The following is a 72089-nucleotide window of genomic DNA, read 5'->3' as shown; positions in this document are numbered from 1 at the left end:
AACGAACGCTCGCGATTTGGGGAACAAGCATTCACTTGACATGTCGCTGGATTATTTACGGCGTCATGACGAAAATGTTGCATTGAACACGGCTCTGCACCACATCAACGCGATTCTCAACATGGATTGTCTTGCGCATCAATTGGTATTCTGCAACCGATAGGACATCCAATCGAAGCTCAGCTATACAACGCAGTGCAAGAAGAACAAGAAGCTGAAACGAGAATTTGCTCCCTTAATGGGTAACAATTTGAAGCTTTCACGGCAATAATGAGAGCTATCAACGATGAGCATGTCCAGAACAGACTTTTCTACTTAGATGGTCCTGGCGGCTCTGGAAAGACTTTTCTGTACTCCACGCTGCTCTCATTTGTTTGTGGAAAAGGTAAATTCGCTCTTCCTTTTGCGACCACTGGAATCGCAGCGACTTTACTGAAAGGCGGACGAACTGTGCACAGCGGATTCAAGCTTCCAGTTCCCCTCCTCGACACATCTTCTTCGTTGATGAGACTGAATTCGCCAGTTGGTGAAACGCTACGACAAGCTTCGCTCATCATCATTGATGAAATTACAATGCTGACAAAGCATGGCCTTCGATGCATCGATCAGCTGTTGCGCGACATCATGCAGATTCAACGGCCGTTTGGTGGAAAAGTCGTCGTAATCGGTGGCGACTTCAGACAGATTTTGCCGGTTGTAGCAAACGGCACCCGTGTTGATGTCATCGAGTGCTGCATCAAATCCAGCGTATTATGGCAGCAGTTTACCAAATTGACTCTCAACGCAAACCTTCGGAGTGATGGTCAAAATGAGCATAGTAATTGGTTGCTGAAAGTTGGATTAGGAACTTTGCCGGAAATAATCTGGAATTGCCTTTAGGTTCCATTGAAATTTGACCTCAAATGATAACGGTTGATAATCTGGTCACCGCAAATTACAGTCAGAACTTGCAACACATTCCTGCCGAAGAGCTTGCGAAAAGAGCGATTCTGGCACCTACCAACATGGACACTCTCGAAATGAACAGAAACATCATCATACAGCTGTCCGGAGATCTCCGAATTTATTACAGCTCTGACTCGATCGTGTCGAAATAACCTGCGGACGCATTGAATTACCCTCCAGAATTTCTTCACGATCAAACGCCTTCAGAAATGTTGCCACACACATTAGCACTGAAGACAGGCGTTATCATCATGCTGCTGTGAAATCTGAACCCGAAGAACGGTCTTTGCAAGGGAACGCGTTTGATGGTCAAATCTTTACAAAATAACTTAAGAGATTGTATCGGAATGCAACCGAGGCGAAATCGTCTTCATCCCGAGAATCGACCTATCTCTAAGTGATGTCACTCTTCCTTTCGTACTGAAACGACGACAAAATTCCGATAATTCCTGCGTATGTGATGACGATCAACAAGTCCCAGGGTCAGACTTTTGAATTTTTTTGTATTTATCTCAATGAACACGTATTTTCCCATGGACAGTTGTACGTGGCTTTGTCTAGATCTAAACATTCTCAGCGGATCAAAGTGTTCATCAAATAGAGTCAACTGCAGGGAAACCTTTTGAACAGTGATAAGATATTCGCACAAAATATCGTATACCGAGAAATCTTCCAAAGTCCTTAATTTCATTTAATAAGTTAAGAAAAATTTATTTATGTGCAACATTTCCGGAAAAAATGTACAAGAAAAGTAAATGTATATCTTTAATATTTCAGCTTCCGTCTTAGGACGGGCAAACAAGCTAGTTTCTTGATAATTCGTTCCCAGGCAGTCTATAGCTGTTGTCACTGCACAGTGACAACAGCCTGGGAATGTGGAGTTGCCACTGCTGGCTCACGGCCACCAGAAGATAAGCGCGAGTCACTCCTCTGGACGGCCGCTGTTCACTTTCCACGAAGTGGTACTCACTTGATCACATCTAGATGAATGGATGATGACAGGCCGATTTGATCCGATGCTGGGATTTGACCTCACAACCTTGCAACTGTGAGTCGATCACTCTAAATGCAGCACCACCCAGCCAACCAGTACTCGAGGGTGATTCAAATTATTTATTTGAACGTCTTCAATTGAGTCTCACGTTGTCCTGTAGTTCGCGTGTTAACTAGTGATAATGATGTTGATGATAATGGTAAAGCTGATGACGATGGTGGTGATGGTGGTGATGATGATGATGGTGGTGATGATGTTGGTGGTGATGGTGGTGATGATGATGATGGTGGTGATGATGATGTTGGTAGTGGTGATAATCATGATGGTGGTGATGATGATGGTCGTTGTGGTAATGATGGTGTTGGTGACGATCATGATGGTGATGGTGTGGGTGGTCGTAATTATGATGATGGTGATGATGGTACTAATGGTGATAATGATGGTGATGATAATGGTAATGATGATGGTGGTGATGATGACGAAGTTGTTGGTGGTGATGATGATGATCTTGATGGTGGTGATGATAATAATTATGGTGGTGATGATGCTGGTGATGATGATAGCGATTGCGGTGGTGGTGATAATAATTATGGTGGTGATGATGGTGGTGATGATGATGGCGATTTCGGTGGTGGTGGTGATAACCATTATCGTGGTGATGATGGTGGTGATGATGATGACGATTGCGGTGGTAGTGATGATGATTATGATGATGGTGGTGATGATGTTGGTGGTAATAATGATGGTGGCGGTGACAATGGGGGTGATGATGGCGGTGGTGGTGATGATGATGGTGGTGGTGATGATGATAGTGGTGGTGGTGATAATGATGATGGTGGTTGTGGTGATAATGATGGTGATGATGATGATGGTGGTGGTGGTGATGACGGTAGTAATGATGGTGGTGATGGTGGTGGTGATGATGTTGGTGATGATAATTATATGGTGATGGTGGTAGTGATGATTATGATGATGAAGCGTAGTGAGATGCAATTATCTACAATTGTCGATATAATACGCTACCCTCCACCGTGTTGGTTATGTCACAACTCAAGCAGTAGAGGGCAGTACGTCCCCATCTATTCTCCTGCAGAAAAAACAAGTTTTTTGCAAGGCAGTCAGGGTGATATTTGTCATTCTCGGAGCTAGAATTAAGGTGCTCCCCCAACGTTGATGTGACGGGAAATTGTGCACACACTGTGGACTGGCCTGAGAGCACTGCTCGTGTGAATATGGCATTCAGAACAGGTTAAACGAGTTATTGTGAGTTACAATAGTCAAGTAGGGTTAATGAGAGAAAGTGTTAGTTAGATATCACAATTTTGTCGTTAAATGTGTAGAGGTGTAATTGCGCATGGCTACGAAAGGTGTCGTGTGATTATGCATGGCCACGGATGGCCAACAAACACAAAGGGCGGGGTTACGGCCGTACACAGGGGTGGCGCTCGCACCGACGTCCGCATGTACATCCCCCACGGGCCCCCCTTGGGGGCAAGTCCTATAAAAGGTGATGAGCCGAAAGGCTCGGGAGTCGGGACTCAGCTTTAAGCAGAGAAAAACGAAGACCTGCTAGTATAGGCCCCGGAGCTCCCCTGGCTCGCTGTCCTTCTAAGGGCCGACCAGGGCAAGCCGGTGGCGTGGCCCCGAGAGCCCAGACGAAGCTGGTCTGGTGACTCAGGGAGCCGGGATCCCAGCTTAACCAAGCTGGGACAGATAGCCTCCCCTAGTCCCGTAGTGGAGGAGTTGGTATAGGCTAGAGGGGTTAGCTGTCGAGAAATCCCTGTAGCCAAGTGACCTGTAATAACTGTGTTGGTGTAATAAATAAGTGTGCCTCCGATCCTGTCGTCAAGCCTCCATATATACTTACTACATCTGGGGTCAGAAGTAAACGTCCAACGATGGACACACGAGGGACGACACGTACCAGGGAGTCGGAGATGGAAGACGCCGCGGCCGAATCACCACCAGAGATGGCCAGGGTCGAATCGGAGCAGCCGGGGCCGAGTACGCCCGCGCCGCTACGACAGGAGGAGGGGGATGCGTCGGCCGAAGGACTCCGGCTGGCCCACTCCCGCCTGGCAGACCTGCTCTACGCCGCGGCCGCCGCGTTGGAGGAGATCACGCGGCTGGGGGCTGGAGGAGCAGCGCGGGTCGACGACGGCAGCCGGCGCGGGGCGACGTTTCCCGCCACCCCGACGCGGCTCGCGGTCAAATTTCCCGCCATCTCTACAGTACGAGCGGAGGGCGGGGCCGGCCCGCGTCACGTGTCTGCTGAGCGCCAAGCACAAGCCGTGACATCATCAACGCCGGCCGGCGCGTCAACATCGGAGCGACCGGCGATGCCATGTGCACGGCCCGCCCACACTGTATCATCGGCGGGGAGCGACGGAGAGCGTTCTGCGGCCACGGACGCCGCCTTACAACAGCGTCTGCCGCCTCTTAAAGAATTTGTCGGCGCTGACGGAGACTGGGGCGGCTTCAAGAGGCGGTTCATCGCTCATCAAGAGATGGCGAACTGGTCGGACGCCGAGGCTCTACGCGCGCTGCCAGCGATGCTGGACAACGACGCCCTGGCTACCCTCACCTCGGCGCCGAGGGAAAAGCGCGCCACTCTACACCTGGCGTTGCAGCTGCTGTCAGCCGTCTATGGGCCGCCTTCGGACTGCAGGCAGCTGTTCCACGATCGGAGTCGGGGCACCAACGAGTCACCCCTGGCCTTCCGGACGGCTCTCCTGGCTCTGGCGAAGGCTGCTTTCCCAAGGATGGACGAGGAAGGAGTGGATGCCATGGTGGCTGAGAAGCTGCTGCTACTCGCTGACGAGCTGGACGTCAACGTCCTGGCTCAGGACGACGTGGAGATGTCGTCCCTGCTGGTCGCGCGCCACATCCACGGGGGCTTGCGGTCCCTGCGCCGAAAGGCGGCAAAGGGGGCGGCCGGCCATGCCATGGCGACCACCGCCCTCCCATCGGAGGAGGTCTGCGGGGTGGAGCGGCGAGGAGAATGGAGATCGGCGGCACCGCAGGCTCGGAATGGACCGAGTCGCCAGGAGCAGCCCAGGACATCGGGGGCGCTCACACGCTGCTACAACTGTGGCCTGCAAGGCCACGTTGCGTCAGGATGCCGGGCTCCCCGTCAGCGCGGGGCGACACCTCGCCAGGACGCCACGCCGTCTCCTCCCAAGCTCCAGCAGAGAAATACGGCGAGTCGCGGCACCTCACACGTTTGGCCCACACACACATCCGACACACACTCACGCGCTCAACTAAACAGGGCTCCAAATTCCCCGTCCGTCGCGCGCGATTGTTCGGTAATGCGGCGAGCGCTCCAACCGGGTCAGTGGTCGGAGCTCGCCCATCGTGTCGTTGCTGCGTCGGCGGGATCATCGGTCGTGGTCGGTCACATTGATGGGGTAGAGGTGCGGATTTTAATTGACACAGGGGCATCGGCGACCATTATATCTGATTTGATTTATAACATCCTTCCCGTTCAAAGTCGTCCCTTGCTCCCTGTTGACGTGCCGTGCTATGCCGCTAACGGGGGCTCTCTGGGCATTATTGGCCAAATCCGCGCCACTATCTGCATTGGGGACATTAAATTATCCGGGCCTGTTTTGGTTTCCTCCTCACTCGCGGTTCCGTGCCTGTTGGGGACGGATTTTCTGGCCAAAATGCCCATCCGCATCCTTATTGACCAAGGGTGCATTGAGCTCCCATCGGGCCGACGCGTTAAATTTCTGTCTTCCCCCGCCACGGAGCGTCGGGCGTTTGCCACCGTGCAGGCGCTCGTCACAAAAACTGTGCGCGTGCCTCCGGGGGCCCAGATGCTCGTCCCTCTTAGGTTGCGTCGGCCGTTTGATGAAGGGGTTGCGGATCGGGGGGTCTTGTTGGGTCCATCTCGGGCCGGGGTCAATGGACCCGATTTGCTCGCGGCTCAGACTATGGTGCGAGGGGATGGGGACCCCTTCATTGCAGTCCTTAATGTGGGATCGCGAACGGCCGTGGTTCCTCAAGGGACCGTGCTTGCCCACGCAACGCCGGTGCCCTATGAGGAACCACTTGTGGGTCACGTATCCACCGATCCTCCGTGGCGACCGCATTCGGACTGTGATGACGGATGGCTGGATGCGCTTTGCGCGGGTTCAGTGGACCTGTCCGACTCGCAGCGCGCGCAGCTGCGAGTTCTCCTGAGCGAATTTGCTGACGTTTTTAGTCAACACAAATTTGATATTGGTTGTACTAAATTGCTGCGACACCATATTGACACGGGTGACAGCGCGCCAATCCGCCAAAATCCCTTTCGGTTGAGTCCCGCCGAAAAGGATCATGTCAAATCGGCTGTTGATGACATGCTAGCCGCCGATATCATTTCCCCTTCCAACAGCCCGTGGGGCGCGCCGATCGTTTTGGTGAAAAAACACGACGGCTCACTGAGATTTTGTGTCGACTTTCGCCGTCTAAACAAAATCTCTGTGGCAGATGCGTACCCGCTTCCTCGGATGGATGAGTCGCTCGACGCCTTGGCCGGTGCGCGATTCTTTTCCACCCTCGATTTGCTATCTGGATTCTGGCAGCTTCCTCTGGATGACGAATCGAAACCTAAGACTGCTTTTCGTACACCGCAAGGTCTCTTTCAATTTAACCGCTTGCCGATGGGTTTACATTCTGCGCCGGCAACTTTTCAGCGGTTAATGGAATTGGTCTTGGCAGGTTTGCAATGGGATTCGTGTTTGATTTACTTAGACGATGTCATCGTCTTTAGCAAATCCTTCGAGGAACACCTCCAGAGGTTGCGTGCTGTTTTTCTCAAAATGCGGGCGGCCAATTTGAAATTTAAACCACAGAAGTGCCATTTACTCCGCGAATCGGTGCGATATTTGGGTCACATTGTTGGGCGCTCGGGGATATCCACTGATCCCGCCAAAACGGAATGCGTCAGCTCCTGGCCGACTCCCACCTCTGTGGGAGAGGTCAGGAGTTTCATTGGGTTCGCGTCGTATTATCGGCGATTTGTGGCTGACTTCGCTACGATTGCGAAACCATTGCATGCCTTGACGTCCAAGGGAGTCAGGTTTCATTGGGGGCCAGAGGAGGAGGCTGCTTTTCGCACCCTCAGAAATGTTTTGGTGGGGGCTCCGCCGTTGAATTACCCGGATTTTTCACAACCCTTCTTGCTCGATACAGATGCTAGTAACACGGGCATCGGGGGCGTGCTGTCCCAGCTCATTGGGGGCGTAGAGCATGTGGTGGCTTACGGTAGTCGGGTACTGTCTCCAGCCGAACAGCGGTACTGCGTTACCCGTCGGGAATTATTGGCGATTGTTTATTTCATTCAGCAGTACCGCCCGTATCTGTACGGTCGGCGATTCACCGTCCGTACAGATCATGCGGCCCTACAATACGCCCTGCGGGTTCAACAACCATCGGGCCAGTTGTCTCGATGGTTGGAGATTCTCCAGGACTATGACTTTGTCACCACATATCGTAAGGGTCTCCGCCACACGAACGCTGACGCCCTGTCGCGATTGCCACCCACTTCGGAGTGCGCGTGCCTCTTGGGTTCGGGCCGTTGTAGGCCTCCGAACGTCACCACCGATTCGGTCCTCGTGGCCGCTGCCGATGCGCCTTCGGTTTCGGGTCCTATCGAGCAAGAAGGGAGGGATTCGTTGCTGGGGTTGTCGGTCGCGGAATGGGGACGCCTCCAAATGGAGGACACCTCCCTCCTCGCTCTGCGCCGTCGCGCCGGGGGGGTTGGCCAGGGGGTGGAAAACGTTGACTCGTGGGGGTTGTTCCAGGGTCTTTTAATGCACTTGGATGGAAAAACCCGGCGCCAGCGGCTTGTGGTGCCTGCTGCTTTAAGGGGTAAGGTGGTATGGGCTGTTCATGAGCGGCTTCTGCACTTGGGGGTTCACAAGACCTTTGCCACGCTCCAGCTGGATTTCTTCTGGCCGGGCATGGAAAAGGACGTGGGGGATCTCTTGGGGTCATGCACGCAATGCGCGCAGAGGAAGCCGCCTGCGAGGGGGTCCAACCCTCCGCTGCAGTCCATAAAAGTTTCCCGGGTTAACGAGCTCGTCGCTCTGGACATACTTGGCCCATTTCCCGCTACGCCCAGGGGCAATAGGTATTTACTAACGGGGGTTGAATACTTCACGAGATGGCCTATGGCCTGGCCCCTGGCGAACCAGTCGGCAGCAGCCATCGCAGAGGCCTTTGTCCAGGGCTATGTCCTCGACAAGGGTGCTCCGGAACGGCTGCTTACTGACCAGGGTAGGAATTTTTCTGGTAAACTCCTACGTGAGGTGTGCGACCTCTTGGGTACGGAGAAGGTTCGGACCTCTCCGTATCACCCACAAACTGACGGGATGGTGGAACGGCTGCATCGGACCATCACGTCCATGCTGTCCCAGCAGGTGTCGGTTTCCCAGACGGATTGGGACCTACGTATAGCCGGTGTGTTGCAGGCCTACAGAATGGCTCCCCATGCGGCCACCGGATTTTCCCCTTTCTTTTTAATGTATGGGCGCGAAATTGACCCCCCTGTGGCGACCCAGCTGAAGCTCTTGGCGCCCCAGGCGAAGTCTAACTTGTCCGAACACGTTAAATTTAACATCGCCAAATTGTCTGAGGCGCGGGAAGCGGCCGTGCAAAATTCAGAACTCCGCCAGAAGGCGAACGAGAGGCTTCGGTTGGGGCGGGTGCAGGTGGTCAAATGGGAACCAGGGGACAGGGCGTGGTTGCACTGTCCTCAGGTGCCGCTGGCAACCTCGTCAAAGTTGGTACGGCCGTGGCGGGGGCCAGTGGAGGTCGTGCAGGTTTTGCGGCCGCAATGTGTTCGCGTAAAATGGGGGAGACGCCGGTGGTATGTGCACCCCTCAAGGTTAAAACCATTCGTCGCGCCGCCCCGTGGTTCACACACACACACGCATGGCCAAACGTGTGAGGGTGTCGCCGACTCCCCGTCGTCGCTGCACTCGCCTAACCTGACGCCAACTGTTCCGTCCCCAGGTGAAACAGGAGTGACGGGCCCACGCCCACCAACCCCTCCCGGAGGGGTCGGGGGTCACTCGACAGCAACGCCTGACTCTCTTGCACCCGGACCGTCAACGACCGTCACTGAGCGCGCCAGGACGGGCCCTTGTGACGGGCCCGCTGCAAGAACGCGCGCCAAAACGCGCAGACTTTTGTGAGGTCGGCCGTTGGGGGGCCTTGCGGACTATGGGGAGGGTGTTGTGAGGTCGGCCGTTGGGGGGCCCTGCGGACTATGGGGAGGGGTGGTCTCCGGTGTGTATATATCTGTTGGTTTTGGGGTGCTCATTCAGGGAGGGCGCGTCGGGATATTTTTTTTCTCTCTCTCTCTCTCTCTTCCTCTTGTTGTTCTGTTTAGGTTCTCTTGTTCTTGTTAGAAATAATTTACGCGAGGCACACACACGGGGGTTTGTGAGGGATACACCTTTATTCTGATTTTTTTTGCAGCCAGGGACGGCTGCGAGCTGTACAGGGGGGGGTGATGTAGAGGTGTAATTGCGCATGGCTACGAAAGGTGTCGTGTGATTATGCATGGCCACGGATGGCCAACAAACACAAAGGGCGGGGTTACGGCCGTACACAGGGGTGGCGCTCGCACCGACGTCCGCATGTACATCCCCCACGGGCCCCCCTTGGGGGCAAGTCCTATAAAAGGTGATGAGCCGAAAGGCTCGGGAGTCGGGACTCAGCTTTAACCAGAGAAGAACGAAGACCTGCTAGTATAGGCCCCGGAGCTCCCCTGGCTCGCTGTCCTTCTAAGGGCCGACCAGGGCAAGCCGGTGGCGTGGCCCCGAGAGCCCAGACGAAGCTGGTCTGGTGACTCAGGAAGCCGGGATCCCAGCTTAACCAAGCTGGGACAGATAGCCTCCCCTAGTCCCGTAGTGGAGGAGTTGGTATAGGCTAGAGGGGTTAGCTGTCGAGAAATCCCTGTAGCCAAGTGACCTGTAATAACTGTGTTGGTGTAATAAATAAGTGTGCCTCCGATCCTGTCGTCAAGCCTCCATATATACTTACTACAAATGTTTGATTACTTTAACGAAAAATGCAACGGTTGTTTAATGCTATTAGGTTCTTAGTTGAGGATTGCTCTATTTTTTATAACTTAAATGAGTGTTCTTTAGATTGTTATTTATTAATAATTCGTTCAGAGGCCGTCTATAGCTATTGTCACTGCCCAGGTAATAGTTTACTGGTGATAATGATGGTGATGATGGTGATGATGGTGATGTTGATGTTGTTGGTGATGAAGTTGGTGGTGATGATGATGATGATAATGGTGGTGATGTTTTTTTATGGTAATGGTGATGATGATGACGATAGTGGTGGTGATGAATTCGAGTTAACCACGACCTCGTATTGAACTCACCAGATGTTGCTCGGCGGCGCTGTGCTTCAGAATCGGAGCCACTCCCAACTCCCGCACTGTCAGCAACTGCTGTTCCGGTGAACAGATCAAAATCAAAATATATGTATTCATCTTCTTGGTTATTTCGGTAAAGTCACGTAGAATGGAAATAACAAAATAACAAAATAAAACATAATAAAATAATTCTCACGACGTTTCGGCCACAACGCAAGTAGCCGTCCTCAAGTGAAGACCAGGTCTGTCGGGGAGACAGCATCTGAATGAAAGAGCACCATGCTTGGAGCGTATATTTAAGCTGGGTTGGAAGGGGGGGAAGGGCGCCTTGACAAAATAATTTGCATATCAAGAGGAATTTAGCATATTTATGGGAAATGCAGGTATGTGATTAGTACTACTTATGCCCGTGCATTATGCAGAATTAGCAGCATCAAAGGGAGGGGATATTGGAAATACAGGTATGTGATTAGTACTACTTATGCCCGTGCATCAGCAGGATTAGCAGCATCAAAGGGAGTGGATAGGGGTAGCATTAATAAAGGGAAGGAGTGTTAATAGTATGTAGCTGCAGTAACTAAAACCACCACGTAAACAACTAAAGTATAAACTACATAGTATCATCAGTATACTAAATATACTCTACAATAAGCTGAGTTACTAACAGTAAGTAATACATTACAATTCAACGTCGCAAAAAATATAATATGTTTCCATCTAAACTTTATTCTCTTACATCACACGAGTCTACACCGTACTATATACTGCCATAGACAACCCCAACATTAAATTGCATACTGTATTGCTATAAACCACCTTTTACATTGTAATATTACACTATGTGTTATTCTACCCACCCTAATGTATATCACACTGCTGTATATTCACTATACAATTACGATACTATATATTACTTTGTACATTGTACTAAGCATTATAATTTTATACTATTATTATAAACTCTGTACCATTGACCGTCGTGTGAAAGATACTAAGAGGAAGCAACGAAATATGTCAATGGGAGAGTAGTGGTGGGAAACTTGCAGCGGAGCAAAGAATCCATTCCCTGCGGAGAGTACAATGCCAGTGAGTGGAACACGGTCTGAAAGTCACCGTAAACGTGAACACAATCAGTTAAGATCCGAAATGGTTGATTACGTCCTTCCAATGATTGCTAAGCCAGAATCCATCTTCTCGGTTGAAATTGTCTCTGTGTTTGTATATGTGGATCGCCTCATGAACGAATCTCTCATGGTAGCCAGATGGCTTGCAGAGAACCTCTGTCTTGTAGAAGTCAATATCATGTGAGCCCACTGAATTGTAACAGTGATCTGCCACGGCTGAGGTGTTTGTCCTACCATGTTTCAAGTCTGCTTTATGTTCACGGATGCGGTCCGAGACATGTCGTTTGGTTTCTCCAATGTGACTGCTACCACAGAGGCAACTTAGTTTGTAGACGCCAGGGTACTGTATGTCTGGAATCACATCTTTTACAGACGGGACCAGATCACGGATTTTGTGTACTGTGTTGAATCGGACCTGGATCTTGTGTTTTATCAGGATTTTGGAGATCTTTTTTGTGACCCCAGCAATGTAGGGTAAGGTGATGGTGTCGAAAGGCTCCTCAACAGGATCCTTCTTGATGGTTGGAGTGATGGCTTTGCAGCGTGTTTGAGTTCACTGGCAATGTGTTCCTGGTCGGAGATGCATTGGGCTCTATGGTATAGAGTCTTGATGAGGGAATTCTTCTGGGATGAATGGTGGTGGGAATCCGGTTTTAGGTAAGCATCCATATGGGTGGCTTTCCTGTAGATAGAGTGGCTCATTGAACCATCAGGTCTCCTTTTAATTAGGACATCCAAAAATGGTAGCTTGCCATCTTTTTCGACTTCCATGGTGAATCTGATGGCTGGGTGTATGGAATTGATGTGGTCGAGAAATTGGTCTAGAGCAGGCCGGCCATGTGGCCAGATGACAAAAGTGTCATCTACGTACCTCGTCCATAAGGTCGGGCGTAGAGCAGTAGTCTGGATGGCGTCAGTCTCAAACTTCTCCATGAAAACGTTGGCTACAACCGGAGATAGGGGGGGGGGCCCATTGGGGTGCCCTCAGTTTGTTTGTAGAAAGTTCCATTCCAGGTGAAGTATGTATTGGTTAAGCAGTGTCTCACTAGGGGGGTACCCCATTATTCAGTCCTTGATGAACCAAGTCTTCAATGATTGCGATGGTGTCAGGTACAAGAACTTTGGTGAATAAGGAAACCACATCAAAACTGACAAGCAGGTCGTCTGGGGACAGGGAAATCCCCTTGATTGTCGATACCAGGTCAGTAGAGTTTAGTACCGCAGAGGTGGTTTTTTCAGTGAAAGGCTGTAGGATTTCAGACAAAAAACGAGCCAGTTTGTAGGTGGGGGAGTTGATATTAGAGACAATGGGACGAAGAGGTGTATCTTCTTTATGTATCTTTGGCAAGCCGTATAATCTTGGTGGCCTGGCTGCAGAAGGTTTCAACGAGAACTGTTAGGTTTGATCAATTAAGGCGGTTGAATCAGAATTGATTTTGTTGGTTTTAGTGACGAGGCTGTTGGTGGGGTCTCTTTTTATTTTTGTATAGCTGCCATCGTTGAGTAGTTCTTGAATTTAGTTGTTGTATTCTATTTTGTCCATGATGACAGTGGCATTGCCTTTGTCGGCTGAGAGGATGAAAATGTCATCCCTCTTTTTGCTGATGTTGCTAGCTGGCATCTTAGCGTTTTTGAGGGTTGCAGAAATTTCAGATCTTGCTACGTCTGCAGCGATGTGACTCAGGCCCTTGAGAGCCACATCTACTCGAGTAATTATATCATTAACTGGTATGTGTCTAGGTGTGACTGCAAAGTTTAGTCCTTTAGCTAAAACGGATTTCAGACCTTCAGAAATAGAACTGTTACTGCGATTAATTACGACTTTGTTAACGTCTAGCTTTTCAATGTGTGGGTCCGGTCTCTTGTTTGAGAGGCGGTTGAATTTGGAAATCAAGTTGTCTTACCTTTGGGAGACATAGCGGCAGCTGAAGAGGCAGTCATTTTGTCTACATGTTCCCAATCCTATGTGGACATTGTTGCACTCAAAGATAAGTGTGGTTTGTAGAGTGTCTTGTTTAACTGATATAGATCGGTGCACGTAAATCTGATTTTCTCTGAGATAAGAGCTAAGCTAGTTCGAGACAGAATTCGTTTAGCATTAGAAGAAGTTACAGCAGCAGATGTTAGTGTAAATGCGATTGGTATTACCTTAGAGTCGCGGCATACTGGAGGAATCCGATGAGTTACGAGATATTTTTCACAGATGTTCCAGTAGGCGGCACGAGGTAAGAGCATTACAATTATGACGGTCGCATTAGGGGCGTCACGGTGGCGATGAGATGTGAACTCCCTCGCCTGGTATACAGGAGGTTGTGATTTCCATCTTGATCCTGAAGCCTGTTGTATATTCTGAGTTTGCATGTTCTCCCTGTGCTCACGTCGATTTTCCTCCGGGTCCACCTGTTTTTTCCCCATCAACATTTAGAATCAACATGCGTTGAGGGTATTTGGCTGCTGAAAATGTCCATATGATAATGCACTTATAATAAGCTTATTATTATAGCCAGGTAACAGCCAGGTCGCTTCTGAAAATAGCTACGTAGCTCAGTGGGCCTCCACATTTAGAATCAACATCACGCGTTTAGAGAACTAAACTCTTTTTATTTGCCAGGTAAAGTCCACTTGAGCTATGAGCTCTTGCACGGAACGACTTGGCTCATCGAATTGGCTAATATTATCATTACCACAAGTGGGAAGGTATAGTAACAGCCAACTAATCCAGACGCGTGTTGATTCTAAACGTGGAGGGTAACACCGGAAGACCCAGATAAATTTACTCTCCCCGTGGTCACGTGCATTTTTCTCTGGGTCCTCCTGTTTTTCCCTCCACATGTAGAATCAACATCACACGTATAGAGTATTTGACTGCTCTACATTTTCACGTGATGATGATAAGCAACGTCGTAGAGCTATCAATTGTGATATCCAGGTCGCTTCTGAAATGAGCTACATAGCTCAGTGTACCTTACCTGGTCAAAACAAAAATGAGGGCCACGCTCATCCTCTGCAGAGTATGGTGATCCCTAGAACAAGGATTGGAATAGGGGATCAACTAATTGGAATAGGGGATCACCTGATTGAAATAGGGGATCACCTGATTGGAATAGGGGATCATCTGATTGGAATAGGGGATCACCTGATTGGAATAGGGGATCACCTAATTGGAATAGGTGACAACGCATTTGTTGTTGGAACAATCTCGTTTCCTCCTTGAACATCGTAAATCTTTCTTTAAAAAAAGTCCTGAAGCAGAAGATTCGTGCTCGACACAGCAGTCACATTTGCAAATGTGATTTGCAACTTTCATCATTACACGTGTATCGATAGTTGAGGTGCTACTAATGCTGCGTGGTGTTATCTTGGTGTGGTCTGGGACTGCTTTGTTATTTTTTTTGCTGCCTTGCCAAATCTTGATTAATCGGACATATAATTAATGTACGTATTATTCATTTGTTGTTGTAAACTCGCTGACTGCGTGGACATCTGTGATAAAATAAAAGTCACAATTTGTCTGTGGGTGTGTGTGTTTGCGTGTGTTCGCGCACTTGCAAAGGATTTGGCTCTCCAACCGTGATGTTAGCCAGGTTCCAAGCTGTAAGCCCCGCCGTCAGCAAGCACTATTCCCTTTTCATATCCGTCAACTTAAAATTAGTTTAATTAGAGATTTAGTGTGATTTCTGCGCGCTTTCTTTTTATGTATTTATTTATGACGCGTGCACGACCATACCAACTCACGCGCCTATAAAATACACTAAATGCTCAGGTAAATTATTCACTGTGTGATGACCCCCCCACCCCGATGCCTGCAGTTACTATTATACAGTCGGTAGATGCTACCACTATAGGCCGTAGATATTACTGCAGAGCGGCCGGGGAGATCGTGGCTGGGGGGGGGGGGGTCAGGGGTAGCAGCCCAGCCCCTGCCTGCCAAGGTGCCACCCCGGCCAGCTGGACAATCTAGGCGAGGCCGGAGGCTCTCCACTCTGTGAGGTGAGTACTTTGTGCTATAGAGTCCATAAATACTGCTATAGAGTCAGCATGTACTACTGTAGTAATAGCAGGTACCACCACAGTCGGTGTGCACTGCTGTAATCATAGCAGGTACCACCACAGTCAGTATGCACTGCTGTTAGATTAAGAGTAGGTTTGAAATATTTTTTTGACCGGGGCAACGCTGGGTACTTCCCGCTCGTCTGTGATAAAAAAAGAGCTTCATAGCTGGTTTAACACGGAACTCAAATTGTAAATGTTGTTGTGGGTTTACTCTCCAACACACCGGTGGGCTGAACTCATAATGAATTGGAATGTTTTGTTTACGTGACAAACCTTACTAATTAGCTGCGTCGGGTGTTGGTGGGTTCATGACGCATTTATACTTACGTGATCTAACCCAAAAAAAACCTTTGACATTAAAGAGCTTCAGAGCTCATCGGATTCCTCCTCCAGTCTAAATACAGATTCTGATTCTGCACCGTGAACCTTAAACATCACTCGAGCAACGACATCGCTTAACGTGTGTTTCTAAACAAATACATTTCTCTTTCAGAGAGAATATCTCGTGAAGTGGGAGGGAGTAATTTCCCCATCAGGAATACCGGTGAAGGTGGGGGCAGTGTCGCTCCAGCCCCGAATTGTATCATCACCGTTCTCAATCTGACAGCGTGGTACCACTGTGTTACGTGGTTCCTTTTTAAACGTGTTGTCTTCATATAGTATTTCTATAAATGTGCCGATAAGGAGCGCGCCGCGGTGCCTAGGAGATGTTATATCCCTCACCTGGTATGCAGGAGAGCGTGGGTGAGACCCCGGGCCCTGACAATGCTTGCTATATATTTGGAGTCTGCGTCTCTCTCTCTTCTCCGTGGTGGTCGCGTGGATTTTCACCGGGTTCTCTGGTTTAATCCTCCACATTTAGAGTTAACATCACGCGTTTAGAGTATGTGGCTGCTGTTATAAATTTCCACTTGATGATAAGCTACTTCATTGAGATATCATTTGTGATAGCCAGGTCGCTTCTGAAAAGAGCTATATTGCTCAGTGGGCCTTACCTAGTAAATAAAAGTTGTTTTTGTTCATGTGCAAATCCTTCTGTGGAAGATGCTTTCACGAATAATTGCAAAGTAGAGAGATCATATCACCAACTGGCGTTATAACATACAGTACGTAGACGTGTTTGTTTCAGGATGAAAAGACATTACTGAGTATCTGTTGTCCACCTACACCCCTTTTGTGAATCTACTGCTGGATAAGCGCCTCATCACGTCATGTTGAGTCTTGATGGCCAGTTGACATACTTTTGCATTCTGGTCAATGTGGGTCGACTCTGCCTCAAATGAGTACCTAGTGCAGTGTGTAAACATCGCCACTAGGGAGGCAAACGCGGTTGGGCGTGGTGCTGGCTACACACTCCCTCGCGTGCTGTTTCGGCCTTCATAGGTGGTCCTAATCAGCACTTGCCCCAACAATCTGTTAAGGCTACAGGGGGATATGTATTGCTGTTTATGGCCACCACCAACACCAGTGCTAGCGATTATCTGAACCGGTCCTGGGGCCTCCTCTCCTAGGTCGACTCAGCCTCAAACAAGTTCCTGGTGGGGTGGTGTGTCGTAGACATCGGTACCGGGCAGACAAAGGCGGCCGCGCGGGCGTGGTGCTGGCCACTCATTCACTCGTGTGCCCTGCCTGCACAGCGCTGCTGCTGCGGGTCGCTAACAGTACTTGTCCGAACAACCTGTTAAGGCTATACGGGGTATCTTTTTCCTTGTTTGTGTGTTATCTCTACACGAGTGTGCCTCTCCAACTAATGCAGACAGTTTATTGGAATTTGTAGTTTTATGGTTTAGTGACGAACTATACAATGCCTTACGCGTCGACTGTGCTCCTGCCGTAGCTAACACCTTGATACTCAACACTGCCCATAGGCTCAACACTTCCCGTAGACTCAACACCACTGCCCGTAGACTCAACACTGCACCATAGACTCAACACTGCCCGTAGACTCACCACTGCTCGTAGAGTCGCCACTGCACCGTAGACTCAACACTGCACCGTAGACTCACCACTGCCCGTAGACTCACCACTGCACCATAGACTCAACACTGCCCGTAGACTCAACACTGCCCGTAGACTCACCACTGCTCGTAGACTCAACATTGCCCATAGACGCAACACTGCCAATAGACTCAACACTGCACCATAGACTCAACACTGTCCATAGACACAGCAGTGCCCATAGACTCAAAGCTGCCCTTGCACATTAAGCAGTCCCCTCCTTAGCATCCTTCCACTCCTCTCTTAAAGACTCCCCTCTTCTCCATCGCCCATTGCTTCCTCTTCCCGACCCGAGCGCGTTCGTGACGCCCACGTGCCCTCTGTTACAGTCACTCGACCATCAGCCGTTGCACTGCCCTTGCCATCGAAACTACTCGATTTTTGTTACCGCTTTTAAACGTTCTTATAGAGGTCCTTGAGCCAAGGCGTGCTCTATAAATGTGAAATAAAATAAGATGCCTTTCAACAATTTGAGTGGGTGGCCAGAATCCCCAAGCGATTTCCAGTGCCTATTGAGTTCATAGCACGAGAATATTGGGAGTCCGTGACAAAGCGATCATAATGAGATCAAACAGAGAGAGGGAGAGATCGTGTTGAGCTCTCACAACCCAGCTGCTCCTTCTTCCTCTCCAGACTTTACTCACTCTTTGCTGCCTTTCTATCCCTTTTATAACTGCCCTTCAACTCCATTAACTGCCCTTCAACTCCATTAACTGCCCTTCAACTCCATTAACTGCCTTTCACCCCATTAACTGCCCTTCAACCCCCTTAACTGCCCTTCAACCCCCTTAACTGCCCTTCAACTCCCTATACTGCCTTTCAATCCTTTAACTGCCCTTAAACTCCCTTAACTGCCCCTTTTCTAGGGCCCATTCCTCTTCCCTCCCCTCGCCACTCCTTCCTGCCCCTCCATCTTCTGAGGAGCATTCGTGCATTAGTAATTCTGTTCAGATGCACAGCAATCAACCCCAATTCACACCATCTCACTGCTCAACCCCTGTACAGGGTCCACCCGAATCTGAATAGGTATCCTGTACCCTGAATTGATTACTCTCCTGGTGGGCGTGACCTTCTGTGCACTCAAGTGACCCTATGGGCCCAATCCATGGTCATTATTACTTTAATTCACAATTATACTTGTGGTTCATTTACATTAAGCCCTTACCGCTACACGAGTGATACTAAAACAAACAAAAAATACAATAACCCAGATTTTTACTGAAAAATCAACACACACTCATACTCATACAGATCAATGCACATCCTTTAAATGATAATAATCATCGTCATCGTCATGCTTGATATGTTCACTCACAGATGAAGGATTCTAACAGCCCCTGCCAACTCCGATTAACACAGCTGGCTACATACGGTGCAAAATAATTTCAACATACATACAGCTCTCATGTGAGTATGATCCGATTTCACCACTCCGTCTCCGCGGCGCTTAAAACCCCCACCAGTTGTTGCAATGTGTCCAACAGATTCGACCTGCATCATTTAAAATCTCGAGTTTAAATGTATTTGATTAAACTTGTGGAAAGGTAGCAGAATGTCAGAGCTTACTGGTAGATGAAGCAGTGGTGATGGGCGCAGCCTTAAATGGAAGAGTGGGAAGAGGTAAGGACGGATATGAAAGGAACCATGGAGGATGGGGATATGGTAGTAGGAATGGGGAAGGAGAGGACATTCTTCGAATGGCCCAGGCAAATTATCTTGCAGTGGTGAAAATCTACTTCCAGAAGCTTGAGGGACATTTGATGAATTACCAGAGTGAAGGGGTTACGAGCCAGAGAGATTTTATTTTGGTGAGGAGGAAGCACCTGCAAGGAGTGAAGAACTGCAAAGTGATCCCTGGAGAGTGTGTGACTTGACAACATAGACTACTGGTGGCAGATTGCATAGTGAAAAGAGTTAGGAAGAGGGAGGTGAGGCAAAAGAACTGTAGCAGGGTGAAGTGGTGGCGACTAAATAATGAGAAAGAAACTTCCACACACAAGCTATGGAAATTTTTAAAATCGTAAGGCGTAGGGGGATCGTGAATTACATATGGGAACAACTGGTGAGTGGAATATTGAAAGCAGCAGGTCGTACAGTGGGAGTGAGAAAATAAAGACAGACATAACAGACGAAAAGATGGTGGTAGAGTAATGAAGTGCAAAAAACAGCTAGAGAAAAAGGCCAAGTTAAATAAGTGGCAGAACACGAGAAAGAAGGACCATCTGGATGAATACCTGACAGCAAGAAGAGCGTGGTAGCAATTGCAAAACAACAGCATTTGCACAACTCTACCAGAAGCTTGACAGCAAAGAAGGCGAGAAGATGCTATACTGTTTGGCAAGAGCCATAGAGAGTAAGACCAGGCACTTTGACCATGTCAATCTCATTAATAACAGTGAATGACGACCAATTTTGGATGAGATAAAGGTTAGATAGAAATGGAAAGAGTACTTTAAGACGTTTCTGAATGTGGAAATCCCAAGACGCAAAATGGTTGAGGGAGATCAATATGAGATTCTAATTTATGTGTTTAATTTAACGGGAGAAACGGGTGTTCAAACATTGATGGGGCTGTTTGGGAAAATCTCGATGGAGAAGAAAATGCCGGATGCGTGGAGAGAGAGAGAGAGTACTATGGTTCCCATCTTTAAAGAGAAAAATGATGTACAAGAGTATGGGAACTACAGAGGAATAGCATTGATGAGTCACACCATGAAACTCTGGGAAATTATCATAGAAAAGAGACTCATAAAGATGGTGTATATTGGCAAGAGTCAGTTTGGATTCAGACCATAGTGGTTTCAATCTTTGGACTGAAAGTAATGATGGAGAAGTTTATATGGTGTTTATTGATGTAGAGAAAGCGTACAGCAGGGTGCCTCGAGAGCTCATCTGGTGGTGTATGATAAGAATAGGTATTATTGATGTATATGTCCGACTGATTCAGGATATGAAGGAGGAAAAATGCACGTGCGAAACAGTTGTGCAGTGTCTTAGAGCTTTCAAATCAAAGCGGGGGTGAAGCAAGGTTCTGCCCTGAGCCCTTCCTGTTCATTCTGGTGCTGGGCACAGTAACGAGAGATATTCAGAGGGAGCCCCACTGGTGTATGCTGTTTGCAGACGACATTGTGCTATGCGATGAAAGCAGAGGGGTAGTGGAAGATGATTTCAGATATGGGTTTAATAATATTGAAGGGAGTTGGTTGAGGATTAGTCGGACAAAGACTGATTATACGGTGCCAAATTTCAGTGGAAATCATACAGGAGAATTGTAAATTGGAAGTGAACAGTTGATAAGATGAACGAGTTCAATTACCTGGCTGAAACGATGTGTGCTGATGGATCACTAGAAGGAGAGATGAGAACAAGGGCTGGATGGCTGAAATGGCGAGAGATGACTGGTGTGGTGTGTGATAAGAGGGTCCCAGTTTGGTTGAAGGTAAAAGTGTACAATACTGTGGTGAGGCCGGTGCTGTTGCATGGGGCCGAGTGCTGGGGCCCAAGAAAGAGGGAGGACCAAGCTATGGCAGTCACAGAGATGAGGATGTTGCTGATTTAACAAGGAAGGACAGGGTGAGAAATGAAGAAGTGAGAGGAAGACTCAATGTGGTAGAAATCACAGAGAAGATAATATAGAAAAGGCTGTTGTGGTTCGGTCATGTGGAGAGACTACAGGAAAAGTATGTGGACCAGAAGGTGCAAGTGATGTAAGTGGAAGGAAATAAATAAGGAGGAAGGCAGAAGACGAGGTGGGGCGATGTGGTGCGATCGGCCATGGTGGCCCGAGGAGCAGAAAGAGAGATGGCGCCGGACAGGGCTGCTTGGAGAAGGTTGGCAACGACAGCGGATCCCACATGAGTGGGACAAACGTGTGGAAGAAGAATAGTTTTAGTTTTTTCTTGAAACTCTGTAATGTTATGTTAAATAGTTAACTTAACGCGCTTTGCACTAACATATTTCCACATATTTATACACTTTTACATATTATATACGCAATTATTTCTACTAAATTATAAACGTAATAATTATGTAATATAATTATATTTGCCATGTAATTATTATTATGATTATTGTATTTCGTTGTGAGATGCAATTGGCATGAATGACGCAAAATAAAATGTAATCAATTATATGAGCCACATCTAGACATTCAGTGGGTTTTTATTAGCTACATATAGACATCCTGATGTAAGCGACGTAAAACTGTGAACATTTTCTTATTTGACCAGGTAAGGCCCGCTGAGCTCTGCACCGCTTTATCAGAAGTGACCTTGCTGTCACAAATGATAGCTCAAGAAAGTTGCTTATCAAATGGAAATTTATAGCAGCAGCCAAAAACTTCATCATATTGACATATTGACATAATATTGACGGGAAAAACAGTCAACGCGACATATCTTACCTTTTTAAATAAAGTGCAGTATGTATTGTTTTCTCATTGTATAGACAGGTCTATGATTATGGGTGCAGCATAAATGTAATGATGGTGCTCTGAGTAGTCGTACAATTGTGCCGGAAAGACGCAACACCGCGTGTTTTTAAGCAAAAGAAAATGTTTAACTTGACTTGACTCGCCCAAGTTCTCGATTGATTTGTATCCCTCGTTCTACATGACAGCTTGATTTCAACCGTGAGCAGGGGCACGAAAGAAGGACCTCAACATCTGCTTTGCATCCCTCAACGGTGTTCCCTTCCTCCGTCGTTAACCTCACAAGAATGCGGGCGCTCATTGCCTTCATGCAAAATAAGTAAAAAGAGCTGCCAACATGCAAAATCCATGACGAGAAACTTCGATTGACCTAACTTTAACAAATTATATCTACCATCACGATGTGGACATTTATAGCGGCCAAACACTATAAAGGCCAAACACTATAAAGGCGTGATGTTGATTCTGCATGTGGAACTGTCAGCGGGACTCGAACTTGGGTCTCTGCCGCGTTCCTAGCGCAGCCCAGGGCCCTAACCGCTGAGCCATCGCCCCGTGCAACGACCACACACACACAGCGCCACATCTCAAGGTGCGGGGTTTAATTTTGCTTTCTTTTTTCAACAGCAATCATATAAAATGCGTTTTTTTCTTTTTATGTTTGTCTCTTTTTGCCCTCATCGCGCGAGATAAATAAAAATCTCGAGGTGTGACTGAATTTGCATGAATCGGCCGCCTTTATGAAAATCATTACAAATTTAACCCCTCCCCTCGCCCCGCCATGGAAAATTATTCAAATTGATTCAAATATTTTGACTATAAAAAACGTAGCACGCGCCATCGGATTGTCATCACTGGAGAAGCGGCCGTTGTGGAACACGAAAGAGCGCCTCCGATTAGCGCAATTGGGTACGTACGGTGCGAAAGATGTTCACCTTACACACATAGACATATTTACGGAGAGATAATCCCCATGGCCCGCGCAGTGCGTAGGGAGAGGGGAAACTTGTCGGGTGATGATGGGTTTTTGTTCTTCTCGGCAGTCACAGATTTGACTCTGGAGAGATGACGATGGCAATCCTCGTCCGACTCGCCGCCGCCATCCTCTTCGGCTTCGTGGCTGCCACCGGAGCCCTCTCCTCCGTGGGCCCGCTGGAAAAGGCCAACAAGAAACTCTGCTCCGACAAGTACATCGTGGTGCCAACCATTACAGGTTAAACTAAACTATATTTTTGTTTAAGCAGGTAAGGCTCACTGAACTATACAGCTCTTTTTCATAAACGACCTGGCTATCAAAAATGATTGCTCAACGTGGACATGTATAGCAAATGAGTGCTCTAAACGCGTGATTGTGATTCTGAATGTCGAGCGAAACACCGGAGGACCCACAGAAAAATCCACGCGCCCATGGGCAGAACCCGCAAACTCCAAATATAGAGCAGGTGTCCGGGTCGGGATCGAATCCACGACCTCCTGTACACCAGAGGAGGTGGTTAACATCTCCGAGCCACCGTGGCAACGGGAGGCAAAAGGCAGAGGCACAAAGGAGTGTCTGAGATCCTTAATACGTGCGTACGGATGATGAACTCGTGTAGTGTATAGTGTATAGTAATGTAGTAATGTATGGTAGTGTAGTGCATAGTAGTGCAGTGTACAGTCGTGTAGTGTACAGTAATGCAGTGCATAGTGTATTATAAAGTAATGTAGTGTATAGTAATGTAATATATAGTAAATATTGACTTAAAGCTTTTGTGACTGCAAATCAAAATAGATAGGTTCAAATAATTATTTCATTTTCTATGAACCTATCTACGTGATTCTTTGGGTCTTTCGGTACGTGACTTTACCAAAAGACCTAAAGAATATAGTGCATAGTAGTTCAGTATATAGTAGTGTATAATGCAGTATATAGTGTAGTGTTTAGTGTAGTGTATATTAGGGTAGTATATAATAGTGTACTGTATAATGTAGTGGACAGTGGAGCGTATCGTAGTGTAGTGTATAGTGTATGTATTTTGAACTTCTTTTGCACGGTACGTCGCCGACCGGGCTAATCGGAGGGGCGGGGGAAGGACAATAAAATAAACACGACGTCTCCCCAAAATGTGTCCATGGGGAGCGGTAGTGCAGTGGTTAGCGCCTTGTGTTACGAACCTGGCAAACCGAGTTCCATTCTCGCTCATAGCCAATACCAGTGACGAACATCTGAATCGGTCTTGGGTCTCCCCTAGGTCGGTTCAGCCTAAAACGAGTACCTGCTGCGGTGTGTAGTAAACATCGCCAATGGGGAGACAAAGGCGGCCAGGCATGGTACTGGCAAACCACCCCCTTGTGTGCCGTGCCAGCCATCATGGTTTCTGTTACTCGCTAACAGCACTTGCCCCAACAGTTTGTTAAGGCTACATGGGGGATCTTTGTCTTTGTTCGTCTAGGTGTGGCTGGAGAGAAAGGAGACCAAGGAATTCCTGGGATACCTGGGGTGCAAGGCCCGCCTGGACCACCTGGTAGGACAATCCCACCGAGTTGTCTGTATTTACATATGGAGTGCCTTCACTCACATAGCTTACAAAACAGTGAAACAGAACAGAATGACTTTAGATGGTAGGAGCGTGCAAGGGATGAAATATGATGGTGGGCGTGCAGGATTTGGGTAGGGGAGGGACGGGAAGGAGTGGAGGTGGCGAGGATGGGGGAGAGAATGGGCAGTGTAGAAGAGGTAAGGCTAGAGAGAGGAACAGCACGAGGTTAAGGAGGGGGCAATGTTGAGTCTCTGGGTAGTGTTGAGTATATGGGCAGTGTTGGATCTAGGGGCAGTGCTGAGACTACACGTGGCACTGTACCAAACCGAAGCTTCCAGCGCTCCTGTATTGATAGCAAAATTAAAATACATATACATGTGTAGGGGGTTACTCGGCACTCACCACCCTGTTGGCTGGTAGCTCCTCCTTCTCGTCAATAGGGGGCGGAAGCGCTATCGCGCCAGTTTTAATGACCATTGCCCAAAGGGCCAACGACAATCCATGGGAAGCGGATCCTGGGACACATTCCCTGGACCCCGAAAGGGGGGACCGGGGGATAATGCACCTTCCAGAAAGTTCTGGAAGGGAGGTGTGGCTAGGGTGGAGCAAGCCACGAACCAGTATATAAGCCGGACCTCTCAAGGGTCTGGCTCAGTCATCTCCAAGACGAAGACTGAAGACCTGGGCTGAAGTTAGGACCCTGGACCCCAAGCTCTGCCGTCCTTCTAAGGGCCGGAGCTCAGTGAGGCAAATGGTCAGGACCCGAAGACCTGGTACGGTCGGGTCAGCATAGCCTCTCCTAGGACCCCAGTCAGAGGACGGAAGGTTACCGGGATTCCCAGTGCTAGGGTCCGTGCAGTCCGGAGGCCATACCTCTCCAGGTATCGGGTTAAGGGGCCGCTACCCCTTTGTGTTAGGGACCTTGTATAATAGAACCAAAAAAATATCGTGTTGCCTCACAAGAAGTTCCCCGTCAATTATTACCCACTGTACATGCATAATCCCAGCCGTTCTTAATCCACTGAGCTGAAAAGGCTTCATTCGCTCAGCCATGATTCTCATGTATTTTATTTAACGTACATTTAAGCAATTACGTGCATTTATAAACGCGCCAATTCTTATAACCCAGGTTATACCGAGTGTGCAGTCTTCATACATCGCAAGCTCTGTCTGGCATGTTCAATATCTGTGAAGAGTTTCGAACATCGTGCAGTGGCAGTGAGTTACAGGCCGATAGACCACTGAGTAGGTGAGTGGGCGGGTTGAGTAGGTGAGTGAGTGTGTAGGTGATTTCCAGGCAGATGGACTGCTAAGTAGGAGAGTGGGTGAGTAGGTGAGTGAGTGGTAACGTGAGTCAGTGAGTGAGTGAGTGGGTCGGTGAGTAGGTGAGTGAGTGGGAACGTGAGTAGTTGAGTGGGTGGGTGAGTAGGTGAGTGGGTGGGCGAGTAGCTGAGTAGGTGGATGAGTAGGTGAGCCAGTAAGTGAGTAGGTGAGTAGGTGAGTGGGTGGGTGAGTAGGTGAGTCAGTAGGTGAGTAGGTGAGTGAGTGAGTGTGTGGGTAGGTGAGTTCATCCAGCTGTCCTTGATGCCGACTTCCGGTCCCAGTTCTCATGCAGGTGCTTATTTTGATGCGCGTCCTTGTGACAGATGTGACTGATTTACAAAATGTAAAGGTGGTAGTTTTCAATCCTTGTCGAGGGTTTAATTAAATCAGGCATCCACATCCCATCTACAGCTGATTAAATTAAAACCTACAATGTGAGCACGTGGCTCAGACGTCAGAGTGCTGAGCTGGCATCACTAGGGATATGCGTTCAAATCCAGTTAGCTACGTAAACTGGGTGCTCGAATGTAGTGAATCAATTGGTTTTAGCCCAATTTCGAATCTTCTGCTTTGGTATGGCTGCTGATGTGTATGCGGAGCAACAACTACAATTCAACATTCAGGTTGTCAAGTCGGACAACTGCATCAGGAGCAGCGGATTGCTTCCCTGTGATGTCTCCATCATATATGTGGATCGGACATTGTATGTTGTATTGGTCTGTTCTGGATACCCACAGTCGCACACTGGAGAATGTTAAATTTTTCATTTGTGCATCAGGTGTCCGCATCTGCAATGGTTTTTGCATACATAGCTTAGGCTGGGTCATGAGCCCCGTGGAAAACCAAACCCAGGGATCTTCTGCGTTGTTTGTGAGTTATTTTGAACTCCATTAATCTCTCCAAGCTTCATCGGGGTTGAACTAGCATTGTTGAAAGTTAAGTGCATGGGTTCAAAGGTGCTTGCTTAACTTCAAGCAATGACGTGGGACGTTATTGAGATCCTTAAGAATGGAAAGGTGACTGTTTTCCTAGATTCGCACGATTTATCGGCGGGTTGCAGCGTTGCGGCGGATGGGTGGGGGAGAGATGTGTCATAGTACGGGCAGCCAGGGTGTTGGGGTCATCTTGAGGGTTCCAGTGATAAACTACATCAACAAGTCGAGTGTGACTGCTTCTGCTCCATACTGCTGCCGAGTATTCAGCTACGGAGTGCACAAAGGCCATAATTGATGTCCGTAGTAATGGTGCTGACGCTCCCTAGCTTATGCTTGCCAGTTTCTTAGCCAATTTGACCCTTTTATGGTCTTGGCGACTACCGTTTTGCAGGTGGTCATGGATTGTTAGTGTGTGGTCCAGCTTCACTCCGGGAGAGGTTAGAGTGGGGTAGTGTCGCACAGTGTTGCCACAGAAGGTCACTGTCAGACTGTGTTTGGCGATCTTATTATCAAGATGAAATCCATCTTGATGAGAGGTGATTATGTCTTAGTTCAGAGTAAGATTCGATATCGTTAAAAGTGGCTGTTTGAGTTGCCAGGGCAAAGCCATCCGTATTTTAAAATTTGCGTCATCTGCTTGGTAACATGTCACTAGTGTAGAGGTGTTACGGAGGGAAAACAAACACACTGGGCGTGGTTATGCCCGTACGCCGAGAGGTGCTTACATCCACGTCTGCACCGTTTAGCCTGGGGGGCTAACACGGCGCTGGGATCCCCCACGGCCCCACCCCTCAGTGGGGGAGTTGCTATATAAGGCGGTGAGCCGGAGGGCTCGGGGTTCAGTGTTCAGCCTTAACCAGCGAAGCAAGAAGACCTGCTAGATAGGCCCTGGGACTCCCCTGGATCGCTGTCCTTCTCAGGACCGACCAGGGCAAGCCAGTGGCGTGGCCCCAAGAGCCCAGAGCCGATGCTCTTGTAAGAGCCGGTCTGGGGACTCAGGGTGCCGTAATCCCAGCTTAACCAGAGATGGGTTAGCTAGCCTCCCCTAGCCCTGCAGTGGAGGACCTAGGAGTAGGCTAGCTGTGACATAGATTGTAGATCTCCCTGTTAGACGGGTGAAGGGGCCGATACCTCTTCGAGTGTTGTAAATCTCGGCCTGTTATGTACTTTGTGCTTAATAAATAAGTGTGCCTCCAACTACGTCGTCCAAGTTTCCTGGAACCTACTACACTAGTGTAGACACTGAAGAGAGTTGGTGTGAGTACTGAACCTTGTGGCAATCTATTGTTGAGGAACCAGCGTGAGCTGGCTTTGTCACCCAAATAAGCACGCAGTTGCCTATTTATCAGCATTGTCCATATCAGGCATATTGTTTCATGGCAATAAATGGTCCTTGCGAGCTTCAACATCAAATCCTTAATTCAGATTGTGCCGTAGGCTGATGGCAAGTTCACAAAGGCTGTGCCGGTCTTTGATTTCTTTTGGAATTGGGCCTCGATGTGCATCACAAAGACCAAGACTTTGTCACAGTAGCTATGTCCAGGCCGGAATCTCGCTTGTTCTTCAGTGATGACCGGCTCAACGAGGAGACTGATTCGCCACAGGATGATACGTTCCAAGAGTTTATAGGTCATGCAACAGACACGATAATGGCCTATAGATTCCCGGGTCATCAATTGGCTTTCCCGTTTTGGGTATTGCAATCACCATTGCCTTACAACATGTTTTTGGCATGCATCCAGTTTGAATGCTTTTGGTATTCATGTTTTCCAGCCTTTGGTGTGCTCCAGGGCCTAAGTGATGAAGGAATTCTGGGGGAATACCATCTCTTCCAGCAGCCTTACCTTTCGTAATTTCAGGCAGACCTTCCCTCACTTCCTCTGTGGTGATGGTGGTAGGGTCTTGTGAAGAAATTGAGGGCAATGTCTGATGTAATTTACGATGGATCTCTTGCTTGAAGTTTTCTTGAGCGGTCCTGTTCTGTTTGCCACTAGTTTGGAGGCTATATATTTGGGCAGGACTCTTCCGGTCTGGTATTCTTTTAGCAGCTCCCAGATGTCACAGTAGGGCCCAGGCATGCTAGCTGTGTGTGAAGTCTCTAGCAGGCCCTTCCAACCTGTGGACTGCTCGATTTGATGTACTGTTGGAGTTGGTCCTGCGTCTCTTTTGTCCAGCAGGGAGTGGATTCATTCCAGATGCAGCTGCAGTAAGGAGGTCAACAAAAAGGTGATACCATTCTGGTGTCGTTGGAATTCGACTCACTACTCTTTTATACACCATCCTCACATTAGTGCCGGTTAGTTTTGACCAGGTTCCACCTTGGTAATCGTTTTGACAGAATTATGGAGATTTCGATGTCCATGTGGTTGATGATGGGCCTATTTTGACTTTTGGGGAGACAGGATTTAAATCGCATTGCCAGCAAGCAGAGTGGAAAGTTGTTTGCTGCTTGGGATCGAAAATCATGTGCAGATCTTCGGCAGACATCCAGTCGGTGAGGTCTCCACCGTCGGCGCGATTTACTGCATGGTCCCACATAGTATAGGGGCTGTTAAAGTCGCCAATGTATAGGGCTGGAATTGGTGCACTTGGGAGCGCTGACTTTAGCCATTTTAAGTAATTGGGTCAGGGCTTTGTACACGTTGGTGATGTGCAGTTACTCTATCTTGATGCTGGTTGTGTAGGTGGCATATTTTTCAGTTGTTGGGAAGGCATAGCACGCTGTGATGGTGTTCTTCACGGATGTGGCCAAGCCATATTTCGGGTGGTAATGGCTCGTCGTGAGGTTGTATCCATGGATTTGGTAGCAAATGGCATGTAGGGGGTATTCAAGACGTGGTTTTCTTGGAGCGTCAGTACATAAATGTTACGTGGGTGTTCATTATGTTAGCTAGATACTCGTACTTCGCCCAGGAGATGTCCCAGGGCCTACGTGGCATGCTGTTTGGCCCTGAAGAGGGCCGTTGGCTTGGCTTGTGTTGTTGCTCTAGAGACTGGAGAGATCGATGATCGAGGTTCAGTCGCCATGTCAATGGCATTCGTCGTGATTTCTCACTCAACTGAGTGGACCGTGTGAAGGCTGCCATCTTCCACTCCAAATGATTGCATACCACGAAAAACCCATCACAATAGATTGGTTCTTAATTCAGATAATAATAATAAAATGAAAGTTATGCATGCAATGAACAGTATTCTTTGTTGCAGGGCCATTAGGGAAAGTTTTGCTTTAAGGGAACTGAGAAATAGCTCTGCGATGCATGCTTCTACAGGCCTTTTGAAAGATAATAAGTGGATCGTTTCTATCTCGGTGCTGTGACGCTGATAGCGTGATCATCAAGTGGAGTGCGACGCGTAATCCGATGCCATTACTTTAATGAGTTACTGTTCGGAATCCGATGAGCTATAAAGCTATTTTTCACACATGTCCAGTTGGGGCGGGTAAGAATGTTATAACGCAGCTGCCAGAGTGCTTACACGCAACACCGTTTCGCAAGCACATCACACACATGCTCTCTTGTCTTCATATTGGCGACAAGTCAAGTACCAATTCGACTATATGATCTTGCTGATGACCTACACCGCTTTTTACGGGTTAGCCCCACACTATCTGCAGGAACTCATCCACGTTGATTCTCAAACGAAGTCCCTGAGACCTTCGGATCGAACTTCTTCTAAGGACTTTGAGATCAAGGCACTCTTCCTGGAGTGATGGGGCGTTTGCCAATGTGCAGCTCCCAGGCTTTGGAACGATTTGCTATTGCTCCGAACATAATCAGTATCGTTAGATGTATTTTGAAGTCTGTCTTGAAAACCAACCTCTTCAAACTGGCCTAGTTCTGGCTGTTTACCCTGCAGGTTCTCTTCATTTCCTGCTTTCTATACACGGCGGCGCATTGAAATATGTGCATGTAAATGCACCTTTAAAAAATAAAAAGGAAATTACTGAAGCGGCATGCGTTTCTTTACCAGGAGCCCCGTGCAACTGCAACTTCAATGCACAGTTCGCCTCACTCCAGTCGCAGATCGACTCACTCAAGGGAACCAGGCAGCACCTGCCAAAAAGTGAGTGAGAGGTAACGCAGTCGATGAACGGGTAAATGCGCACCCCTGCAAAGTCTTCCCTGCCCCCCCTCTCCCCCGGTGTGGAGAAATATAAACTATTGTTTACAGCGATTTTGATTCATAATTAACCAACATGTAGCGTGGGAGGTTAGATCGCGCAGCTGTAATGTCACAATTGACATTGTCACGATTGACCCTATAATGTCGCAATTGACACGACAATCCAATCCAAACTAATTATGAATCATAATAGTGATCGTAGAAGCCTATATATGTATATACAAATTTTTACGGAACTTTGCCTTCCACTGCTGGGTGAAAACTTCTGTTACACCCCATATTGGCTATGGTGCTTGGTAGGCCATACTTTACCACCACGATTCAAGAGGACATATAACATTGGAAACGATAACTGCCAAGTTACTGACACTGGCCAACAACAAAAATACACGGTTGAATTCGTGGCGTTATGATCAATTAATACAAATCTAACATACCCTTGGGTCAGGCAACGATTTTCAGATGTGTTTAAACAATTACCGACGATGGTTAACGATGAAAGCCGCAGAACAAGATGCCGGCAATTGATGGTGACACGACTCTTGGCGGCATCACGTCACAGGCATTGACGTCATCGATTCGCTACGCAGGAAGGGTTTTTGGCGACGTTGCTTTCGACTCTGCTTAGTTTTGCATTCAAGTTGCTGTGGGGAATCATTTGATCAATTCGGTACAATTTATTTTTTATTGGTATCAAATTGCCATACAATTTTTAAATCTTCTTTTGCGAAAATCTGTGACCCCTCATTACCAAAAAAATTAAAAAATTAAACTTGAACCGTTTGCGAAGAGCACCGTGTGGCATTACAAGGACAGTCGACAGTTAATGCGGACAATGGCCCTTTCTCCATAGCATATACGTTGAATGTTACAGACAGACGTACGAACAGAGTGTTACAAGTGATTTCCAGTTGCATGTCTTCTACACCGCTGACGTCTCTCTCTGCCCTCCTCCCCACCCCTCCTACACGACGGCGATGACGGAATCCTGGTTTCTCCTGGCCACTCTTCATGGTGACGCTCAGACAAGATCTACCGGCTGTTCACCAATCGATCCAACTATCACAGTGCCAGGCAGCAGTGCGCAAATCACGGCGGTGTCCTGGCCATGCCCAAGAACGCCATTCAGAATGCTAGAATCCAGCAGGTCGTTAGAGGCGACCGCGCTTTCATTGGCCTGAATGACATTCAGCTTGAAAATAATTTCGTGTTCTCGGATGGATCCAGGCTCGGGTCGTATAGAAACTTTGCTCCGGGTGAACCCAATAGTTGGGGTGGCGATGAGGACTGTGTGAATATATATCCCGATGGCAAGTGGAATGACATTGGTTGTCATATGCAACTTCATTTCATTTGTGAATTCCCCGCTTAAGACGTCAGGCGCTCGCGCGTGGGACAAATCCACGGTGATGGCGTAACAAGTGTGAGATACGTTGTAGATCATCGTCCTTACCACCACCATCATCATTATCATCATTGGTTATTCATAGATTTTCCTCCTAAAAAAAAGCTAGCTTCTAACAGTCCGATCTAACACCGGCACTCATATCCACCGTGAACATCCTTTCCATGAGTGTTCCATCCTTCGGCTGCCGATACGTTTTTTGACTCGACAACCGGGGCAATCAACACTTCTGGTAACAGCGTGTTTCCAGCATCGCCAGGGGGTTAACAGGAGCTCAGATCTCGAGCGATTACTCACTAGAGATCACATCCAGCATCATCAGGTGGTCAACAGGAGCTTAGATCTCGAGTTAAAACACTTTCTGGTCTGGGTCATGAGAAGGGTACACGACGACCCAATCCAAAAGCCTAATTATGAATCATAATATTGGTAGCAAATCATTTTTTTAAAATTAGCGCAGTGTACATTAATGATAACGCTTGTGCACGTGTGCTACTCAACGTATCTATTCGAATCCCGTCACCGTGGAATTGCCTCCAATGATGTTGTGAAATTCACACAGGCCTCGAAAAAGTTGACGGATATATCTCTGCAATTGAAGACGAATCTAATGGCATGTTATTAGACAAGATTTACACGTGATTTTCATTTATAATTGCATTACAATGCTTTTGGGTGACTTTGTGATCAAGAGGTAAATCTGTAATCCTACAATAAAATTACATAATCAAAACGTTATCCCCCGTTATACAGTGTGTGCAGACGTTTGTGTGTGCATGTGTGTGGATGTGGGGCGTGGTGGCGCAGTGGTTAGCGTACTGCACTACGAACCCGGCCGAGACCCCAGTTCTATTCCCGCTCACGCCCACCAACACCAGTGACGATTATCTGAACCGGTCATGGGCCTCCTCTCGGTCAATTTCGCTGTCCTTAGTTTTTTTTAAAGAACCCTTATAAACAGACATCACAGAGCTACTTCTGAGATCTCTTCAAACAACCACAGTTCCACACAGTCCATGGGCCAGTAGCAGAATTGGTACCCCTCGAGGGTAGTAGCAAAACGTTAGTCGTAACTGGGTTATTTGTGTACTCCATAAGAGCGAATCACTTGATAATCCACTAATGTCGTGGTTATCGGATAATCCAATAGTATTGGCCACAACAATGACATTTTAACTGCTAAACTATGCCGCATCAGTTCTTTCAGATAAGTGAAATGTCTGGTCTGCAGGGCTCATAGACTAAGTGGGCAGAAACGCTTTTCCACAGACCCTGCCATTGACAGTCACGTTCGATGCATGAGTCAAACCGAATATTTTAATTCTCAGACTTTGAATTTGGTCAAATTCAGTACAAAATCAACGTTTATGTTTTCTTTTTTGCTGCAGAGTCCATTGGTGATCGGACTGGGATCATCAACTTACTGCACGTGAATAGCGGGATTAATCAAAGACAGCTGAGACTTGGATTTGAACCGCGGCTCTCAACGATGCTAGCATCAGCTCTCTTATCTCTGAAACACCTGTCCACCAATTCCATGTCCACATTAAATAATCTTCAACGTAATATGTACACCTCCACTCATCAAGCATTATCTATTTCGCATCTTCCCATGCGGCGTACACATTATTTTACATAATCTTCGACCACGTAGTTCGAGAAGCCTTCCATGCCGGTACCAGTGGAATATCTATCTGTTACAGAACAATAGAAGGATAAACGATGCCCGGGTGTGGTCAAAGGATGGCATCCAAATGGTTAACCATATTATATGTACGCTGATGATCTGGTAGTTGCTGCTCAATCTAATAATGAGTTTGAGGTTCTGCTGCTGAACCTGGAGCATGCCACTAAGAGGTGGGGCATTACCATCAGTCTCTCAAGAATTAAGCACCTATGACGGGGAACGTTCCTGATGAATGGGAAGGCGAAAACATAGTGACACATACACACATACAGTGACACAGAAACAAAGACAAAGATCCCCCACATAACCTTATCGAGCAACTATGAAGGCCGGCAAGGCACACAAGGAAATGCGTGGCAAGCACACCGCCCGCCCTTGTCGCCCCAGTGGCGATGTTTTACACATCACAACAGCAGGTACTCATTTGGTGTTGGTGGCCGTGAGTGGGAATCGAACTGGGTCTCTGTCGGGTCAGTAGCGCAGCGCGCTCACCACTACAATACCACTCCCCAACTTCACGACGACCACCACTACCACGATGTCTCTTCCGCCCAGTGCTGATCTCGAGTCGATAATCATCTTGAGTACGAGTGCCAACAAACATTAGATTGACGTCATGCCAACCAGCCAGATTATAATCATCTCAGCTGATGCTGAGTCATTGTGAAACATAGACAGGCTACGCGCTGGGTTTTTTCTCTTCCTCCTCTTCTTCTCAGCCAACGGTCGCGTTGCATGATGAGTTCGCCTGACCGGGTTTTCCTCTTGCCTGCACTCCCAGTCTGTCCCTCTTTCATTTTTAATTTCATTCATGAAATTTATTTAACCACGATCACCACGGCTCTATCGCCCACTGCCGATCTTTAGTCGATAGTCATCTTGAGTCCTAGTGTCGACAAAAATCAATATTTTGTGGTCCACACGGATCATGCGACCCTGCAGTATGTTGTGAGTTGATAAACCATCTGGACAGCTATCGCGTTGGTAGGAGGTTCTGCAGGATTACTCCTTCACAATCACCGACAGAAAGGGGTTGCGCCACTGTAACGCAGATGCTTTGTCGTGGTTGCCGCCAAAGGGCCAGTATGCGTGTTTTACTGGGGCCGGGCATTGTAAACCGGTAGGTGATGCAGTGCCTTGCACCATGGTAGCATTTGTGGACGCATCACCACCCGTAGTGACGGTCGCGTGCGACAATACCATCAGTCTTGCACTCGACGAGTGGGGGTGCCTCCAGGGGGGTCGAAAAATGTATTTCTTGCCGTCACCCTGGGGCCAGTCCGCTCCTGACCGCCAGGTGCAGGCGCTGTCCGAGGTATCGGTTGATATTCCACCTGGCTCGCAGATGCTTATTCCGTTGCGGTATCGGAAACCAGTGCCTGGAATCGAGGGTGCGGCGGGTGTGTTGTTGTCACCGTCCACTGCTATAACGGGTTGCTTGACGCTGGTCGGGGCACAGACGATTGTCCGTCTGGGTCAGCCTCCGTTTTTACAAGTGTTGAATGGGAGCGCGAATAATGTTGTTGTACCGGCCGGAACGGTTTTGGCTCACGCTACGACTGCTTTCACGGCCCATGACGAACGGGGCCGCCGGGGCCTTGTAGGGGGGGTCTCGGCCTCCACGGCACAGGATGATCGATGGATTGCCGAGTTGTGCTGGGAAAACGCGTCCTTGACTGGGGACCAACGGTCCGCGCTTCGCGCGCTGTTGGGGAGGTATTCCGACGTCTTTAGTTCGGACGATTTCGATTTGGGACGAACCTCCTTGCTCTCCCACCATATTGATACGGGGGATGCCGCTCCGATTCGGATGAACCCGCATCGGTTGAGTCCGACGGAGCGGGATCATGTTCGTGGTGCAGTGGAGGATATGCTGGCCGCTGACATTATTTCCCCGTCCAACAGTCCGTGGGGCGCCCCGGTGGTTCTTGTGAAGAAAAAGGATGGGAAATTGCGATTTTGTGTCGATTTTCGCAAGTTAAATAAGGTGTCGGTTGCGGACGCGTACCCCCTGCCGCGTATGGATGATTCCCTCGATGCCTTGTCTGGGGCGAATTTTTTTTTTACTCTTGATCTCTCATCGGGATTTTGGCAACTTCCCCTGGACGAGTCCTCGAGGGAAAAGACGGCTTTACATACGCCGCAGGGCTTATTTTAGTTTAATTGTCTCCCCATGGGCTTGAACGCCGCCCCCGCGACGTTCCAGCGGCTGATGGAGCTCGTGTTAACAGGTCTGCAGTGGGAGACGTGTTTGATATATTTAGATGATGTTATCGTCTTCAGCCGCACGTTTGAGGAACATCTGCGGAGATTGGATGCAGTGTTTGCTAGAATGCGTTCCGCCAATTTGAAATTTAAGCCCAAAAAGTGTCACCTGTTGCAACGATCCATGCGCTATTTGGGCCACATAGTCAGTTCGGACGGGGTGGCCACGGACCCGGAGAAGACGGCGTGCGTCCGAAACTGGCCGACTCTGGCCACAGTGGGGGACGTCCGTCGGTTCGTTGAGTTCGCTTCATATTACCGCAGGTTCGTTCCAAACTTTGCCACAATCGCTAGGCCGTTGCACCTCCTTACGGTTAAGGGCCGGAGGTTCAGCTGGGGACCGACGGAGGAGGCGGCGTTTCAAGGCCTACGCGATTGTTTAGCGTCGGCACCGACGTTGGACTATCCAGATTTTACTCGGCCTTTTATTCTGGATACTGACGCTAGTGACACCGGGATTGGGGCCGTTCTGTCCCAGTCTAAGGGCGGCGTTGAATGCGTGGTAGCTTACGGTAGCCGCATGTTGTCTCCGGCGGAGACCCGCTACTGCCTTACTCGCCACGAACTATTGGCTATTGTGCATTTTCTTTGCCAATATTGGCCGAATCTGTACGGTCGAACGTTTATTGTGCACACGGACCATGCGGCTTTGTAATATGCCCTGAGGGTTTACCAACCATCTGGCCAATTGGCACGATGGTTGGAAACCCTGCAGGAATTTTCCTTCGAGATTCAGTATCGTAAAGGGTCGTGTCACGTGAACGCGGATGCATTCTCCAGATTGCCGCAGGGGTCCCCTTGCGCTTGTGCTTCGGGCACGAATAGGTGTACGCGGGTTCAGCAAACCCCCTCGGCCTGTTATGTCCGCTGTGGAGGTGCCTGAGGCTCCCGTGTGCCCGGAACCGGCTGATGGGGTTTTGAACTTGCCGCGTTCGGTATTGGTTCGCGAGCAATTGCTCGATGAGTCGCTGGGGGCCTTGCGGGGTCGGGCTGCGAAGGAGACAGGTGGACCACTGTCCGATGGGACTCCGGGAGCTGCTCTCCGGGATGGTTTGTTGATGTGGAGGGAAGGGTTGCACGATCGCTGGCATCTTGTTGTGCCGTCGTCCTTGCGATATGAGTTGATTCGTACTCTGCACTCCGAGAAGTTGTTACATCTCGGGGTGCAGAAAACCTTGTTGACGTTGCAGCGGGACTATTTCTGGCACGGCATGAAGACTGATGTCGTCGGCCACATTCGGGCGTGCTCCGAATGTGCCCGGCGGAAGCCGCCTAAACACCCATATGTTCCAGCAGTGCAGTCCATACAGGTGTCTCGGATTAACGAGTTGGTGGCGTTGGATATTTTGGGGCCCTTTCCGCCGTCCACTCGGGGGAATACATTGTTGTTGGTCGGGGTGGAATATCTTTCCCGCTGGCCGATGGCCTGGCCCTTACCCGACCAGTCAGCGGCGTCTATCACGGACGCTTTCCTGTTTGGATACGTAATGGACAAAGGGGCGCCGGAAAGGTTGCTCATGGACCAAGGGCGGAATTTTCCTTCCAAACTATTGGCCGAGGTGTGTGCTGCACTGGGGACCAAGAAGGTTTGGACGTCTCCCTACCACCCGTAATCGGATGGGATGGTTGAACGGCTGAATCGGACCCTGTCGACCATGCTCTGTCATACGGTTAGCGAAAAACAGGCTGATTGGGATTTGCATATCCCTGGGGTGCTCTCCGCATACCGGATGACGCCTCATGCGTCGACGAGGTACTCACCTTTCTTTTTTATGTACGGCTGCGAGAATGTGCCGCCGGTGGAAGTGCAGCTGGGTACGGGGGCGAAGGGTCCTGTTAAGCCTCTCTCGGAGTATGTTCGGGACGCCGTTCATTGCGTGGCAGAGGCGCGGGAGGGGGCCCGATTGGCTACGGCCAAGACCCAGGCCCGGAACGAACGTTGCGCCCGGTGCTCGAATTGTGAGTCCCCCTGGCGAGTGGGGGACATGGCCTGGCTGCACTGCCCGCAGGTACCGGTGGGGACCTCCCCTAAGTTGCACAAACCGTGGCAGGGGCCGGTTGTGCTTATTGAGGTTCCTAGTCCGCAGTCCGCATGTGTTCGGTTCGGATCGCGGCGCTGGTACGTTCATACATCTCGATTGAATCCCTACGTGGCCCCGCGGAAAAATGCGTCATCTCCTAATGTTGCCTTGCCGGTGTCTGTTGCGACCGACGCACCACTGACTTTGCCTGTTCAACCTGCAAGCGCGCCTGTCGTACCTTCTGTAGACGGACCGGCTGTAATCCAGCCGGACACAGTCATTCCTGCTGCAGGTGGGCCTACCACGGCGACGGGGACACTTGGCCCCGCTGCCCCTCCGACCCCGCCACGGGCGCAGCTGCAGGAAGCCCCGGCGACGGGCCTCTCTGGGGAACGGGACGCTGATATTGACAGGCCTCCAACAGCGGCGGGCGGTTTCGATCCCGCCGCTCCTAGAACCCTGTCAAGGTCATGGTCTGTGCGGGGGCCGCCCCCCGTGCGGGACGGGCCGGCGACCCGCACTAGTTATAAGTCCCTTCCCTTTCGTTAATTGTTGTTGTTATAATCTCCGTTTGTCTTGTGATTCCTGATTGTCATGTTGTTGCTCGCATTAGCATTATTTTTGTTCTGTTGCAGCCGGGGACGGCTGGGTTTTTCATCAGGGTGGGGGTCATGTAATGCGAGCAAGGACAGGGTGGGTGCTGTCTCCGTGCCACTCACACGGGCCGGAGTATTGGGGAGGCGGAGCCTGGTCGACTGAGCGTGTGGGAGGAGCCACTGCTCACCTCGGCTCCAATGGGAGTCGGGGTGAGTGGGGGCGGAGACAGGGGCAGTACGGGAAGGAGGAGTCAGGGTCACGTGAGAAGGAGGATATAGGGTGAGAGCCGGAAGAGATCTGGGAGTTGGAAGAGAGTGGAAATTGGGGGAAGCCACGTTGGGCAGAGGCGGAGCAGTGGCGCCATTTGCCACGTGGTCGGAGGCCACGGCACCGTCGGCCAGCGGTGTACGTGGGGTAGCCGGAGCTAGCGAGTGTGAGGAGCTAGCGGAGTCTGAGGAGCTAGCGAGTGTGAGGGGCTAGTGGAGTGTGAGGAGCTAGCGGGGTGTGCGGGGCACACGGAGCAGCGGTGTGGCTGTGGGGTGTGCGGGGCACACGGAGCAGCGGTGTGGCTGTGGGGTGTGCGGGGCACACGGAGCAGTGGTGTGGCTGCGAGGTGTGCGGGGCACATGAAGCGTGCGCGGGGTGCACGGGAGAAGAAGCGCTGCGTCCCACCAAAGATGCCGCGGGGTGTGAGACAAGAACCCAATAAAGGACGAACGGAGACCTACATCGCCTGAAAGAGTCCTTTATTACACCTACATGACTTTACCGAAAGAACCAAAGAGTATTACCCTCCATATTTAGAAAGATCTGTTTAGAGTATTTGGCTGCGGAATTTTTCACGTGATAATCCGCTTCGTTGAGATGTCATTTGTGGCCAGATCGCTTCTGGAAAAAATCTTTATAGCTCAGTGGGACTTATCTGGTGAAATTAAAATAGTTTAGTTTATAGCTTTGATGTAACGAGACGTGCATCTACGTATCTACTTGGAGGGATTTGCACACATCCTCCTTCCATTCCTCTCGTAAAGCCTCAACTCTTCTCAATTGCCCGTTCTCTTCCCTCCCCTCACCCCGACAGTCGGTCCCACTTCTGAAAAAGAGCTACATAGCTGAGTGGGCCTTTGTTAATAAATAATAAATAGTTTAGTTTGTGAAATTTGATCCACACAGCATGGAGGATTGTTTCCCCATAATGCACTCCAAAAGCAAGTAAAGTTTGCTGCATGCCACTCAAACACATGTACAGGAAAACCTTGCCCAATGCTTTTGTCGAATGCGTGTTTCAGCTCTACACCGTTTACCTAATGAGGTCGGTTTTCCGGAACACGCAGGTGATGGTTCGGCTATGTGTGATTTTACGCTGCTAAGATTCTCATCTCCTCATAGAAGAGTACTGCATCCATTGGAAGGTGTGAATTGATCAACAGTGCGAACGATTTCTTTACATGTATGTTGTTGTGTATGTATGCTTTTTTGCATGGTAATATAACACTCTAAAAACATACAACGCAAATGTTTACATATTACCACATGCATCAAGCAGTCCGTTCACCGTTGATGTCATATGAACCCCTAGATGGAGAATCATTGAACGTTCAAGTGACAGTGTTAGGGGCGAGCATTGGGCGTGAATACTGTGGTACGGGAAGAGGAGTGGAGAGGAGGTTTTGCCTTGAGGTGAAATGGAAGAATAAAGAGTCTAAACACACAAACAATAAATGGAGGGCGACTCTGCATCATTTAGTACAATGACAAGTACAGAAATTATGTAGAATTAGTAAAACAAAGAGGGGTTGATGATTTTGAAGCCAGGAACGCAACCATATTTTCTCATGAGGTCTATTATTTGCCGAACGCGGCATTTTCCAGGAGGTCTGCGTGGTTCGTTTAATTGGAAAGACCTTGGAATTATCTAATTAAGTACAACATCAGATAACCACATTTTACGTGAATATGTTTTGTGTAGTATTGTTTTTATTTATTTAATTATTTGACCTGGATGATCCATTGAGAAGAAACATCTGTTTTGCAAGGGTGCTCAGGTGACCAGGGTAAGATGACAAACTCATGAGTCTTGACATCTGGATTTAAGACAGAGCCCTTGGATTAGAACCGACGCTCTCTTAGCAGTGCTAGTTCAGAACTCTGACCTCGGATGCATCCTGTGACCTCTTATGCAACGTTGTTTTAAGGTTGAGTCAAATCCAGGATTTTATGCCCATTGGACACTGAAAGTGAAAAGTCATAGGCAGGAGTTGAAGCCAGATGATCGCGGTTCTAGGTCCATTGTTCTGTCGTAAAATGTTGAACTTTTTTGGCACTGTACGTAGCCAACCGTACTAATCGGAGGTGTGTACAACTAAACACAATACATAACTACCTTCCTCTGCGTTAGTGTAAAAATCCACCCACTCATGAATATTAATGAAGGGGGTGGGCCTCATGTGGAGTGACGTCACGCACGGGACAGACAGACATTTCTGGGTGATTATAGTAGGTAATGGGGTTTTGGTCATCTACCCATCCTCCACCACTGGCTTTGTATGCACAGATTCGTAGAATTAACGTGAGGAGATACAGCAGTGGCTGTAGTGCACTATACGGGCAGTCCCTGACTTATGAATACAATTAGTTCCTGAGACCCATTCGTAAGTTGGGTATTTGTAAGTCGTGGACTGCCTGTACATAGTTCCAGTACTCTCTTTTTTATATTTCATTTATATATTTTTATGATATAATATCATGATCAAGATAAATTAGCATTATGTACTATGAATGGGAAACTAGAATATGTATTAATTGAAATAACTAATATTAAATATATGGGTAATTTTTGCCAGTATCAAAGTTTGAAAAATAAGAATAGGTTTTACTCTTTCTGGCAATAAAACAGGAGGCGTTAAAATGTTAAAACACAAAATAGAAACCTTTTGCAAGGAATCAAGTCAGCATTAACCTCACATTACTTGTGGTGAACATACAAACATGATCTGATCATATAAGCATTGTCTTTGAAACTGATGGGCCTACACCAGAGACAGCCTTCTTCATGGCCTTGTCTCACCACCCAGCGTTAGGCCAGAAAATAACGTCAAAAGGCGACCAGTACAAAGACAATGTAAGTATCAGATGATTTATAGCTTGAGTTAAGCACAATACTTGTGGTCAAAATGCACTGAGGCGCCTCTATTAGAGGAATGAAACAGTAAGACTTCTCCACAAATCTGGCTGTTGCTTAATGAAGCTAGTTGTAATTACTGGCGAAACGTCGTACTCAGATTGTAAATGTTGTGGCTTGACTTTCCAACACACCGGTGTGCTGTACTAGTGACGAATTGTCATGTTCTGTTTACGTGACAACCCTTACTAGTTGGCTGTGTCGGGTGGTGGCAGGTTTTAACAACACATTTATATATTTATGTGATCTAACCCAAAAACCTCTATTATAGTTGTTAATTAATATTACACTAGGGCACCACACCCCTTAGCTCAGTACACGTAGACCTCGCCAAACATTCCTGGGAAATGCAGTGTTGGGCAGAACCGCGTTCGAAAAGTAATAGACCTCATGGGAAAATTAGGGTTGCTTTCCTGGTTCAAAATGATCACCCCCTCCCTCTTTGTCATACCTAATTCGACACGATTTCTGTCCTTCGCATTGGACTAAAGGATGCTGATTGGCTCTCCATATATTGTGCATCATCATCATGATCCATGGGCATATAGCCCGGAAAAGGTGCACATGTCGTAATTTTTTCCACTTCCCTCTGTGTTGTGCCAATATGCTCTACTAGTGGCCACATCTTTCTGGCACCAATCTCTTATGTCGTCGTCAAGCCATTACTCTGAGTCTTTCTCTCTTTCCGGTTCCTTAAAGTTTTCCCAACGAGAAACTTAACATTTTCTTGTTGTTGTCCATATTACTACATATGTGTGCAAATAGTACCAGTTTCCTATTCATCACTGCTGCATCATCGGCTCTTCTTGTTGTTGTTTGTGTACACTATGTATCTTTAAATTCACCCCAACACAAACCCCCGGTCTCCATTCCTCTTCCTACACTGTCACTTGCACGTTAATAATTGCCCATAGAGGGGTCCATCAACGGGCCGTCGTGCGTGTTGAGTAGTGTGTTACGTTATCACGCAAGAAGAAACGCACACACACATACACACAACAACACACGTGGTAATACATTCTCACAATCGATCTATTCGCACCTTCCAACGGATGCAGGACTCTCACGGCACTGCTTTGTGATGTGGAGATGAGAATCTTAGTAGCAGCAAGCGTGTAGAGACAAAACATCACCGCCGTGTTCCGGAAAGCCGCGTTGGGCATGGTTTTCCTGTATTTAGATGAAGTAATTTATGACAGAGAGATTCTAACTCACCCTATCTTCATATCAGTCAATCATCCGGAACCACTCCACCAGCGTGTGGGTAACGCCGCTGATTGTACAGATGTAGTAGCAGGGCAGGAGAGGTGTGCTGCCTGCTACGGCGTTTATTTCTCTGGGGTAACAACCATCAGTCCTAGGTGAACCGCACACAACCCCCACCTTAGTATATATCTTCATTCGTCACTAAGTGGTGTTGACATCACCACAGCGCCTGTGCCAGGCCAGGTGCACTAAGAGGTTGTTTGCATCACTCATCTGTCTTCTGTTGTTGCTGGAGGGCGACTGCCTCCAACAGGCAAGTAGAGCACTTCACAAACCTCCCCCGTATACAGTACACATATACACATATCTAGAAACCAATGTTCATCCAGATTGGGCTATCAGTGTCACATCAAGAGAGTGCTCGATTTCTTGTTAAAGAACAGTCCACAGAGCGAACATCTGATCCACACAGTCGCAAGCAGGACTCTCCCATTCTGCTTTTCCATTTCTGCTCTTGGTGACCGGGTTTAGTCCATCAACTCACTCGACTGGAGAACTCGGTTAACTCGCAGGCAAATGTTTGGTTTGAACCCAGGCTTCTGAGCGATGGTACTAGGTGAGGCCCATTCTAGGTTTTTATGGCAATTGGACATTGTTATTGGTGAGATTTATAGCCAGGAGATGAACCCAGACATTGTTATCCTCATCGTGGCCCCATGTTATCAGATACAGAATCCATTGGAATCTTTAGTGTAACCTTTCGTGTTGCAGAGTATGGCCCTCAGGAGTAGTTATCACACAACTACCTCTGACTTCCCTTAAAGCGACCTCTGGCTATTATTTAATTATTTACGGAGCCTATGAAAGTGGTGAAGGCGTGGCTAGCCGTTGGCAGGGGCAACCGCCGTCCAATGAAAGTGCAGCCCTTAGCGAAGGCGTCGCTAGCCGTTGCCAGGTCCAATGAAAGCGGCGAAGGCGTCGCTAGCCGTTGGCAGGGGCAACCGGCGTCCAATGAAAGTGCGTATGGTCCGGAGACACACAGACAGACAGACAGATAGACAGACAGATTCGCGATTTTATATATATAGATGGTCCTGGCGGCTCTGGAAAGACTTTTCTGTACTCCACGCTGCTCTCATTTGTTTGTGGAAAAGGTAAATTCGCTCTTCCTTTTGCGACCACTGGAATCGCAGTGACTTTACAAAAAGGCGGACGAACTGTATACAGCGGATTTAAGCTTCCAGTTCCCCTCCTCGACACATCTTCTTCGTTGATGAGACTGAATTCGCCAGTTGGTGAAACGTTACGACAAGCTTCGCTCATCATCATTGATGAAATTACAATGCTGACAAAGCATGGCCTTCGATGCATCGATCAGCTGTTGCGCGACATCATGCAGATTCAACGGCCGTTTGGTGGAAAAGTCGTCGTAATCGGTGGCGACTTCAGACAGATTTTGCCGGTTGTAGCAAACGGCACCCGTGTTGAGGTCATCGAGTGCTGCATCAAATCCAGCGTATTATGGCAGCAGTTTACCAAATTGACTCTCACGGCAAACCTTCGGAGTGATGGTCAAAATCAGAATAGTAATTGGTTGCTGAAAGTTGGATTAGGAACTTTGCCGGAAATAATCTGGAATTGCCTTTAGGTTCCATTGAAATTCGACCTCAAATGATAACGGTTGATGATCTGGTCACCGCAAATTACAGTCAGAACTTGCAACACATTCCTTCCGAAGAGCTTGCGAAAAGAGCGATTCTGGCACCTACCAACATGGACACTCTCGAAATGAACAGAAACATCATCATACAGCTGTCCGGAGATCTCCGAATTTATTACAGCTCTGACTCGATCGTGTCGAAATATCCTGCGAACGCATTGAATTACCCTCCAGAATTTCTTCACGATCAAACGCCTTCAGAAATGCTGCCACACACATTAGCACTGAAGACAGGCGTTATCATCATGCTGCTGCGAAATCTGAACCCGAAGAACGGTCTTTGCAAGGGAACGCGTTTGATGGTCAAATCTTTACAAAATAACTTAAGAGATTGTATCGGAATGCAACCGAGGCGAAATCGTCTTCATCCCGAGAATCGACCTATCTCTAAGTGATGTTACTCTTCCTTTCGTACTTAAACGATGACAAAATTCCGATAATTCCTGCGTATGTGATGACGATCAACAAGTCCCAGGGTCAGACTTTTGAATTTTTTTGTATTTATCTCAATGAACGCGTATTTTCCCATGGACAGTTGTACGTGGCTCTGTCTAGATCTAAAAATCCTCAGCGGATCAAAGTGTTCATCAAGTAGAGTCAACTGCAGGGAAACCTTTTGAACAGTGATAAGAGATTCGCACAAAATATCGTATACCGAGAAATCTTCCAAAGTCCTTAATTTCATTTAATAAGTTAAGAAAAATGTATTTATGTGCAACATTTCCGGAATTTTTTTACAAGAAAAGTAAATGTATATCTTTAATATTTCAGCTTCCGTCTTAGGACGGGCAAACAAGCTATTTTTTGATAATTCGTTCCCAGGCTGTTGTCACTGCACAGGTAATAGTTAACTAGTGATAATGCTGTTGATGATAATGGTAAAGCTGATGACGATGGTGGTGATGGTGGTGATGATGATGGTGGTGATGATGATGTTGGTAGTAGTGATAATCATGATGGTGGTGATGATGATGGTGGTTGTGGTGATGATGGTGTTGGTGACGATCATGATGGTGATGGTGTGGGTGGTCGTAATTATGATGATGGTGATGATGGTACTAATGGTGATAATGATGGTGATGATAATGGTAATGATGATGGTGGTGATGATGACGATGTTGTTGGTGGTGATGATAATAATTATGGTGGTGATGATGGTGGTGATGATGATGATAGCGATGGTGGTGGTGACAATAATTATGGTGGTGATGATGGTGGTGATGATGATGGCGATTTCGGTGGTGGTGGTGGTGATAATCATTTTGGTGGTGATGATGGTGGTGATTATGATGATGATGACGATTGCGGTGGTGGTGATGATGATTATGATGGTGGTGGTCATGATGATGGTAGTGATGATGATTATGGTAATGATGGTAATGATGTTGGTGGTAATAATGATGGTGGCGGTGACAATGGGGGTGATGATGGCGGTGGTGATGATGATGGTGGTGGTGATGATGATGGTGGTGGTGGTGATAATGATGATGGTGGTTGTGGTGATAATGAAGGTGATGACGATGATGATGGTGGTGGTGGTGATGACGGTAGTAATGATGGTGGTGATGGTGGTGGTGATGATGTTGGTGATGATAATTATGATGGTGATGATGGTAGTGATGATTATGATTATGAAGCGTAGTGAGTTGCAATTATCTAACATTGTCGATATACTACGCTACGCTCCACCGTGTTGGTTATGCCACAACTCAAGCAGTAGAGGGCAGTACGTCCCCATCTATTCTCCTGCAGAAAAAACAAGTTTTTTTGCAAGGCAGTCAGGGTGATATTTGTCATTCTCGGAGCTAGAATTAAGGTGCTCCACCAACGTTGATGTGACGGGAAATTGTGCACGCACTGTGGACTGGCCTGAGAGCACTGCTCGTGTGAATATGGCATTCAAAACAGGTTAAACGAGTTATTGTGAGTTACAATAGTCAAGTAGGGTTAATGAGAGAAAGTGTTAGTTAGATATCACAATTTACAGGGAGGAACAATGTTCCACACTGCCCACCAGGGATTATTTAGCTGTCTGTCTGTCTGTCGTGCATAAATAAATATATAATACACACAGCTCTTTGATTGGTGGAGACCTTACAAACAGCTCTTTGATTGGTGGAGACCTACTGCCGGGTACGGAGAGGGGAGGTGCCTAAGGGAGGAGGGTCAGGGGAGGGGCCTAAGGAAGGGGGGAGTCAGGAGAGGGACCTGAGGGGGGAGGGGCCTAAGGGAGGGGGGGGGGATAGTTAAGGGGGCTGTCTGCCTGGCTACCTAAAGTCAAGTTATCTTTTATACATACAGGTACGAACAACAGGTTCCACACTGCCCACCAGGGATTATTTGTCTGTCTGTCATGCACGAATGTGCTGTCCAACCAAGTTCCTACCTGCCCACTCCGAAGGAACGTGTTTGTCGTTAAATGTTTGATTAATTTAACGAAAAATGCAACGGTTGTTTAATGCTATTACGATTCTTAGTTGAGGATTGCTCTATTTTATATCACTTAAATGAGTTTTCTTGAGATTGTAATAGTTTACTGGTGATAATGATGGTGATGATGGTGATGTTGATGTTGTTGGTGATGATGTTGGTGGTGATGATGATGATAATGGTGGTGATGTTTTTTTATGGTAATGGTGATGATGATGACGATAGTGGTGGTGATGAATTCGAGTTAACCACGACCTCGTATTGAACTCACCAGATGTTGCTCGGCGGCGCTGTGCTTCAGAATCGGAGCCACTCCCAACTCCCGCGCTGTCAGCAACTGCTGTTCCGGTGAACAGATCAAAATCAAAATATATGTATTCATACTGGAGGAATCCGATGAGTTACGAGTTATTTTTCACAGATGTTCCAGTAGGCGGCACGAGTTAAGAGCATTACAATTTTGACGGTCGCATTAGGGGCGTCACGGTGGCGAGGAGATGTGAACTCTCTCGCCTGGTATACAGGAGGTTGTGATTTCCATCTCGACCCTGACGCCTGTTGTATATTCTGAGTTTGCATATTCTCCCTGTGCTCACGTCGATTTTCCTCCGGGTCCACTTGTTTTTTCCCCCTCAACATTTAGAATCAACATGCGTTGAGGGTATTTGGCTGCAGAAAATGTCCATATAATAAGGCACTTATAATAAACTTATTATTATAGCCAGGTAACAGCCAGGTCGCTTCTGAAAAGAGCTACGTAGCTCTGTGGGCCTCCACATTTAGAATCAATATCACGCGTTTAGAGAACTAAACTCTTTTATTTGCCAGGTAAAGTCCACTTGAGCTATGAGCTCTTGCACGGAACGACTTGGCTCATCGAATTGGCTAATATTATCATTACCACAAGTGGGAAGGTATAGTAACAGCCAACTAATCCAGACGCGTGTTGATTCTAAACGTGGAGGGCAACACCGGAAGACCCAGATAAATTTACTCTCCCCGTGGTCACGTGGATTTTTTCCGGGTCCTCCTGTTTTTCCCTCCACATGTAGAATCAACATCACGCGTATAGAGTATTTGGCTGCTCTACATTTTCACGTGATGATGATAAGCAACTTCGTAGAACTATCAATTGTGATATCCAGGTCGCTTCTTAAATGAGCTACATAGCTCAGTGTACCTTACCTGGTCAAAACAAAAATGAGGGCCACGCTCATCCTCTGCAGAGTATGGTGATCCCTAGAACAAGGATTGGAATAGGGGATCAACTAATTGGAATAGGGGATCACCTGATTGAAATAGGGGATCACCTGATTGGAATAGGGGATCATCTGATTGGAATAGGGGATCACCTGATTGGAATAGGGGATCACCTAATTGGAATAGGTGACAACGCATTTGTTGTTGGAACAATCTCGTTTCCTCCTTGAACATCGTAAATCTTTCTTTAAAAAAATTCCTGAAGCAGAAGATTCGTGCTCGACACAGCAGTCACATTTGCAAATGTGATTTGCAACTTTCATCATTACACGTGTATCGATAGTTGAGGTGCTACTAATGCTGCGTGGTGTTATCTTGGTGTGGTCTGGGACTGCTTTGTTATTTTTTTTGCTGCCTTGCCAAATCTTGATTAATCGGACATATAATTAATGTACGTATTATTCATTTGTTGTTGTAAACTCGCTGACTGCGTGGACATCTGTGATAAAATAAAAGTCACAATTTGTCTGTGGGTGTGTGTGTTTGCGTGTGTTCGCGCACTTGCAAAGGATTTGGCTCTCCAACCGTGATGTTAGCCAGGTTCCAAGCTGTAAGCCCCGCCGTCAGCAAGCACTATTCCCTTTTCATATCCGTCAACTTAAAATTAGTTTAATTAGAGATGTAGTGTGATTTCTGCGCGCTTTCTTTTTATGTATTTATTTATGACGCGTGCACGACCATACCAACTCACGCGCCTATAAAAATACACTAAATGCTCAGGTAAATTATTCACTGTGTGATGACCCCCCCACCCCGATGCCTGCAGTTACTATTATACAGTCGGTAGATGCTACCACTATAGGCCGTAGATATTACTGCAGAGCGGCCGGGGAGATCGTGGCTGGGGGGGGGGGGTCAGGGGTAGCAGCCCAGCCCCTGCCTGCCAAGGTGCCACCCCGGCCAGCTGGACAATCTAGGCGAGGCCGGAGGCTCTCCACTCTGTAAGGTGAGTACTTTGTGCTATAGAGTCCATAAATACTGCTATAGAGTCAGCATGTACTACTGTAGTAATATCAGGTACCACCACAGTCGGTGTGCACTGCTGTAATCATAGCAGGTACCACCACAGTCAGTATGCACTGCTGTTAGATTAAGAGTAGGTTTGAAATATTTTTTTGACCGGGGCAACGCTGGGTACTTCCCGCTCGTCTGTGATAAAAAAAAGAGCTTCATAGCTGGTTTAACACGGAACTCAAATTGTAAATGTTGTTGTGGGTTTACTCTCCAACACACCGGTGGGCTGAACTCATAATGAATTGGAATGTTTTGTTTACGTGACAACCTTACTAATTAGCTGCGTCGGGTGTTGGTGGGTTCATGACGCATTTATACTTACGTGATCTAACCCAAAAAAAACCTTTGACATTAAAGAGCTTCAGAGCTCATCGGATTCCTCCTCCAGTCTAAATACAGATTCTGATTCTGCACCGTGAACCTTAAACATCACTCGAGCAACGACATCGCTTAACGTGTGTTTCTAAACAAATACATTTCTCTTTCAGAGAGAATATCTCGTGAAGTGGGAGGGAGTAATTTCCCCATCAGGAATACCGGTGAAGGTGGGGGCAGTGTCGCTCCAGCCCCGAATTGTATCATCACCGTTCTCAATCTGACAGCGTGGTACCACTGTGTTACGTGGTTCCTTTTTAAACGTGTTGTCTTCATATAGTATTTCTATAAATGTGCCGATAAGGAGCGCGCCGCGGTGCCTATGAGATGTTATATCCCTCACCTGGTATGCAGGAGAGCGTGGGTGAGACCCCGGGCCCTGACAATGCTTGCTATATATTTGGAGTCTGCGTCTCTCTCTCTTCTCCGTGGTGGTCGCGTGGATTTTCACCGGGTTCTCTGGTTTAATCCTCCACATTTAGAGTTAACATCACGCGTTTAGAGTATGTGGCTGCTGTTATAAATTTCCACTTGATGATAAGCTACTTCATTGAGATATCATTTGTGATAGCCAGGTCGCTTCTGAAAAGAGCTATATTGCTCAGTGGGCCTTACCTAGTAAATAAAAGTTGTTTTTGTTCATGTGCAAATCCTTCTGTGGAAGATGCTTTCACGAATAATTGCAAAGTAGAGAGATCATATCACCAACTGGCGTTATAACATACAGTACGTAGACGTGTTTGTTTCAGGATGAAAAGACATTACTGAGTATCTGTTGTCCACCTACACCCCTTTTGTGAATCTACTGCTGGATAAGCGCCTCATCACGTCATGTTGAGTCTTGATGGCCAGTTGACATACTTTTGCATTCTGGTCAATGTGGGTCGACTCTGCCTCAAATGAGTACCTAGTGCAGTGTGTAAACATCGCCACTAGGGAGGCAAACGCGGTTGGGCGTGGTGCTGGCCACACACTCCCTCGCGTGCTGTTTCGGCCTTCATAGGTGGTCCTAATCAGCACTTGCCCCAACAATCTGTTAAGGCTACAGGGGGATATGTATTGCTGTTTATGGCCACCACCAACACCAGTGCTAGCGATTATCTGAACCGGTCCTGGGGCCTCCTCTCCTAGGTCGACTCAGCCTCAAACAAGTTCCTGGTGGGGTGGTGTGTCGTAGACATCGGTACCGGGCAGACAAAGGCGGCCGCGCGGGCGTGGTGCTGGCCACTCATCCACTCGTGTGCCCTGCCTGCACAGCGCTGCTGCTGCGGGTCGCTAACAGTATTTGTCCGAACAACCTGTTAAGGCTATACGGGGTATCTTTTTCCTTGTTTGTGTGTTATCTCTACACGAGTGTGCCTCTCCAACTAATGCAGTTTATTGGAATTTGTAGTTTTATGGTTTAGTGACGAACTATACAATGCCTTACGCATCGACTGTGCTCCTGCCGTAGCTAACACCTTGAGACTCAACACTGCCCATAGGCTCAACACTTCCCGTAGACTCAACACCACTGCCCGTAGACTCAACACTGCACCATAGACTCAACACTGCCCGTAGACTCACCACTGCTCGTAGAGTCGCCACTGCACCGTAGACTCAACACTGCCCGTAGACTCACCACTGCACCATAGACTCAACACTGCCCGTAGACTCAACACTGCCCGTAGACTCACCACTGCTCGTAGACTCAACATTGCCCATAGACGCAACACTGCCAATAGACTCAACACTGCACCATAGACTCAACACTGTCCATAGACACAGCAGTGCCCATAGACGCAAAGCTGCCCTTGCACATTAAGCAGTCCCCTCCTTAGCATCCTTCCACTCCTCTCTTAAAGACTCCCCTCTTCTCCATCGCCCATTGCTTCCTCTTCCCGACCCGAGCGCGTTCGTGACGCCAACGTGCCCTCTGTTACAGTCACTCGACCATCAGCCGTTGCACTGCCCTTGCCATCGAAACTACTCGATTTTTGTTACCGCTTTTAAACGTTCTTATAGAGGTCCTTGAGCCAAGGCGTGCTCTATAAATGTGAAATAAAATAAGATGCCTTTCAACAATTTGAGTGGGTGGCCAGAATCCCCAAGCGATTTCCAGTGCCTATTGAGTTCATAGCACGAGAATATTGGGAGTCCGTGACAAAGCGATCATAATGAGATCAAACAGAGAGAGGGAGAGTTCGTGTTGAGCTCTCACAACCCAGCTGCTCCTTCTTCCTCTCCAGACTTTACTCACTCTTTGCTGCCTTTCTATCCCTTTTATAACTGCCCTTCAACTCCATTAACTGCCCTTCAACTCCATGAACTGCCCTTCAACTCCATTAACTGCCTTTCAATCCTTTAACTGCCCTTAAACTCCCTTAACTGCCCCTTTTCTAGAGCCCATTCCTCTTCCCTCCCCTCGCCACTCCTTCCTGCCCCTCCTTCTTCTGAGGAGCATTCGTGCATTAGTAATTCTGTTCAGATGCACAGCAATCAACCCCAATTCACACCATCTCACTGCTCAACCCCTGTACAGGGTCCACCCGAATCTGAATAGGTATCCTGTTCCCTGAATTGATTACTCTCCTGGTGGGCGTGACCTTCTGTGCACTCAAGTGACCCTATGGGCCCAATCCATGGTCATTATTACTTTAATTCACAATTATACTTGTGGTTCATTTACATTAAGCCCTTACCGCTACACGAGTGATACTAAAACAAACAAAAAATACAATAACCCAGGTTTTTACTGAAAAATCAACACACACTCATACTCATACAGATCAATGCACATCCTTTAAATGATAATAATCATCGTCATCCTTGATATGTTCACTCACAGATGAAGGATTCTAACAGCCCCTGCCAACTCCGATTAACACAGCTGGCTACATACGGTGCAAAATAAGTTCAACATACATACAGCTCTCATGTGAGTATGATCCGATTTCACCACTCCGTCTCCGCGGCGCTTGAAACCCCCACCAGTTGTTGCAATGTGTCCAACAGATTCGACCTGCATCATTTAAAATCTCGAGTTTAAATGTATTTGATTAAACTTGTGGAAAGGTAGCAGAATGTCAGAGCTTACTGGTAGATGAAGCAGTGGTGATGGGCGCAGCCTTAAATGGAAGAGTGGGAAGAGGTAAGGACGGATATGAAAGGAACCATGGAGGATGGGGATATGGTAGTAGGAATGGGGAAGGAGAGGACATTCTTCGAATGGCCCAGGCAAATTATCTTGCAGTGGTGAAAATCTACTTCCAGAAGCTTGAGGGACATTTGATGAATTACCAGAGTGAAGGGGTTACGAGCCAGAGAGATTTTATTTTGGTGAGGAGGAAGCACCTGCAAGGAGTGAAGAACTGCAAAGTGATCCCTGGAGAGTGTGTGACTTGACAACATAGACTACTGGTGGCAGATTGCATAGTGAAAAGAGTTAGGAAGAGGGAGGTGAGGCAAAAGAACTGTAGCAGGGTGAAGTGGTGGCGACTAAATAATGAGAAAGAAACTTCCACACACAAGCTATGGAAATTTTTAAAATCGTAAGGCGTAGGGGGATCGTGAATTACATATGGGAACAACTGGTGAGTGGAATATTGAAAGCAGCAGGTCGTACAGTGGGAGTGAGAAAATAAAGACAGACATAACAGACGAAAAGATGGTGGTAGAGTAATGAAGTGCAAAAAACAGCTAGAGAAAAAGGCCAAGTTAAATAAGTGGCAGAACACGAGAAAGAAGGACCATCTGGATGAATACCTGACAGCAAGAAGAGCGTGGTAGCAATTGCAAAACAACAGCATTTGCACAACTCTACCAGAAGCTTGACAGCAAAGAAGGCGAGAAGATGCTATACTGTTTGGCAAGAGCCATAGAGAGTAAGACCAAGCACTTTGACCATGTCAATCTCATTAATAACAGTGAATGACGACCAATTTTGGATGAGATAAAGGTTAGATAGAAATGGAAAGAGTACTTTAAGACGTTTCTGAATGTGGAAATCCCAAGACGCAAAATGGTTGAGGGAGATCAAAGATTTGAAGTAGTTGCAGATACTAAAACCAGAGAAGAGGTAGTGGAATCTCTGGGGAGCATGAAACATCAAAAGGCAGTGGGGCAATATGAGATTCTAATTTATGTGTTTAATTTAATGGGAGAAACGGGTGTTCAAACATTGATGGGGCTGTTTGGGAAAATCTCGATGGAGAAGAAAATGCCGGATGCGTGGAGAGAGAGAGAGAGTACTATGGTTCCCATCTTTAAAGAGAAAAATGATGTACAAGAGTATGGGAACTACAGAGGAATAGCATTGATGAGTCACACCATGAAACTCTGGGAAATTATCATAGAAAAGAGACTCATAAAGATGGTGTATATTGGCAAGAGTCAGTTTGGATTCAGACCATAGTGGCTTCAATCTTTGGACTGAAAGTAATGATGGAGAAGTTTATATGGTGTTTATTGATGTAGAGAAAGCGTACAGCAGGGTGCCTCGAGAGCTCATCTGGTGGTGTATGATAAGAATAGGTATTATTGATGTATATGTCCGACTGATTCAGGATATGAAGGAGGAAAAATGCACGTGCGAAACAGTTGTGCAGTGTCTTAGAGCTTTCAAATCAAAGCGGGAGTGAAGCAAGGTTCTGCCCTGAGCCCTTCCTGTTCATTCTGGTGCTGGGCACAGTAACGAGAGATATTCAGAGGGAGCCCCACTGGTATATGCTGTTTGCAGACGACATTGTGCTATGCGATGAAAGCAGAGGGGTAGTGGAAGATGATTTCAGATATGGGTTTAATAATATTGAAGGGAGTTGGTTGAGGATTAGTCGGACAAAGACTGATTATACGGTGCCAAATTTCAGTGGAAATCATGCAGGAGAATTGTAAATTGGAAGTGAACAGTTGATAAGATGAACGAGTTCAATTACCTGGCTGAAACGATGTGTGCTGATGGATCACTAGAAGAAGAGATGAGAACAAGGGCTGGATGGCTGAAATGGCGAGAGATGACTGGTGTGGTGTGTGATAAGAGGGTCCCAGTTTGGTTGAAGGTAAAAGTGTACAATACTGCGGTGAGGCCGGTGCTGTTGCATGGGGCCGAGTGCTGGGGCCCAAGAAAGAGGGAGGACCAAGCTATGGCAGTCACAGAGATGAGGATGTTGCTGATTTAACAAGGAAGGACAGGGTGAGAAATGAAGAAGTGAGAGGAAGACTCAATGTGGTAGAAATTACAGAGAAGATAATATATAAAAGGCTGTTGTGGTTCGGTCATGTGGAGAGACTACAGGAAAAGTATGTGGACCAGAAGGTGCAAGTGATGTAAGTGGAAGGAAATAAATAAGGAGGAAGGCAGAAGACGAGGTGGGGCGATGTGGTGCGATCGGCCATGGTGGCCCGAGGAGCAGAAAGAGAGATGGCGCCGGACAGGGCTGCTTGGAGAAGGTTGGCAACGACAGCGGATCCCACATGAGTGGGACAAACGTGTGGAAGAAGAATAGTTTTAGTTTTTTCTTGAAACTCTGTAATGTTATGTTAAATAGTTAACTTAACGCGCTTTGCACTAACATATTTCCACATATTTATACACTTTTACATATTATATACGCAATTATTTCTACTAAATTATAAACGTAATAATTATGTAATATAATTATATTTGCCATGTAATTATTATGATTATTGTATTTCGTTGTGAGATGCAATTGGCATGAATGACGCAAAATAAAATGTAATCAATTATATGAGCCACATCTAGACATTCAGTGGGTTTTTATTAGCTACATATAGACATCCTGATGTAAGCGACGTAAAACTGTGAACATTTTCTTATTTGACCAGGTAAGGCCCGCTGAGCTCTGCAGCGCTTTATCAGAAGTGACCTTGCTGTCACAAATGATAGCTCAAGAAAGTTGCTTATCAAATGGAAATTTATAGCAGCAGCCAAAAACTTCATCATATTGACATATTGACATAATATTGACGGGAAAAACAGTCAACGCGACATATCTTACCTTTTTAAATAAAGTGCAGTATGTATTGTTTTCTCATTGTATAGACAGGTCTATGATTATCTTAAAGTCTTAAAGTCTTAAAGTCACTTTATTGTCAAGTGTGTTACATGCATGACATACAACACAGATGAAATTACAGTCCTCTCTCTTGGTCTCACGGTGCAACCAAGCAATTAAAACATTAATCACAATTAACAGACATAAATAAACAATAAACAATCGGCGATCAACACAAGATAAATAATCAAAAATGTAATAAACTTAAAATAAACAACAGTCAAGAATTTTTAAAATGTAAAATATTATTTAAATAAAGTATTTAAAGAAATAAGATATTTAAACCAGTGTGGTAGTGCGATGTAGTGCAATGTGCAGTCCAGAGATCAGGATGTACGAGTGAATGTGTGTGTGTGGGGGATGGGGTCAGGGGGCAAAGGGGGGTGGGTGGGCAGAGGGGGGGAGTGATGGTAGAGCAGGGAGGGAGTTGAGTCTCCTGACAGCCTGGTGAAAGAAACTGTCTTTGAGCCTGCTGGTCCTGGCTGGAAGACTCCGCAGTCTCCTCCCTGACGGCAGCAGGCTGAAGAGGCTGTGAGATGGGTGGGATCACCTGCAATCTTGATTGCTTTGCTGGTGATGCGGGTGTTATAAATGTCCAGAAGAGGCGGGAGAGAGACACCAATGATCCTCTCAGCTGCTCTCACTATGCGCTGCAGATTCTTGCGGCAGGACACGGTGCAGGTGCCGTACCACACGGTGATGCAGCTCGTCAAGATGCTCTCAACGGTGCCTCTGTAGAAGGTGTGCATGATGGGGGCAGGGCTCCTGCTCTTCTCAGTTTGCGGAGAAAATACAGGCGCTGTTGGGCTTTTTTGGCCAGTGATGCAGTGTTGTGACTCCACGACAGGTCTTCAGAGATGTGCACACCCAGGAACTTGGTGCATCTCACCCTCTCCACTGCAGCACCGTTGATGGTTAGCGGAGTATGCTGGGTGTGCACTCTCCTGAAGTCCACGACAATCTCCTTCGTCTTCTCAACATTCAGGTGGAGATTGTTGTCCTTGCACCACGTGGCCAGCCTGCTCACCTCACTCCTGTAGTTTGTCTCATCACCGTTTTTGATGGCATCCACCACAGTTGTGTCATCCGCAAACTTAATGAAGAGGTTGGAGCTGAATGATGGTGTGCAGTCGTGGGTCAGCAAAGTGAAGAGGAGGGGACTCAGCACACATCCTTGGGGGACCCCTGTGTTCAGTGTGATGGTGCTGGAGGTGTTGCTGCCAACTCGAACTGCCTGTGGTCTCCCTATCAGGAAGTCCAATAGCCAGTTGCACAGGGAGGTGTTGAGCCCCAGGTGGTCTAGTTTGTGGATGAGCTGCTGGGGAATGATTGTGTTGAATGCTGAGCTAAAGTCGATGAACAGCATTCTGACGTAGGAGTCTTTAGTCTCCAGATGGGTGAGAGCTGAGTGGAGGGTAGCGGAGATGGCGTCATCGGTTGAGCGGTTAGACCGATACGCAAACTGGAAAGGGTCCAGGGCGGGGGGAAGGACAGACTTGATGTGTTGTAGGACTAGCCGCTCGAAGCACTTCATAAGGATGGGAGTGAGTGCGACCGGGCGGTAGTCATTGTGGCAGGAGGGAGATGACTTCTTCGGGACCGGGATGATGATGGTAGCTTTGAGGCACGTGTGTACAACAGCCTGTCTCAGCGAGGTGTTAAAGATGTCGGTGAAGACATCTGTGAGCTCCTCCGCACAGTCTCTCAGGACACGACCCGGAATGTTGTCAGGGCCCTGGGCTTTCCTTGGGTTCGTCCTTTTGAGGGATCTCCTCACGCTATCTGGGGATAGCGTCAGCACCTGATCACCGGGAGGTGGTGGAGTCTTCTGTGCTGGGGTGCTGTTGTCTGCCTCAAAGCGAGCGAAGAAGTCCTTCAGCTGGTTCAGCAGAGAGGTGGAGCTGTCACAGGTCTGCGAAGAGGGTTTATAGTCCGTGATGGTCTGCATCCCTCGCCACAGGTTCCTGGTGTCTCTGCTGTCATTGAAGCGGTCGGCGATCCTCCTGGAGTACTGCCTCTTGGCCAATCTGATGCCTCGCGACAGGTTGGCCCTGGCTGTCTTCAGGCCCATCTCCTCGCCAGCTTTGAAGGCGGCGTTCCGAGCCCTCAGGAGCCTGTGGACTTCCCCTGTCAGCCATGGCTTCTGGTTGGCCCGAATGGAGATGGTTCTGGTGACCGTGACATCCTCCATGCACTTCCTCATGTAGGAAGTGACGGTCTCCGTGTACTCCTGGAGGTCTACGGTGTTGTTGTAGGTGGCTGCAGCATAAATGTAATGATGGTGCTCTGAGTAGTCGTACAATTGTGCCGGAAAGACGCAACACCGCGTGTTTTTAAGCAAAAGAAAATGTTTAACTTGACTTGACTCGCCCAAGTTCTCGATTGATTTGTATCCCTCGTTCTACATGACAGCTTGATTTCAACCGTGAGCAGGGGCACGAAAGAAGGACCTCAACATCTGCTTTGCATCCCTCAACGGTGTTCCCTTCCTCCGTCGTTAACCTCACAAGAATGCGGGCGCTCATTGCCTTCATGCAAAATAAGTAAAAAGAGCTGCCAACATGCAAAATCCATGACGAGAAACTTCGATTGACCTAACTTTAACAAATTATATCTACCATCACGATGTGGACATTTATAGCGGCCAAACACTATAAAGGCCAAACACTATAAAGGCGTGATGTTGATTCTGCATGTGGAACTGTCAGCGGGACTCGAACTTGGGTCTCTGCCGCGTTCCTAGCGCAGCCCAGGGCCCTAACCGCTGAGCCATCGCCCCGTGCAACGACCACACACACACAGCGCCACATCTCAAGGTGCGGGGTTTAATTTTGCTTTCTTTTTTCAACAGCAATCATATAAAATGCGTTTTTTTCTTTTTCTGTTTGTCTCTTTTTGCCCTCATCGCGCGAGATAAATAAAAATCTCGAGGTGTGACTGAATTTGCATGAATCGGCCGCCTTTATGAAAATCATTACAAATTTAACCCCTCCCCCCGCCCCGCCATGGAAAATTATTCAAATTGATTCAAATATTTTGACTATAAAAAATGTAGCACGCGCCATCGGATTGTCATCACTGGAGAAGCGGCCGTTGTGGAACACGAAAGAGCGCCTCCGATTAGCGCAATTGGGTACGTACGGTGCGAAAGATGTTCACCTTACACACATAGACATATTTACGGAGAGATAATCCCCATGGCCCGCGCAGTGCGTAGGGAGAGGGGAAACTTGTCGGGTGATGATGGGTTTTTGTTCTTCTCGGCAGTCACAGATTTGACTCTGGAGAGATGACGATGGCAATCCTCGTCCGACTCGCCGCCGCCATCCTCTTCGGCTTCGTGGCTGCCACCGGAGCCCTCTCCTCCGTGGGCCCGCTGGAAAAGGCCAACAAGAAACTCTGCTCCGACAAGTACATCGTGGTGCCAACCATTACAGGTTAAACTAAACTATATTTTAGTTTAAGCAGGTAAAGCTCACTGAACTATACAGCTCTTTTTCAGAAACGACCTGGCTATCAAAAATGATTGCTCAACGTGGACATGTATAGCAAATGAGTGCTCTAAACGCGTGATTGTAATTCTGAATGTCGAGCGAAACACCGGAGGACCCACAGAAAAATCCACGCGCCCATGGGCAGAACCCGCAAACTCCAAATATAGAGCAGGTGTCCGGGTCGGGATCGAATCCACGACCTCCTGTACACCAGAGGAGGTGGTTAACATCTCCGAGCCACCGTGGCAACGGGAGGCAAAAGGCAGAGGCACAAAGGAGTGTCTGAGATCCTTAATACGTGCGTACGGATGATGAACTCGTGTAGTGTATAGTGTATAGTAATGTAGTAATGTATGGTAGTGTAGTGCATAGTAGTGCAGTGTACAGTCGTGTAGTGTACAGTAATGCAGTGCATAGTGTATTATAAAGTAATGTAGTGTATAGTAATGTAATATATAGTAAATATTGACTTAAAGCTTTTGTGACTGCAAATCAAAATAGATAGGTTCAAATAATTATTTCATTTTCTATGAACCTATCTACGTGATTCTTTGGGTCTTTCGGTACGTGACTTTACCAAAAGACCTAAAGAATATAGTGCATAGTAGTTCAGTATATAGTAGGGTATAATGCAGTATATAGTGTAGTGTTTAGTGTAGTGTATATTAGGGTAGTATATAATAGTGTACTGTATAATGTAGTGGACAGTGGAGCGTATCGTAGTGTAGTGTATAGTGTATGTATTTTGAACTTCTTTTGCACGGTACGTCGCCGACCGGGCTAATCGGAGGGGCGGGGGAAGGACAATAAAATAAACACGACGTCTCCCCAAAATGTGTCCATGGGGAGCGGTAGTGCAGTGGTTAGCGCCTTGTGTTACGAACCTGGCAAACCGAGTTCCATTCTCGCTCATAGCCAACACCAGTGACGAACATCTGAATCGGTCTTGGGTCTCCCCTAGGTTGGTTCAGCCTAAAACGAGTACCTGCTGCGGTGTGTAGTAAACATCGCCAATGGGGAGACAAAGGCGGCCAGGCATGGTACTGGCAAACCACCCCCTTGTGTGCCGTGCCAGCCATCATGGTTTCTGCTACTCGCTAACAGCACTTGCCCCAACAGTTTGTTAAGGCTACATGGGGGATCTTTGTCTTTGTCCGTCTAGGTGTGGCTGGAGAGAAAGGAGACCAAGGAATTCCTGGGATACCTGGGGTGCAAGGCCCGCCTGGACCACCTGGTAGGACAATCCCACCGAGTTGTCTGTATTTACATATGGAGTGCCTTCACTCACATAGCTTACAAAACAGTGAAACAGAACAGAATGACTTTAGATGGTAGGAGCGTGCAAGGGATGAAATATGATGGTGGGCGTGCAGGATTTGGGTAGGGGAGGGACGGGAAGGAGTGGAGGTGGCGAGGATGGGGGAGAGAATGGGCAGTGTAGAAGAGGTAACGCTAGAGAGAGGAACAGCACGAGGTTAAGGAGGGGGCAATGTTGAGTCTCTGGGTAGTGTTGAGTATATGGGCAGTGTTGGGTCTAGGGGCAGTGCTGAGACTACACGTGGCACTGTACCAAACCGAAGCTTCCAGCGCTCCTGTATTGATAGCAAAATTAAAATACATATACATGTGTAGGGGGTTACTCGGCACTCACCACTCTGTTGGCTGGTAGCTCCTCCTTCTCGTCAATAGGGGGCGGAAGCGCTATCACGCCAGTGTTAATGACCATTGCCCAAAGGGCCAACGACAATCCATGGGAAGCGGATCCTGGGACACATTCCCTGGACCCCGAAAGGGGGGACCGGGGGATAATGCACCTTCCAGAAAGTTCTGGAAGGGAGGTGTGGCTAGGGTGGAGCAAGCCACGAACCAGTATATAAGCCGGACCTCTCAAGGGTCTGGCTCAGTCATCTCCAAGACGAAGACTGAAGACCTGGGCTGAAGTTAGGACCCTGGACCCCAAGCTCTGCCGTCCTTCTAAGGGCCGGAGCTCAGTGAGGCAAATGGTCAGGACCCGAAGACCTGGTACGGTCGGGTCAGCATAGCCTCTCCTAGGACCCCAGTCAGAGGACGGAAGGTTACCGGGATTCCCAGTGCTAGGGTCCGTGCAGTCCGGAGGCCATACCTCTCCAGGTATCGGGTAAAGGGGCCGCTACCCCTTTGTGTTAGGGACCTTGTATAATAGAACCAAATAAATATCGTGTTGCCTCACAAGAAGTTCCCCGTCAATTATTACCCACTGTACATGCATAATCCCAGCCGTTCTTAATCCACTGAGCTGAAAAGGCTTCATTCGCTCAGCCATGATTCTCATGTATTTTATTTAACGTACATTTAAGCAATTACGTGCATTTATAAACGCGCCAATTCTTATAACCCAGGTTATACCGAGTGTGCAGTCTTCATACATCGCAAGCTCTGTCTGGCATGTTCAATATCTGTGAAGAGTTTCGAACATCGTGCAGTGGCAGTGAGTTACAGGCCGATAGACCACTGAGTAGGTGAGTGGGCGGGTTGAGTAGGTGAGTGAGTGTGTAGGTGATTTCCAGGCAGATGGACTGCTAAGTAGGAGAGTGGGTGAGTAGGTGAGTGAGTGGTAACGTGAGTCAGTGAGTGAGTGAGTGGGTCGGTGAGTAGGTGAGTGAGTGGGAACGTGAGTAGTTGAGTGGGTGGGTGAGTAGGTGAGTGGGTGGGCGAGTAGCTGAGTAGGTGGATGAGTAGGTGAGCCAGTAAGTGAGTAGGTGAGTAGGTGAGTGGGTGGGTGAGTAGGTGAGTCAGTAGGTGAGTAGGTGAGTGAGTGAGTGTGTGGGTAGGTGAGTTCATCCAGCTGTCCTTGATGCCGACTTCCGGTCCCAGTTCTCATGCAGGTGCTTATTTTGATGCGCGTCCTTGTGACAGATGTGACTGATTTACAAAATGTAAAGGTGGTAGTTTTCAATCCTTGTCGAGGGTTTAATTAAATCAGGCATCCACATCCCACCTACAGCTGATTAAATTAAAACCTACAATGTGAGCACGTGGCTCAGACGTCAGAGTGCTGAGCTGGCATCACTAGGGATATGCGTTCAAATCCAGTTAGCTACGTAAACTGGGTGCTCGAATGTAGTGAATCAATTGGTTTTAGCCCAATTTCGAATCTTCTGCTTTGGTATGGCTGCTGATGTGTATGCGGAGCAACAACTACAATTCAACATTCAGGTTGTCAAGTCGGACAACTGCATCAGGAGCAGCGGATTGCTTCCCTGTGATGTCTCCATCATATATGTGGATCGGACATTGTATGTTGTATTGGTCTGTTCTGGATACCCACAGTCGCACACTGGAGAATGTTAAATTTTTCATTTGTGCATCAGGTGTCCGCATCTGCAATGGTTTTTGCATACATAGCTTAGGCTGGGTCATGAGCCCCGTGGAAAACCAAACCCAGGGATCTTCTGCGTTGTTTGTGAGTTATTTTGAACTCCATTAATCTCTCCAAGCTTCATCGGGGTTGAACTAGCATTGTTGAAAGTTAAGTGCATGGGTTCAAAGGTGCTTGCTTAACTTCAAGCAATGACGTGGGACGTTATTGAGATCCTTAAGAATGGAAAGGTGACTGTTTTCCTAGATTCGCACGATTTATCGGCGGGTTGCAGCGTTGCGGCGGATGGGTGGGGGAGAGATGTGTCATAGTACGGGCAGCCAGGGTGTTGGGGTCATCTTGAGGGTTCCAGTGATAAACTACATCAACAAGTCGAGTGTGACTGCTTCTGCTCCATACTGCTGCCGAGTATTCAGCTACGGAGTGCACAAAGGCCATAATTGATGTCCGTAGTAATGGTGCTGACGCTCCCTAGCTTATGCTTGCCAGTTTCTTAGCCAATTTGACCCTTTTATGGTCTTGGCGACTACCGTTTTGCAGGTGGTCATGGATTGTTAGTGTGTGGTCCAGCTTCACTCCGGGAGAGGTTAGAGTGGGGTAGTGTCGCACAGTGTTGCCACAGAAGGTCACTGTCAGACTGTGTTTGGCGATCTTATTATCAAGATGAAATCCATCTTGATGAGAGGTGATTATGTCTTAGTTCAGAATAAGATTCGATATCGTTAAAAGTGGCTGTTTGAGTTGCCAGGGCAAAGCCATCCGTATTTTAAAATTTGCGTCATCTGCTTGGTAACATGTCACTAGTGTAGAGGTGTTACGGAGGGAAAACAAACACACTGGGCGTGGTTATGCCCGTACGCCGAGAGGTGCTTACATCCACGTCTGCACCGTTTAGCCTGGGGGGCTAACACGGCGCTGGGATCCCCCACGGCCCCACCCCTCAGTGGGGGAGTTGCTATGTAAGGCGGTGAGCCGGAGGGCTCGGGGTTCAGTGTTCAGCCTTAACCAGCGAAGCAAGAAGACCTGCTAGATAGGCCCTGGGACTCCCCTGGATCGCTGTCCTTCTCAGGACCGACCAGGGCAAGCCAGTGGCTTGGCCCCAAGAGCCCAGAGCCGATGCTCTTGTAAGAGCCGGTCTGGGGACTCAGGGTGCCGTAATCCCAGCTTAACCAGAGATGGGTTAGCTAGCCTCCCCTAGCCCTGCAGTGGAGGACCTAGGAGTAGGCTAGCTGTGACATAGATTGTAGATCTCCCTGTTAGACGGGTGAAGGGGCCGATACCTCTTCGAGTGTTGTACATCTCGGCCTGTTATGTACTTTGTGCTTAATAAATAAGTGTGCCTCCAACTACGTCGTCCAAGTTTCCTGGAACCTACTACACTAGTGTAGACACTGAAGAGAGTTGGTGTGAGTACTGAACCTTGTGGCAATCTATTGTTGAGGAACCAGCGTGAGCTGGCTTTGTCACCCAAATAAGCACGCAGTTGCCTATTTATCAGCATTGTCCATATCAGGCATATTGTTTCATGGCAATAAATGGTCCTTGCGAGCTTCAACATCAAATCCTTAATTCAGATTGTGCCGTAGGCTGATGGCAAGTTCACAAAGGCTGTGCCGGTCTTTGATTTCTTTTGGAATTGGGCCTCGATGTGCATCACAAAGACCAAGACTTTGTCACAGTAGCTATGTTCAGGCCGGAATCTCGCTTGTTCTTCAGTGATGACCGGCTCAACGAGGAGACTGATTCGCCACAGGATGATACGTTCCAAGAGTTTAAAGGTCATGCAACAGACACGATAATGGCCTATAGATTCCCGGGTCATCAATTGGCTTTCCCGTTTTGGGTATTGCAATCACCATTGCCTTACAACATGTTTTTGGCATGCATCCAGTTTGAATGCTTTTGGTATTCATGTTTTCCAGCCTTTGGTGTGCTCCAGGGCCTAAGTGATGAAGGCATTCTGGGGGAATACCATCTCTTCCAGCAGCCTTACCTTTCGTAATTTCAGGCAGACCTTCCCTCACTTCCTCTGTGGTGATGGTGGTAGGGTCTTGTGAAGAAATTGAGGGCAATGTCTGATGTAATTTACGATGGATCTCTTGCTTGATGTTTTCTTGAGCGGTCCTGTTCTGTTTGCCACTAGTTTGGAGGCTATATATTTGGGCAGGACTCTTCCGGTCTGGTATTCTTTTAGCAGCTCCCAGATGTCACAGTAGGGCCCAGGCATGCTAGCTGTGTGTGAAGTCTCTAGCAGGCCCTTCCAACCTGTGGACTGCTCGATTTGATGTACTGTTGGAGTTGGTCCTGCGTCTCTTTTGTCCAGCAGGGAGTGGATTCATTCCAGATGCAGCTGCAGTAAGGAGGTCAACAAAAAGGTGATACCATTCTGGTGTCGTTGGAATTCGACTCACTACTCTTTTATACACCATCCTCACAGTAGTGCCGGTTAGTTTTGACCAGGTTCCACCTTGGTAATCGTTTTGACAGAATTATGGAGATTTCGATGCCCATGTGGTTGATGATGGGCCTATTTTGACTTTTGGGGAGACAGGATTTAAATCGCATTGCCAGCAAGCAGAGTGGAAAGTTGTTTGCTGCTTGGGATCGAAATCATGTGCAGATCTTCGGCAGACATCCAGTCGGTGAGGTCTCCACCGTCGGCGCGATTTACTGCATGGTCCCACATTGTTTAGGGGCTGTTAAAGTCGCCAATGTATAGGGCTGGAATTGGTGCACTTGGGAGCGCTGACTTTAGCCATTTTAAGTAATTGGGTCAGGGCTTTGTACACGTTGGTGATGTGCAGTTACTCTATCTTGATGCTGGTTGTGTGGGTGGCATATTTTTCAGTTGTTGGGAAGGCATAGCACGCTGTGATGGTGTTCTTCACGGATGTGGCCAGGCCATATTTCGGGTGGTAATGGCTCGTCGTGAGGTTGTATCCATGGATTTGGTAGCAAATGGCATGTAGGGGGTATTCAAGACGTGGTTTTCTTGGAGCGTCAGTACATAAATGTTACGTGGGTGTTCATTATGTTAGCTAGATACTCGTACTTCGCCCAGGAGATGTCCCAGGGCCTACGTGGCATGCTGTTTGGCCCTGAAGAGGGCCGTTGGCTTGGCTTGTGTTGTTGCTCTAGAGACTGGAGAGATCGATGATCGAGGTTCAGTCGCCATGTCAATGGCATTCGTCGTGATTTCTCACTCAACTGAGTGGACCGTGTGAAGGCTGCCATCTTCCACTCCAAATGATTGCATACCACGAAAAACCCATCACAATAGATTGGTTCTTAATTCAGATAATAATAATAAAATGAAAGTTATGCATGCAATGAACAGTATTCTTTGTTGCAGGGCCATTAGGGAAAGTTTTGCTTTAAGGGAACTGAGAAATAGCTCTGCGATGCATGCTTCTACAGGCCTTTTGAAAGATAATAAGTGGATCGTTTCTATCTCGGTGCTGTGACGCTGATAGCGTGATCATCAAGTGGAGTGCGACGCGTAATCCGATGCCATTACTTTAATGAGTTACTGTTCGGAATCCGATGAGCTATAAAGCTATTTTTCACACATGTCCAGTTGGGGCGGGTAAGAATGTTATAACGCAGCTGCCAGAGTGCTTACACGCAACACCGTTTCGCAAGCACATCACACACATGCTCTCTTGTCTTTATATTGGCGACAAGTCAAGTACCAATTCGACTATATGATCTTGCTGATGACCTACACCGCTTTTTACGGGTTAGCCCCACACTATCTGCAGGAACTCATCCACGTTGATTCTCAAACGAAGTCCCTGAGACCTTCGGATCGAACTTCTTCTAAGGACTTTGAGATCAAGGCACTCTTCCTGGAGTGATGGGGCGTTTGCCAATGTGCAGCTCCCAGGCTTTGGAACGATTTGCTATTGCTCCGAACATAATCAGTATCGTTAGATGTATTTTGAAGTCTGTCTTGAAAACCAACCTCTTCAAACTGGCCTAGTTCTGGCTGTTTACCCTGCAGGTTCTCTTCATTTCCTGCTTTCTATACACGGCGGCGCATTGAAATATGTGCATGTAAATGCACCTTTAAAAAATAAAAAGGAAATTACTGAAGCGGCATGCGTTTCTTTACCAGGAGCCCCGTGCAACTGCAACTTCAATGCACAGTTCGCCTCACTCCAGTCGCAGATCGACTCACTCAAGGGAACCAGGCAGCACCTGCCAAAAAGTGAGTGAGAGGTAACGCAGTCGATGAACGGGTAAATGCGCACCCCTGCAAAGTCTTCCCTGCCCCCCCTCTCCCCCGGTGTGGAGAAATATAAACTATTGTTTACAGCGATTTTGATTCATAATTAACCAACATGTAGCGTGGGAGGTTAGATCGCGCAGCTGTAATGTCACAATTGACATTGTCACGATTGACCCTATAATGTCGCAATTGACACGACAATCCAATCCAAACTAATTATGAATCATAATAGTGATCGTAGAAGCCTATATATGTATATACAAATTTTTACGGAACTTTGCCTTCCACTGCTGGGTGAAAACTTCTGTTACACCCCATATTGGCTATGGTGCTTGGTAGGCCATACTTTACCACCACGATTCAAGAGGACATATAACATTGGAAACGATAACTGCCAAGTTACTGACACTGGCCAACAACAAAAATACACGGTTGAATTCGTGGCGTTATGATCAATTAATACAAATCTAACATACCCTTGGGTCAGGCAACGATTTTCAGATGTGTTTAAACAATTACCGACGATGGTTAACGATGAAAGCCGCAGAACAAGATGCCGGCAATTGATGGTGACACGACTCTTGGCGGCATCACGTCACAGGCATTGACGTCATCGATTCGCTACGCAGGAAGGGTTTTTGGCGACGTTGCTTTCGACTCTGCTTAGTTTTGCATTCAAGTTGCTGTGGGGAATCATTTGATCAATTCGGTACAATTTATTTTTTATTGGTATCAAATTGCCATACAATTTTTAATCTTCTTTTGCGAAAATCTGTGACCCCTCATTACCAAAAAATTAAAAAATTAAACTTGAACCGTTTGCGAAGAGCACCGTGTGGCATTACAAGGACAGTCGACAGTTAATGCGGACAATGGCCCTTTCTCCATAGCATATACGTTGAATGTTACAGACAGACGTACGAACAGAGTGTTACAAGTGATTTCCAGTTGCATGTCTTCTACACCGCTGACGTCTCTCTCTGCCCTCCTCCCCACCCCTCCTACACGACGGCGATGACGGAATCCTGGTTTCTCCTGGCCACTCTTCATGGTGACGCTCAGACAAGATCTACCGGCTGTTCACCAATCGATCCAACTATCACAGTGCCAGGCAGCAGTGCGCAAATCACGGCGGTGTCCTGGCCATGCCCAAGAACGCCATTCAGAATGCTAGAATCCAGCAGGTCGTTAGAGGCGACCGCGCTTTCATTGGCCTGAATGACATTCAGCTTGAAAATAATTTCGTGTTCTCGGATGGATCCAGGCTCGGGTCGTATAGAAACTTTGCTCCGGGTGAACCCAATAGTTGGGGTGGCGATGAGGACTGTGTGAATATATATCCCGATGGCAAGTGGAATGACATTGGTTGTCATATGCAACTTCATTTCATTTGTGAATTCCCCGCTTAAGACGTCAGGCGCTCGCGCGTGGGACAAATCCACGGTGATGGCGTAACAAGTGTGAGATACGTTGTAGATCATCGTCCTTACCACCACCATCATCATTATCATCATTGGTTATTCATAGATTTTCCTCCTAAAAAAAAGCTAGCTTCTAACAGTCCGATCTAACACCGGCACTCATATCCACCGTGAACATCCTTTCCATGAGTGTTCCATCCTTCGGCTGCCGATACGTTTTTTGACTCGACAACCGGGGCAATCAACACTTCTGGTAACAGCGTGTTTCCAGCATCGCCAGGGGGTTAACAGGAGCTCAGATCTCGAGCGATTACTCACTAGAGATCACATCCAGCATCATCAGGTGGTCAACAGGAGCTTAGATCTCGAGTTAAAACACTTTCTGGTCTGGGTCATGAGAAGGGTACACGACGACCCAATCCAAAAGCCTAATTATGAATCATAATATTGGTAGCAAAATCATTTTTTTAAAATTAGCGCAGTGTACATTAATGATAACGCTTGTGCACGTGTGCTACTCAACGTATCTATTCGAATCCCGTCACCGTGGAATTGCCTCCAATGATGTTGTGAAATTCACACAGGCCTCGAAAAAGTTGACGGATATATCTCTGCAATTGAAGACGAATCTAATGGCATGTTATTAGACAAGATTTACACGTGATTTTCATTTATAATTGCATTACAATGCTTTTGGGTGACTTTGTGATCAAGAGGTAAATCTGTAATCCTACAATAAAATTACATAATCAAAACGTTATCCCCCGTTATACAGTGTGTGCAGACGTTTGTGTGTGCATGTGTGTGGATGTGGGGCGTGGTGGCGCAGTGGTTAGCGTACTGCACTACGAACCCGGCCGAGACCCCAGTTCTATTCCCGCTCACGCCCACCAACACCAGTGACGATTATCTGAACCGGTCATGGGCCTCCTCTCGGTCAATTTCGCTGTCCTTAGTTTTTTTTAAAGAACCCTTATAAACAGACATCACAGAGCTACTTCTGAGATCTCTTCAAACAACCACAGTTCCACACAGTCCATGGGCCAGTAGCAGAATTGGTACCCCTCGAGGGTAGTAGCAAAACGTTAGTCGTAACTGGGTTATTTGTGTACTCCATAAGAGCGAATCACTTGATAATCCACTAATGTCGTGGTTATCGGATAATCCAATAGTATTGGCCACAACAATGACATTTTAACTGCTAAACTATGCCGCATCAGTTCTTTCAGATAAGTGAAATGTCTGGTCTGCAGGGCTCATAGACTAAGTGGGCAGAAACGCTTTTCCACAGACCCTGCCATTGACAGTCACGTTCGATGCATGAGTCAAACCGAATATTTTAATTCTCAGACTTTGAATTTGGTCAAATTCAGTACAAAATCAACGTTTATGTTTTCTTTTTTGCTGCAGAGTCCATTGGTGATCGGACTGGGATCATCAACTTACTGCACGTGAATAGCGGGATTAATCAAAGACAGCTGAGACTTGGATTTGAACCGCGGCTCTCAACGATGCTAGCATCAGCTCTCTTATCTCTGAAACACCTGTCCACCAATTCCATGTCCACATTAAATAATCTTCAACGTAATATGTACACCTCCACTCATCAAGCATTATCTATTTCGCATCTTCCCATGCGGCGTACACATTATTTTACATAATCTTCGACCACGTAGTTCGAGAAGCCTTCCATGCCGGTACCAGTGGAATATCTATCTGTTACAGAACAATAGAAGGATAAACGATGCCCGGGTGTGGTCAAAGGATGGCATCCAAATGGTTAACCATATTATATGTACGCTGATGATCTGGTAGTTGCTGCTCAATCTAATAATGAGTTTGAGGTTCTGCTGCTGAACCTGGAGCATGCCACTAAGAGGTGGGGCATTACCATCAGTCTCTCAAGAATTAAGCACCTATGACGGGGAACGTTCCTGATGAATGGGAAGGCGAAAACATAGTGACACATACACACATACAGTGACACAGAAACAAAGACAAAGATCCCCCACATAACCTTATCGAGCAACTATGAAGGCCGGCAAGGCACACAAGGAAATGCGTGGCAAGCACACCGCCCGCCCTTGTCGCCCCAGTGGCGATGTTTTACACATCACAACAGCAGGTACTCATTTGGTGTTGGTGGCCGTGAGTGGGAATCGAACTGGGTCTCTGTCGGGTCAGTAGCGCAGCGCGCTCACCACTACAATACCACTCCCCAACTTCACGACGACCACCACTACCACGATGTCTCTTCCGCCCAGTGCTGATCTCGAGTCGATAATCATCTTGAGTACGAGTGCCAACAAACATTAGATTGACGTCATGCCAACCAGCCAGATTATAATCATCTCAGCTGATGCTGAGTCATTGTGAAACATAGACAGGCTACGCGCTGGGTTTTTTCTCTTCCTCCTCTTCTTCTCAGCCAACGGTCGCGTTGCATGATGAGTTCGCCTGACCGGGTTTTCCTCTTGCCTGCACTCCCAGTCTGTCCCTCTTTCATTTTTAATTTCATTCATGAAATTTATTTAACCACGATCACCACGGCTCTATCGCCCACTGCCGATCTTTAGTCGATAGTCATCTTGAGTCCTAGTGTCGACAAAAATCAATATTTTGTGGTCCACACGGATCATGCGACCCTGCAGTATGTTGTGAGTTGATAAACCATCTGGACAGCTATCGCGTTGGTAGGAGGTTCTGCAGGATTACTCCTTCACAATCACCGACAGAAAGGGGTTGCGCCACTGTAACGCAGATGCTTTGTCGTGGTTGCCGCCAAAGGGCCAGTATGCGTGTTTTACTGGGGCCGGGCATTGTAAACCGGTAGGTGATGCAGTGCCTTGCACCATGGTAGCATTTGTGGACGCATCACCACCCGTAGTGACGGTCGCGTGCGACAATACCATCAGTCTTGCACTCGACGAGTGGGGGTGCCTCCAGGGGGGTCGAAAAATGTATTTCTTGCCGTCACCCTGGGGCCAGTCCGCTCCTGACCGCCAGGTGCAGGCGCTGTCCGAGGTATCGGTTGATATTCCACCTGGCTCGCAGATGCTTATTCCGTTGCGGTATCGGAAACCAGTGCCTGGAATCGAGGGTGCGGCGGGTGTGTTGTTGTCACCGTCCACTGCTATAACGGGTTGCTTGACGCTGGTCGGGGCACAGACGATTGTCCGTCTGGGTCAGCCTCCGTTTTTACAAGTGTTGAATGGGAGCGCGAATAATGTTGTTGTACCGGCCGGAACGGTTTTGGCTCACGCTACGACTGCTTTCACGGCCCATGACGAACGGGGCCGCCGGGGCCTTGTAGGGGGGGTCTCGGCCTCCACGGCACAGGATGATCGATGGATTGCCGAGTTGTGCTGGGAAAACGCGTCCTTGACTGGGGACCAACGGTCCGCGCTTCGCGCGCTGTTGGGGAGGTATTCCGACGTCTTTAGTTCGGACGATTTCGATTTGGGACGAACCTCCTTGCTCTCCCACCATATTGATACGGGGGATGCCGCTCCGATTCGGATGAACCCGCATCGGTTGAGTCCG

General features: G+C 47.8%; 1 protein-coding gene and 1 pseudogene across 1 annotated transcript; both read left to right on the top strand.

Annotated features, from left to right (window-relative positions):
* The first annotated feature begins 22875 nt into the window (after positions 1-22875).
* LOC133348538 (collectin-10-like) lies at positions 22876-56780 on the top strand. The gene is made up of 5 exons (XM_061561405.1): positions 22876-23142; positions 24362-24433; positions 30676-30768; positions 31854-32055; positions 56699-56780. Exons 1-5 carry the CDS (start codon positions 22995-22997, stop codon positions 56778-56780), a joined length of 597 nt encoding a protein of 198 aa, XP_061417389.1. The 5' UTR covers positions 22876-22994.
* A 2459-nt stretch (positions 56781-59239) lies between these two features.
* Positions 59240-69274, top strand: LOC133348239 (collectin-10-like; annotated as a pseudogene).
* The last annotated feature ends 2815 nt before the right edge of the window (positions 69275-72089 follow it).

This window comes from Lethenteron reissneri, chromosome 27 (genome assembly GCF_015708825.2).
Source record: "Lethenteron reissneri isolate LAM-NWPU_2019-01 chromosome 27, ASM1570882v1, whole genome shotgun sequence".
In the NCBI taxonomy this organism is placed as follows: Eukaryota; Metazoa; Chordata; class Hyperoartia; order Petromyzontiformes; family Petromyzontidae; genus Lethenteron; species Lethenteron reissneri.
Note: the sequence above shows the minus strand (reverse complement) of the source record. Positions and strands in the feature narration are given on the sequence as shown.

Bases quoted from the DNA above. Each gene is read 5' to 3' on its own strand.
- LOC133348538 (XM_061561405.1), top strand. From the start codon at position 22,995: ATGACGATGGCAATCCTCGTCCGACTCGCCGCCGCCATCCTCTTCGGC. The intron at 24,434-30,675 runs GTAGGACAATCC...TTTCTTTACCAG, and splicing joins AGGCCCGCCTGGACCACCTG to GAGCCCCGTGCAACTGCAAC. The intron at 30,769-31,853 runs GTGAGTGAGAGG...GGTGACGCTCAG, and splicing joins CAGGCAGCACCTGCCAAAAA to ACAAGATCTACCGGCTGTTC.